This window comes from Callionymus lyra, chromosome 2 (assembly GCF_982586985.1).
Source record: "Callionymus lyra chromosome 2, fCalLyr1.hap1.1, whole genome shotgun sequence".
Lineage (NCBI taxonomy): Eukaryota > Metazoa > Chordata > Actinopteri > Syngnathiformes > Callionymidae > Callionymus > Callionymus lyra.
Genome location: NC_141819.1, coordinates 13,224,512 through 13,296,600, shown reverse-complemented (window position 1 = coordinate 13,296,600; position 72,089 = coordinate 13,224,512). Strand labels below are relative to the sequence as shown.

Here is a 72,089-nt window from a genome sequence, read left to right as displayed (position 1 = left end):
TGAAATAAATAAATAAATGTATCATGACTCTGAGTACTTTTTGTCCATTGACAGTAGTTAAACCATTAATTGGTATACTTTATTAAAAATCACACACCGATCTCTGTCATTTTATTTGTATTTCTATGTATTGATATATATATACTGTATATTTAACTCATTAACATTAAACTCAACAGAAATAACAACAATAATTATAACATTGTAACTTATCACTAGGACATTAATAACAAAACAGAACAAAAACTAACTAATAATAAACTCATTCATTGTCAACATCAATGAAAATGGTAACATCAGTAAGGACAAGAAAAAAAAGTAGTATTTTTATAAAAAATAAGTCTTAAGAAATCTCTTGATTCTCATTCATTAACTGTATAAAACTTGTTTGACTTTATGTAACTTAGATTAAAGTTGGCAAGATAAAATAAATGGAACCAAGTAAAACAAAAAAGATCTATTTATTTCATTCTAGTACTCGCTGGAATGAAGTGTTAATATCCCTCAGCACTAACTCAAAGCGGGTGAAGAAGAGAGTGCAGGTCGTGCGACCCCGGTGGCCGTAAGTGCGAACGATTTATCGATTTCTCTCGTCAAAAGCTCTCAGACAGACCTCATCAAAGGCCATTTGTCGTGCCTCTTTTTAAGATACAACTTCAAAAGCCGCACAAAAAAACACACAACGCCCACGCTAAGCGTCTTCTCTTCTCTGCCGAAGCGAATTAAAAGAAGAAAGGCAGAGTGATTAAAAAAAAAGTAACGCGTCGATCATTTCACTCCGGCAGACCTTGTTGTGCAGCAAAGATAGAATTATCTAAATGGCCTCTTAATAATTCAGCGACGTGGGACCCGATGCCGGACAGACAAATAAAAGAAGAGACATTAAGAGGAGATTGAAACGGGCCTAGCGGGCAGTGGAGTGGATTATTTGTCCGGGTTTTCGGAGTTCTTCCGTCTTAAGATCCCATACGTCTATCGATCCCGTGGCCGATGGAGACATCAAGAAAAGTCGTCCGGAGTCTAGAGGACACGTTGTGATGTTCCCGAACGAAGGAAGAGAGGGATGCAGAGAGAGAGATTGATGGATGGACGGCGGGTGGAGAAGGGTTGACAAAATGTTCTTTTCCTCGCAGTAAAGTAGAAAATCGAGGCTAACAGCTTTTTTGTAACGCGTGCACGTACAAGGTTAAGTGCAGCACAACACATACATGCACACGTTGATGACGGATGGAAGATGATCTTGAACTGCCGTCCATATACATCTTTGTGTTCGCTTACATTGATGGATTTCCTCAATTGACTGAGCCGTAATTACGTTACGGATATTCTCAGGCTCCGTTTGACCTTTTGTTATTGGATCCATGTTGGAAACTAATGTAATGAAATTATAGGCTCGATAAAATGGCACTTGTTTCCCTCTGAGAAAGAGATAAAACCACGAAAGAGAAAATGAGTTAGAGTCAAATGGCTGCTACATTTTTTTGAACTGGTCATGTTACTTTAAAATATTTACCATTGATACAAGTATGTATAATGTAAACTCATTTTCAATTGGTTAGCGATGGGAAAAGCAGGATATAAATGCTTTGATATGGTACACTTGCTAGCTTAGCAGTAGTGATGGGTCAATGAAGCTTCATGAAAGAGTGTCATGTTGTTTAGAGGTCAGTAGGTGGCGCCATCGGTTTAAAAATGATGTGATGTTTGATTAGAACAGTTCAAAACAAAGGAAAATAGTGCAGTGACCACCATCTGGTGGACTCTGAAAAAATGACAGTGCTTCATGAAGCTTCATCAGACAATCACTACTTAGCAGTAAAAGTACAAGAAACATTCAATATGAGGTGAAATTTAAGACTATGGAACATCTAATTTCTGTCTTAACTGAAGCAAAAAGCTATATTTTCTAAAGGCATGGTAGCTTTGTGTCATGAAAACTAGTAGTACAAACAATAGTTTACCATTAATTGGTCTACTTTAATTAAAAATCTCAAACCTCAAAAAAAATTAATAATCTTGCAAATGTAGATTGTCTTTCAATCCATTATTATACATTTTTAAAATGATAACAGGATCTGAATGTCATGTTGTTTAGAGGTCAGTAGGTGGCGCCATCATTCGTTAAAAACGAGCTGGGGTGTAAGGCTGGATCAGATCCCTGATGTAAAAAGAAGTCTGACCATGAATAGATCTGAAATTAAGAACCAAAGTTTTAAAATTGATCCTGAAAGAAACTGGCAGCCCGAGAAGAGTTTTAAGGATCAGAGAAATGTGAGTTCTTCTACTAGAGCGAGTCAGAATTCTAGCTGCTGAGTTTTGTATTATCTGCAGGCGAGACAGATCCTTCTTGTATATACCTCAAAATAAACTGTTACAATAGTCAAAACGATAAGTCACAAACGCATGGAATATCAGAAAAACAACAATATTTAGTCTATACAAGTGTGTAAATTAATTCTAAATTGGTTTGCAAAGAGAAAGGAGAAAATATATGTTGGGCAATGAAATAAAATTGCCATTTTGGTTACAACTCTTATGTTGGCTATAAACCTTGTTATTCTTTAATTGTCTTTTTTTTTCTTCTTTCTTAAAATTAATCTCTTTAAAATTAAAAACATATTTTGTTCATAACATTTGGAAGAGCATCTACCCTACCTTTTAGATGCAATTAAAGGTGTTGCCCATCTTTGATACAGTCTGTATTAAAGCTCCTTTAAAAAGCTCCTCTCTGTCGGCGTCTCTGATGATAATTAAAAGAATAACTTCTGGTTTAGTTTACAGATCATTTGTTTCCCTTGATTCAGATGGAACTCCTAATGTTCTTACCATCCCCCTCACTGATCACAAAAGTATTAGAGCAATCATTAAGTCTATATAATGGATGAAAAAGCACCTTCTAGTTTTCGTACTGCCCCATTTCAAAAGCCAATTTCGGTATCCTAGCAACATGACCTACTTCCTTCTTTCGAACGCAAAGGAAAGTGGCATCATCAAGCTTTTGTGTAGTCGTCACATTAAGCTGACGATTAGTAAAGAAAAGGATCTACTTAACCATTCTGAGTCAACATTTAAAAACAATAATTTGGTCTAAAATGTAATAAATATTGACTTTTTTCTCTCTCTCTCTCTGAATGAAAATATCTCTTCAATGCAAATGACTTTTAAAACATCACACAGCTCCAGGACCGCGAGATGATAAAATTCCCCAAGAAAGTATTTTTTCCTGCAAAAGAAACCAATAGCAAAAAAAAAAGGAAGCCATTATAAACCCCCCAGAGGCATAAACAAAAAGAGAGCGATCCACCATGGCCAGAGTAAGAATCATTATACTACACTTGCAGTAAACTAAGCGGGAAAACTAGCAGCTGTGCAAGAAAACGACGTAAAGAAAAAAAGGGTTCCATATTTCTATATACTGTACATATACTGATACTTAAGAGCTGTTGAAGGTGTTATGCACAATGACTTGAAACACTAACCAATAGTGTGATGATCTGATGAAGCTTCATGAAGCAGTGTCTTTATTTTCAGATTCCACTAGATGGCGGTCTCTGCACTATTTTCTTTTGTTTTGAACAACTGTTCTAATGAAACATCATTTTTAAACTGATGGCGCCACCTACTGACCTCTAAACAACATGACACTGTTTCATGAAGCTTCGTCAGCACATCACTACAAACCGACACACTTATTTTTCACCTAAATTAATTCTGCCAATTTTTGACGACAGATACGAATAGAGTACTGAAAATTCTTTATCGGATCTATGGAGGAAATTAAGTAAAAAAACATGGCTGACCTTTTCCCCGACGATCATTCTGTGTTTTGGTACAGTGTCTGGTGAAGTGCAAAACCTCTCCTGCTTTCACTTCACACTCACGTCTTATTTTTCTGTCCTGGATGAAAAGGGCATTATTCTTCTCAAGGCAGGGGCTCATCTCTACATCACGACCTTGAATAAAGAGGTGAAGTTCAACCAGGTGTCAAAGAAAAAGTGAAACATCTGCCTCTATATACAGTAGCTATAGAATAGCTAAATAATACATTATAGCTGCAAGCTAGATACATAGCTACATTATAGCTACAAGCTATCTGCATTATACATTATAGCTGTGTAGATAGATACATAGCTACATTATAGATACAAACTAGATACATTATACATTATAGCTGCAAGCTAGATACATATATATATTATAGATACAAAAAAGCTACATTAAACATTATAGCTGCAAGCTAGATACATAGCTATTTTATAGATACAAAAAAGCTACATTATACATTATAGCTGCAAGCTATATACATAGCTACTTTGTAGATACAAACTAGCTACATTATACATTATAGCTGCAAGCTAGCTACATTATACATTATGGCTACAAGCGAACTACATTATACACTATAACTGCAAGCAAATTACATTATACATTAAAGATACAAACTAGCTACTTTATATATTATAGCTGCAAGCTAGCTACATTGTACATTATGGCTACAAGCTAGCTACATTATAAATTATAGCTGCAAGTTAACTAAATTGTACATTATAGCTGCAAGCTAACTACATTGTACAGTATAGCTGCAAGCTAACTAAAGTGTACATTATAGATTCAAACTAGCTACATAATACAATATAGCTGCAAGCCAATTACATTATACATTATAAATACAAGCTAGCTACATTATACATTATAGCTGCAAGCTAGCTACATTATACATTATAGCTGCAAGCTAGCTACATTGTACATTATAGCTGCAAGCTAACTACATTTTAAATTATAGCTGCAAGCTAACTACATTATAAATTATAGCTGCAAGCTAACTCAATTGTACATTACAGATACAAACTAGCTACATTATACATTATAGCTACAAGCTAACTACATTGTACATCATAGCTGCAATCCAGCTACATTGCTTCATTATAGCTACAAGCTGGCTACATAATACAATGGAGCTGCAAGCCAATTACATTATACATTATACCTGTAAGGTAGATACATTGTACATTATAGCTACAAGCTAGTTGCATTATACATTATAGCTGCACGCTAACTACACTGTACATTATAGCTGCAAGCTAGCTACATTATACATTATAGCTCCAAGCTAACTACATTGTAAATTACAGCTACAAGCTAACAACATTGTACACTGTGTTCTCAGTATTATCTTGATCTTTAAAGTATATACTTTTTTGAGTATTGTTTTGATTGTTTAAGCGCTTTGTGACCCTGGTCTAGAAAAGCGCTATATAAATAAATATTACTTACTTACTTACTTACACTATAGCTCCAAGCTAGCTACATTATACATAAGGTCACACTATACACAATATTTGCATTAAAGGAAATTTATCAACTTGTCTGGTGGATAAAAAAAAAGATTTATGTGCAATGATGACTGGTTAATAAGGCTTAATAAAACCGCCTAGTAGTGAAGACACAGTATCATGATACAGTTTCTTCATTTTGAAAGGCCACTAGATTGCACTCTACATTTGCACTTTGAATAAGGAGACCCAGGAGAGGAAGACAAAAATATTTCAGTACAGAGAATTTGGCAAAAATTACAATTTTAATTTACCAACACTGAACAGAAAAGTATATTAGAATTGCCTAAAAGAGGGTAGCAGTTCAAAAAGTCCTATTTCAAAGTAGAGCATCCAACAGAGTCTGTTTCTCAGGCCAACAAAACATGAAAAGAGAATTCCAGACAGATGGGGGGGGGGGGCACTTGGGGTCCACTGAGGGAAAACTAAACAAAAAGACAAGTTAATCAAAATTCACCAAAGAACAGAGTAACTCAATGGGAAAGTATCATGATCCAGTGTCTTCGCTACTCAGCTGTTCAAGCTGTGCAAGAGGGGTGGTTTGGTTGCGGCCTCAATGTATTTCTAGCGACTTTTGAGAAAAAACCTCTATTATCAAAAGTTTAAAAAGAAACATTTTAAATACTGCGAAGAGATGAATCCTGTCAACAAATTAAAGCCCAGATTTCTGTGCGAGTCTTTTTGATTTTTTCCATACTGACACGTTGGATAAAGGACAGCAATTATCCTGGCATTTTGACTTACCACTTATTTTAGACCTGCCTTGTAAGATTGACTGACTTTCTGATTCCATACAAACTGGTTCTGTGGCTGAAAATCTAGCAAGTCCAGCGAGCTCCAATTAAAGTCCGATTCATGGCCGGACACTGAATCCTTGTGTTTATCTGCGTCTCAAGGTAAAGGAAAAACAGACTCTAATAAGGAACAGGAAGTCGTCGTAGAACAGAACGGGGAGCGGTCCACCTGAGCTCGGCTCGTCAGCCTGATTGGGTCATTAGGTTCTCACCGAAAACATTGAGCTGGAACTGCTGCTATTGATTGCAAAAACCTGAGTTAACAAGTAAATGTACAGTCAAGAAAACATCTTGATTATGAGGTGCTTTCCTCAGGCTGATTACGACCACTTGAGTCTCGTCTCCAGGACGACAAATAGTCCTTCGCCGCGTAATGCCATACAACAACAACAAAGAAACGACGACGACAACAATAAAAAAAACTCAGATGTACTTCAGGTCAGGTCAAGCCTTCACGCTGAGAGAACCATAACAAATCTTCAGCTGTGCCGGCAAGTCTCTGCTCAAGTACAGACATCTGTGTTAGTCGACTGCATTTTCTTTTAAACTCATTTCTTTACCACATCCTCGTATTGATACCGGGAGAGGGGTCGCTTAATCAGAACAAAACCCTAACATTTATGTACAGAACTCCCAAGGGGGGGAGCAAGGGTCAAATGATCTCTGGATTGGGTCATTTTTTTGCAGATGACTCACTCCTGTTGGCTTCAGCTGGAGTGGTTCCTGACAGTGTGAAGAGGCAGGTATGAGAAATCAGTACCTAACAATTCTAGGTTCATGGTTCCCAGACGGGTTAAGGTCCTGAGGCAAGTGTTTATGTATCTCAGGGTCTTGTTCACGAATGAAACAGGGGTTCAATAGGCAGATCTTAAAACGTGTTAAGACAAAAGGCTAAATTCTTGATACTGGTCAATCCACATCCCTAAAATTCACCTATGGCTATAAAGGATGGGTTGAAACTGAAAGAATAAATCATGGGGTCAAAATAAGTTTTTACCTCACATAAGCTAAGCTCTCTATCTGGGTTTCCTCTTAAGATGTAACTGAGGAGAGTAAAAGTCTGGGCCTCCCTGTTGTAGTTCCTTTGACCCAACCCAGGATAGGTAAAAGAAAACAACGACAACAATGCTGAGAAGCACAGTAAAATGAACAACAGAAACGATGGACAGACTTGTGTACAAACTCATTAAATAAAACCCCAAAAAAGAGAAAATCATGTTGACAGTTGTCATTGGACGTAAAGCCAAAACAAAGACAAAGAAAAGAGTGTTTATATGCATGGTACTATAAAAGTTGGAGAAAATAAATCAGTTTTAAGGACAGAATCTATTTTGAAAAACGATTTATTTTGTATCTAATAATTAGCATTTTTTATGAGTCAGCCGCCATATTCAAAACATGTTAGAATTGTCGTCAAAATTATTGCCAAAATATCGTTTAGAGCGGCTTATTTTGACCCGACCTCGGTCAAAAGGCAAGAGAAGTTTGTGTTGCAGTCGGTGGTTTTTGGTGACAAGACCTTTTATATCATGTTTAACCAACTTTGGTCAAGATTGAAGACCACAAAGAAGATCATCAATACCAAGCACAGAAAAAAAATGTAAAAGAATGATAAATCCTTAAACACAGCAAAACACCTGAAGCTCTGGATTCCCGTGTCAATGAAAATAAACGCTTTTTTTCTACAAGGGTGTGTCGATTTTCTTCTAAAACCAACCTGTCACGAGCTCGCTTATGGATGATGAAGCAACCTTTGAGGCAGATGCCGACTCCCAATCCATCAGAGTGAAACTTCTATAAGGGCTGAGAGTTCTCCAATTTTCTTTCTAACTCAGCCACTATGATTTACAAAATAGACTTGAGGCGGAATTCTCAAACTCGCTCGGAATGTTGCTGACATCAGCCTCAGCCCGTGTCGATGAAACAGAAGCCAAACAGAGGGCAAAATATGTAGCCGTTCAACTTTTCTTTGCTCTTTTCTTCTGGGTGGAAAATGAGCTGTTGCCTTCATTTTCAAAACCCACAGATGATGTGAGTGTTTAGTTAATGGCAGAACAAAGTGTGTAGTCAATTATTCTGATCCAACAGTCTGATCTTTAGTCCATGTGTTTGTAAAGAAAAGGTTCGTCAGGTTAGGAATCTTACTTAAAGCTTTTACTTAAACAAAGAATATAAGTCAGATCTGGTTTAAAGGGTAACTCATGTAAAACTCCAACTCTTCTGACTATCTCTCATGTTTCAAATGTTGAAGTCTTCCTCTCCAAGATGCAGAAAGTCCCTCATCATGACCATGTTTTCAATTTATTACTTTATAAAGTTCTCCTCCGTCTGAAATCTGGGCGAAAGAGAGGTTACGGAGTGGAGTCCATTATGATGTGATAATGGCTTAACTCCTCCTCCCGCCAGCTGTGATAACGCCTCGCTTTGTTTATAAAATGAGTCCTGTGGAGGTGGAGACTTCCAGAATTTATGGCACAAAGTGACCAACTTGACCAATCACAGCAGAGTAGGCGTGTTTATGGTAAACAAGATTTTTCTCTAGAAAAAAAAAGGGTTTTCTTTTGCCTCGGCTTAAATAAATTGCCACTGTAACATGTTCTTACATTTGAAGGGCATTTTAAGGTCTATTATATTGCATTCTATAAAAGATGGTTGTATAATTCTCTCATATTATTCTGATATGAATCCCCAAAATATGAAAAATTTATTTTAGTCAGAAGATTTCCATAAAAATAGGTCCAAATTCTGACCTTCAGAGTCAACACATTTGTTATACTCACCTTGTTCCAAAAAGGATAAAATGCTTGTGAAAGGAAATTAAGTTTTAATTTATTATTCATTAAAACCTTTTCATGAATCAGTTTACTGCTTTTCATTCGAAAAATGAAGGATGAACGGGATAAACCAGGCGTCCCTGCAGTTTATTTATGACCTTGAACAGATCAAACATGGCCGTGTTTACCTTTACATCTCATTAAATAACACGGCTGCTTAATCCATTGTCTGTCAGATCTCAATTCATCCAAACTGTTATGTTCCACGGCCATTAAAAAGATGGCACTGACCTCAACCCAAGGCCCGACAGATGGTTCGGTTTGGAGGTTTTCCAGAAATCTGTCGGGTCAGTTTCTCGACAAAAAGAGTTTGGTATGTAGATTCAATGCAGAAAGTCAGTGAAGATACAGTGAAATACGAAGGAAGGCTATGATGGATGATGACTGTAATGCAGTTTAAATACACAAACCAGAGAGTTACACAGATAATACATCAATTTTAAAAAGACTGTAGGGTCAATAATGTTTATCTATCTATCCATCCATCCATCCATCCATCCATCCATCCATCCATCCATCTATCTATCTACTGTATTTACAGTATATACAGTACAATACAAAAAATACATGTGGTTTTAAAAAGCATATGTTTTAAACTCTATGGGACAAAATTAGAAAAACATCAGTCCAAGTCTTGGGTTGAAATACAAAGATAGATATATTGCACAGAAGAAAATATTAAGTAAAATAATTCAAATTTAACTGAAACTATTAATAATAAGTGGCTAATTTTAGAATTAAGTATAAATGGGATTCTCCATCAACTCCACTTCATGGCCCAAATTAACACTTCCTTCTTAATCCACAACTTGTCCTTGTTCTGTTTTGTAAAATGTAAAAATTCATAGATGCTGAAAATGTATTTTTTAAATATGGTGAGAGAGGTGAAGAGGAGAGTGCAGGCAGGGCAGGAAGGGCGAGGACGGCCATCAGGAAGTGCTGCCAAGTGTAATGCTTTGAGTGTGACAGTCACGTAATTTGAGCCATTCTCAAACCACACTTCACATTTCTCACGCTTATATTTACCCGTTTAATACCATATTTTTCATGATAATTACCTTCTTTTTGCAGAAATCTAGCCAATCAAAGAAGGCACCATGCAATAGTAACCAATCATAAGCAACATAAGGTTTATCTTTCATTACAGCACCATCACTCACACAGATAGATACAACAGCGCGAGGTTGGTAGTGATGGTCTGATGAAGCTTCATGAAACAGTGTCACGTTGTTTAGTGGTCAGTAGGTGGCGCCATCAGTTAAAAAATGATGTGATGTTTCATTAGAACAGTTGTTCAAAACAAAGAAAAATAGTGTAGAGACCGCCATCTAGTGGACTCTAAAAATAATGACACTGCTTCATGAAGCTTCATCAGACCATCACTAGTGGTCGGGTCATCGTAACTTGCTGTCAATCTATTCATAGTTCGGGTTTCTCCAATGATGAGCCGCACTTTAATCTGGAGAGTTTTCGCTACACTTTTCAGGAAATTCCCCGAACGCCAATCAGAAGGAGGAAATAAACTTTCCAGACTTTAAATTAAGAGCATCGCATCAAAGCAATGTTACCTTGTTACCCTTTATTATCACGGCTATACCTTGAACTGTTAAAAACGTTTCAGTCGACTTTTCTTTTCTTTTTTATTATCATTAGGCCATTCAGTTGTTATTTTCCTTATCTATTGATTGTTTAAAACAAATTTATATTTAGAGTTTCATCCAGTTAATAGGTTTAAGATAATTTGTTATGGAAAGTTTAAGATTTTAAATACAATTTCATAACATTTGGATGTCGAAGAGAAATTGATATTTAAAACATATTTCAACTATGACGCTTATATGACATTGTGAAAGATGGTATTTACCGTACCATCCCACAAAATATAAGAATTTTAGATTTTCAATCATCATATTTTAGCCATCTTGGTCGTGTGGTATCATCATAGATGACAGGTTTATGCTATAGCTCAGGGGTCGGGAACCTGGTCCAGAAAGAGCCGCAGTGGGTGCAGGTTTTTGTTCCAACCGATCAAGCATGTACAGTTTAACCAATGAGGTTTCAGCTGAACAAGCAACACCAGACTGTCAATCAACTGATTACACTCCTAAGACACCTGATTGGATAAAATGTGTCCTCTTGAATGGTTGGAACGAAAACCTGCACCCACTGCGGCTCTTTCTGGACCAGGTTCCCTACCCCTGCTATAGCTGGTAACCAGGGAAGAACCTAATAAGGAAATTATAAAATCATGAAAATCGACATAAACACAATGACTAAGAAGTGAAGTAAAAATGAATGTATTAACCAATGAGGATCATGGGTGCAGACAATGTTTGCAAATACAAATCCAATTATCTGAAACATCCCACAGAAATACCGTTTTTTTTTTTCGTTTTTAAAATCTGATTGCGTTGTTTTATATCCTGCCCGCCGGCTGAGAGTGGAAGAAGTTCATCCATTAAGCTTCAGGCGAGTCGCTCCGGTCAAATTTCGATGCACACACAAAGATGCAAATATGATTCTGTTTGGAATCATCGTTGTTAAATAAAAGGGTCGTTTAATAATTTCACTTTTAACACGCGGTGCATCCGGTGCCGAAGAGCTCAGCCAGATATTCACGCAGTCAGCATTTTATTCCTCTCTTTCATAAACATAAAACACAGAACCGAGTAACAAGGGCTCCCCACAGGCCTGCAGCCTTCCAACCCCGGCAAGCTAGCCAGCAGTGGAGCTGACTCAATCTGTTTGACTTTCTCTGTGAGGCGCAGAGTGCCCTGGGCGGGAGACGAGGTCTCCGGCTTTGGCCTACATTGATTTGAAAATTCAGCGTTGGACTGCCGGGCCAACTCTTAAATATTTGGTTTTAATTACTGCCACAACCTTTACTCTGGCAGGCTACTGTTGAAACACAATTCTCGTGGGGCTGCACAGCGAGGGCATCGCACCATTATTCAACCACAGCCACCGTTCCCTGAGCCAGGCTTCTTTTTTTTTTTCTTTTTTTTTTTTATCTCAGATATGGGACACGGCTGGTGTGACTGTGTGGGCTGAATCTGACAAAGACCAACAGAAAATAAAGAGAGTTTCTGAAGGCGCAGCGGAAGCGGCTTATCTCTCTCTCGGCTGAACTTGATGAAATGTTGAACTTCATATTTGATTACTCGCCCTGTTCACCTGTTTGCCTCGACATCCCATCGCTGCGCTAATGGATGTGCTCAGTGCTCCCGTGACAGATGTGGAGATTTGATGGTTTTCCTCCTCTCACAACCCTGAGACAGGAGGATCTGTGCCAATAACTCAAGCATTACATTACATCCCGGGCAAACTTGACTCCGGGGTCCTGGAGGTTGAGGATGAGACCAATTATCCGACGGCGTATTCTGGAGAACAATGCAGACATTGTACTGGCTTTGGAACAAAATACCTTGTATCATAGACGTGTTCAAGGTCAACTAATGTGAAACTCCTGACTATCTCCCATGTTTCAGTTGTTGAAGTCTTCCTCTCCAAGATGCAGTAAGTCTCTCATCATGACCATATTTTGAACTTATTACTTTATAAAGTTCTCCCCCGTCTGAAATCTTGGCGAACGAGAGGTTACGAGAGCAGAGTCAATTATAACGTAATAATGGCTTCACTCCTCCTACAGCCAGCTGTAATCACACCGCGCTTTGTTTATACAACGAGGTGGAAACTTCAGGGATTGATGATGTGCAGTGACAAACCTTGATGTTTGACCAATCACAGCAGAGTGGGCGTGGTGATTGTAAACACGATGTTATCTCCAAAAAAACAAAGTGTTTTCAGTGGGCGGGGCTTAAGACAATTTTCTAATGTCAATATTTCAAGGAAAAGAGAGTTTTGTACAAACAGACACTGATGATACAATAGAGTCCAACATCTATTTAAGACGCACTTGAATCAACTAAAATCAGTTGACCTTCAAACTATATATAACTCAGGTATGAAGATTTAGTGTTACCGGGATCATTTGGTCACATGTTTCAGACTATAAACCTTTAGCTTGTAGAAAAAAGTTGTTGATGACACCAAATTACAGATTCCTTTTGCATCAATATTACAGAAAACAATACACTATTAACCATTTAAACTGTCACAGGGGTAGCGTTAGAGGACCCAGAAGCGGAAACAGTCACACAAACAACTGTAAATCCAAAAGTCAGTGTCTTTAATATTTCAAATCCAAACCGGGCATCCATCATTGGAAAAAAACAAAAACAAAATCCAAAGTCTGGAACACAGGAGGCAGGACAAGGCTGGAACAGAAGTCAACGAAGTAAAAAAGAGAGAAAAAATGTACTTTAACAAAAAACACGGACAAGGACAGGAACAGACTCGGGAATTTCCAAAAGTTCTAGTCCCAGGTAGTGATCGTAGTGGAGCCAAACCTTGTCAGGAGACGCTATCAACTGGTTACCTCTTCCTGCTTTGGAGCTCCTTAAGAAGAGGGAAGAGATCGACAAAATAAAACACACTGTACAAGATTCATGACATAAACACTTTAATCTTTTATTCAATATGTAATATTTTAACTTAATTTTTCATTTTCTGTGATGATTGGTTGCATTTGTGACTCTCTAGCTATTACTACTACTGATAATAATACCTTTTATTTCAAGGTACTTCTCTGGAGACTCAAGGTTATCGTGCATATACATTAAAACATCAAAAGAGTTTTTTCTAGTTGAGATTTAAACTGGTCAAATGACTCAATGTTTCCAAGTTTAGGTGGAGTTAGGGTCAGAAGAAATGTGGGCGAGGTTATGGTTGGCCTTGAACGTGACGAGGAGGACTTTATGTTGAAGCTGATCCTGGAGTCACTGGAGCTGTTATTTATTTTAGCTTATTATTTAAATGCTTGTGAACTGCTCCATGGTCCAAGATTGCATTTGCATTCATTTCCATAATGGTTCAAGGACTGCAGGAACACATACAAGTTACCAGAAAGATAAAACTGGAGCCAAGTGTATTCAAGTGCCGCTTTGAAGTCCACAATGTAGCCTGACCTCTAGGCCATTGAAACTTGTTTATCCAAAGAGAGATATTGAAAATGAGAATGAAAATGGTAAACAAATGCTTGAGCGGAACATTCATGATCCCAGAAGCGCCTGGCTGCATTTAAAGAAATGATTCAAATGAATATTCAAGAAGCCAAATGGTTACTTTACGTGGGTGTGTAGCATCTCCCTCATGGGTTGGAAGAGGTGCTCAGCCATCTTTTGGAGGAGAGCCACTACATCTCTGCATACAAGAGCTGCTTTTAGGCAGTTTGTCAGGATGCCACCTGTTTCTTTCTTTCCGAAACTCAACCAGCATGTTTTGAACAGAGCAAGGAGTGAAAGGTTGAGAAAAGATTTCCTGTTGTACTTTTCCTTCGACAAAAGCAAACAAATCTTTGTCGGTATATATAAAAATCTAAGGCAACAGTTTACAATAAAACAAATGAAGGTGTTGGCATTGAGGAGAACGTGGACTCGTACACAAGACTCATTTGGGATAAACAGGAGTTGAACAGAGGAGGCGATCGATGAACAGAATGAAGGACAAAAGAACAACAGCCAATTAAATAACAAACCTTAAACTCGCAATATCTAATGGAGAACATTTTCCTGGGAAATGTATTTGCAGGTCATGTTATTATATTGTGCAGGTGTCTTAGAGGATGCAAAGATAACTTTCTAAAGATAAATAAAGAAATAATAGTGGAAAAGTGACTGAGATCAGTCTTAAGTTCACATTTGAAAATATTCAAGACCTAAATCAAAAAGTCTAGAGATCCGATCTGGCAATGCTGTTCCGGAAATTAAAACTCGTTGTAAATCCTCTTATTAATATGCATTCATTTTATTTAACAACCGAAAAAACCCACTGGACTAGTGTTGCTGCCAACTGCAAAAATGTTTGACAAACTTTTAAAATAAATAAAAAAACTTACAAAAAAAACAACAACTACAAACTCTGTAACAGAATTTTACAAATATGAAACACATTTTTTACTTTTGGAAAGAAAACAAACAAACTCTTAAACGCACTTGAAATCAATTAAGAAATTCAAAAAAATTAAATTGTAAATTTGATACAAATTCACAAACTGAATCAAATGCTCAATCTCTGAAACAAATTTGATAAACGCATTTAAATTTAACTTAAATTCTAAGCCAAAACAAAAACGCTGCGAGTTTGCAAAATTTGCAAAACAAATGTACAAACAGAAACAAATGTAAAGACTGTGGAACAGATTGACAAACTTTATAATTTATTAAACTTTGAAATGAATGCAAAAAGTATTTAAAATAGCCCACAAACAAACAGAAATTCTCTGGGAATTTTTTTAGGAATTTTTAAACTGACGGCGCCACCTACTGACCTCTAAACAACATGACACTGTTTCATGAAGCTTCATCAGTACATCGCTACATATCAGTTAAACAACATAATAATAAAATTAAGAGCTTTTTAAATCATCAAAATCATAGCAGATGTAAGAAATAATCTGATGTTAATTCTTTTTGTGCCTTCAATTTCTTCGTCAGCAACATAGGGGTTAATTCTCGCTGTCGCAATAAAGAAAGATGATGACGAATAAAAACACAGGAAGATGAAAGTTGTTTTTTAAAAATTGCCGCAGGGTAACATCTGCTGTTACGTGAGTCTTATGTAGCACAAGGAACTGTTCTCCCCGTCTCTGGTCTGTTAATTATCCCTCAGCATCACTGTAATTACACTCGGGGAAATCTGCCTTCACTGCATTTAAACAAAGGTCTCACACGTTATCATCGTGCAACTGCACACGTATGCCAGTCATGTCCGTTTGGAAAAGTCGTTTTAAAAAACATGACGGAGTCGAGAACACTGTGGTTTTTCCAAGGCATTCGTCTGCCGCCTCACACTTCAAACGCTGAACTAGAAAATGCAATCCCGTCAGGGAAGGTAGTTCCAGGCTGCCTTGCTCAAGAGAATCTTTGTCATATTTCCTGCGGCTTCAGCATCTCGTGATACAAGAAGAATGTTTTACAATGACGGACAGCAAATACGCCGGCGGCACCTGGTTTGAACGGGAAGCCTTTGGGATACTCGGCAACAAACTTATACGAAACATCACAGAAACTTTATCCAGGTATCTCAAGTTCTAAAGTAGCAGTCAGCATTTTTGTTTGTAACTCTTGTTAAAATGGATGTTTGGCTCCACATTTAAGTCTGTGTGGCAACATGGAAGTACTTGTCGGATAAAGAAGGGGTGTGATATTTTGCCTCAGACGGAGGAGTAGCAACTCTTATTTACCTGGGCAAAATCTTCCATATTTTCACACTAGTCAATTTACTTAAAGTAGTTTTTAATAATTATTCCATTTTTTTTACAGTGGTTTTCATTGCATAATAAATATATTGTAACAGGCACAACATGAAAAGAAAAATAGATAGTTTTTAGTAGATTGTAGTATTTGCTCTTGTGCTCTTGCATGAACTTAATCTGAAATAATCTGAAAATTCAAATGTTCAAGTCTTCCTCTCCAAGATGCAGTAAGTCTCTCATCATGACCATGTTTTGAACTTATTACTTTATAAAGTTCATCTGAAATCTGTGCGAACGAGAGGTTAAGAGAGCAGACAGCCAGCTCTAATTACACCCCGCTTTGTTTGTACAACGAGTCCCTTGGAGGTGGGGACTTTAGGGTGTGTGATGCGCGTTGACAAACATTGATATTTGACACTTCAACACATGAATTACACTTTAGGGTTTAAGGAGCCTTTGTCTTTACTGCTTACTTTACTTGCAACAGTTGTAATACACTTGCTCTTAAGCGAACAAAACCTTTGTTTGTTGCTCTGATACTCACTAACAAGAAACAGGAGGATGAGATTTGTGCCACTTCTACTTCCACAAATTTAATCCGATTTGAACCATTCAAACTTTTATCAATTCAGCTCGTACCCGTCTTTCAGGCTATGTTCTACCTCTCTTTTATCTCTTCCCCACTTTCTTTTATTCCACTTTTTCTACCCTTTTTTTCCCCATTCATTTCAATGGGGAAACTCTTCAACTCATGTTTTGACTCCTTCCACTTCAATCTGTGATGCTTTCCACTACTAATTCCACTAGTACTGCCTTATGCTTATGCTTATAGTTATACTTATATTTATACTAATAGTTTTACTTATACTTATACCTCTCTTATACTCCTCCACTTTTTGACTCTTCCACTCTTTTCACTCCTTCACTCTTCCACTCCTTCACTCTTCCACTTTTTCACTCTTTCACTACTCAATAGTTAAACTTATAGTTATACTTATAATTATAGTAAAACTTATAGTTATAGTTATAGTTAAACTTATAGTTATACTTATAATTATAGTTAAACTTATAGTTATACTTATACTTATAGTTATACTTATAATTATAGTTAAACTTATACTTATAGTTCTACTTATACTTATACCTATAGTTATACCAATAATTATACTCTCCTTCACTCCTCCACTCCTTCACTCTTTCACTCCTCCAATACTCTACTCATTAAATACTCTACTCCTTTACTCCTCCACTTCTTCAATCCTCTACTCCTTCACTCTTAGTAGAACTACACGTACGAGTACTACTACAAATACTAGAACTACTACGAGTACTACAAATACTAGTACTACTAAGAATACTAGTACTACTAAAAGTACTACAAATACTAGTACTACTACGAGTACCACACATACAATTACTACTACGATTAATACTAGTACTACTATGAGTACTAGTACTACGAGTACTAGTACTACTACGAGTACTACACATACTAGTACTACTATGAGTAGTACAAATAGTAGTATTTCTACGAATACTAGTAGTACTTCTACGAATACTAGTACTACTTCGACAAGTACTAGTACTTCTTTGAGTACTAGTACTATGAGTTCTAGTACTACGAGTACTAATAGTACTACAAGTACTAATAGTACTACGAGTACTACTACGAGTAGTACTACGAGTACTCATACTACTACGAGTACCTGTAGTACTAGTACTGAGAGTAATTCATAATAATAATAATAATTTAATTTAAAGTGTGTTATCACAACAAAGTTATCTGAAGACACTTTACAGTTGAAGTAATACTACAGTGGAGAAAGTAAAAACAGATCAATAATAAAGTACAGTGTGGCTGGAGCAGGAAAAAGTTCCTTTTAGAAGAACCTGGAGCAGAAGTAAACAGTTGATGAATCAAAACAAGAGCGTCCAGGTTTACTTGTTGAACAAAGACCAAGATGACGATTGATCAGGTGAAAGCAATCGTGGATAAATGAACACATGACTTCCTCAACCAGACCCTGCGATGGATCACAGATTCACTGATGCACTGAGACAACAATGTTTTTAGAACCTATGAAGAACTCAAAGACAAAATCAAAAATACAGGAACCATTGCTCAATACTGTTAAATTGAATCTCAGTGTGTGAAAGAACTGCATTTCCCAGAGTGCACCAGCAGCAGCTGCTTCAGTCATTGTCACTAATGAGCAGCACCTGTGAACTGTGAGGTAATGGAGGGTCTCAGTCAGTCAGTCAGAGAGAGAAGACGCTCCAAGTTTACAACAATGGCTTCAGTCCAAAGACGCCAATGGTCGGTGAAATGTTTTCTTTACTTTGATTTAGTGCTTGTTAATTCATTTTAAATATTTGATGAAGTTGTTTAAATGAATTTTAAATATTTGAATGTTTAATTATTTGAATGAATTCAAAATGTTTCAATGTTTAAGTTAATTTAAAATGAATTTAGAATGTTTAAATTAAATGGATAATTAAAATGTTGTGTTTATCCGTCTTTAAAGGTTTACAACCTAATTACTAACAATCCGAAAGAAAATAAAAGTGATTGAGTGAAACGTTTGAGTTGTCATTTGGAACCTGAACAAGAGTTGGACTTGACAAGCTATAGGAAAAAATAAAACTCTGTTCATTTCGTGGTATGAACCTCGCTCTTGGTGACTGAGGTCTTGGGTTCAAAACCCAGAGGAGTTTCTCTCATTGTGTAGATATAGTTTGTGTTTAGTCTGTGGAAAACTTCTCTTTTATCTCTTCCATTCTTTCTTTTATTCCTCTTCTTCTACCCCATTCATTTCAATGGGGAAACTCTTCAACTCATGTCCAACTCCTTCCAGTTTGACCTACCACTTATACTTTTACGACGAATTCTACTACTTCTTCCAATATTAATTCTACTACTAATACTACTTATACTTTTACTACTAATTCTACTACTACTTGTACTTTACTTCTCCCTTTTACTACTAATTCTACTTCTTCTACTTTAACTATAAATTCCTCTTACACTTCCACGACTACTTCTACTACTAATACTACTACTACTTCTACTACTAATAATAATGCTACTACTTCTACTACTAATACTACTACTGCACAGCTACAGCTACGGCCAGCATTCACACTGCATTTTCTTCTGGAAATGCAATCTTTCTAGTTAGAGTAAATAATACTTTAAAGTGATAGTTCACCCAAAATGTCAATTTCAGGTTTGGGATTTTATTCAGGGTTGGCAGCCTTCCTTTTTAGAGTTATCGACAACATTTTTTGTTATTTTAATGTAGCGACTGGAGCTCAGTTGTCTTCATCTTCGTCCTAAAAGACACTTAAAAACATCCAAATACCTCCATACTGCTCGTCTGTAACGTCCCTCTTGTATTGACATGAGGAACTAATACGGAAAAACTGAAATAAGTCTATTATTTAAGCTTTTTTGTTGTGGATTTTTAAAGAATAAAAAGCAATAAACTATCTTTCCAGAACAATTCCTCATGTCAAAGGCTTCAATACAAGATGGACATTACAGACGAGCATGAAGGCATTTCGATGTTTTTAAATGTCTTTTTTTTATCTACCACACATTAAAAAAACTATACAAAAAATAATTAGTTGTCAATCCCCAACAATTCCTCAAGCTTCTGTCTGTTCTGTCACCTCCTGGTCTGACGCTTTATAATACGGATCAAATCAGTATCGGCTTTTCATTAGACAAATACTCACCACAGGAGATATTTGTGAATGTGATTAACACCTTTAGAGAATTTCTCCAGGCACCACGTCTTATGGTCACAATTCAGCCAGTCAGGATGTTTTTTTTTGATGATAAAAATTCAAAGATGAGTAAAATTGGGTTTAATTTTAAAACCTGCCACAAGAAACCAAAGGAAACATCATCAATGTATTTTTTTCTGTCACATCATTAACACTTTTTCTCTATTCCGTCTTCGCTTAAATCCCTCCTGGTGTGAGACTAAGAAGACATGAAAGGGGCCGGAAAGAGTCAAAATTTAAACATATTCCCGTCTAATCCAAACACTCCAATTATAGGACTCCACCACATTTACGCTTTGATGTTTATCTGTCTTCAAAAGCACCTCCGACTGCTAGACAAAAAGCTCTGGGATGGAAACACACCATCTGCTTGCGTTAAATCCTCCTCAACAACTAGAGTGTAGTAATGAGGAAACAAGGATTCCCACAAATCTCACTCATGGCTAAGCCTTGGGTAAGTGTTAGCTAAAGGGGTAAATATCTGCCATACCTGTGATCCTATCACTTTCTGATTAAAAATGTCAGCGAGGCCCTGAAGCTGACAGATTGCACGAATCCTGGAATCCTTGGGTATTTTTGGTCCAGGGACAGGTGCACAATGCCTCGGAGACTTGAGTGTACAGCAGAGTGGGAGGGGAGCGAGAATGGAAAGCAAGGAGCAAGAGAATCGGGAGCCGCTCATTGTTAGCCCGGAGCTATTGTGTCCTAGCTGGACAGACGGAAGGAGACCATGAGGTTCATCTCAAACTGTTATGCATGAGGCTTACGGCAACGTCAGACAGCTTTTTTTACGGGGAGCCAAGTTGACAAACTGTCGTGGACCAATGACACCCACTTGTTTACTGACTAATTATAACTTTGAGGGTTAAAATGTATTCTCTACTAAGAATTAAATTCTAATGGAAACTGAGCCTGAGAAACCTGTGTGTTGTATTTGATAAAGACATGTCTCTAGTACAACACGGTCCAAAAACGATCTAGAGTTTATAATCCATGCGTTTGTGTCTTCTCGTTTGGAATATTGTAACAGTTTATTTTCGTGTCTAAACAATAAGGATCTGCAGTTGATACAAAACTCTGCAGCGAGAATTCTGAGCCGCTCTAGTAGAAGAACTCACATTTCCCCGATCTTTGAAACTCTTCACGGGCTGCCAGTTTCTTTCAGGATCAATTTTAAAATTCTGGTTCTTAGTTTCAGATCTATTCATGGTCAGACCTTCCGTTAGTTATCTGATCCAGACTTACACCCCAGCTCGGACTCTGAGTTCTTTGGATCAGAATCTACTTATGGTTCCACGCACACGTCTCAGGACCAAAGGAGATAAATCTTTTCAGGCTGTTGCTCCTAAGCTATGGAATGATCTTGCTCTCTCTTTGCGCTTGATGGATCTACTGACTTCTTTAAGAAACATCTTAAGGCGTTTCTATTTGTTCAGGCTTTTCTTTGATTTTCTGGAATTCCTGTTGTATTATCAGTTTTATCTTGATCTTTAAAATATATACTTTATTGAGTATTGTTTTGATTGTTTAAGCGCTTTGTGACCCTGTTCTGGAAAAGCGCTGTATAAATAAAAATTACTTACTTACTTACTTACACCTCCGGACCCGAGGAGAGAAATCCTACGATGAGTAGTACTATAATATAATCTTTGGACTTTGGACTTTACTGACTCCTTCAAGAAACATCTTCAGACCTTTCTATTTGTGAAGGCTTTTTCCTAATTATCTTAGGGTTGCTGTGTTTGTTTCTGTGTTGTTTTGAGCTTTTATAGCATGTATTTTGACTGTGTATTGTTTGTGATTGTTCAAAATCAATTATACAAATAATTACTTACTTACCTAATTACTTACTTTTCTTTACATTCAGTCAACTCTTTCGTAATCCTCTGAAGTCAGGCCCACACCTGTGCAAATACGTACAAATATGTTGCGAGGCCGACTCTGTGGTTTGATCACAGCTGGAGATCGATGACGGTAACTCTTCGGAGGCCTTGAGGAGAGAACAGGAGCCACGATTGCAGATATTTCTGCAGAAAAAAAGCCACAGCATGCTGTTTGTTCTGGATTCAACGGTGCTGCCTTTCATTGAAACACACTTCGATTCAGTCCTAAGGTTTGAGTGGTGGCATGTCAATATTTACTGGAATATCTGGAGTGGGTAAAGAGGGGAGTCCCTAAAGGATGAACACAATATTTTCAAGATGCTCAGTTTGACAAACAAAACAAAAAAAAAATAGATCAATGACATGCACCAACACTCTATTATGAGATAATTTCCTGAAAATGGACTCAGCCAAGACAGACATTTAGAACAGACCTTGGTTTTGAGAACTCCCAACATTACCTGAATATTTATTTTTTCATCCATTTGTCTGTATGTTATAAATTTTGCTGAAAAAGGCTGATGATTCCAAAACCTTCAATAAAGATAAAATTAAGCTTTTTTTTCTCATCTATTTTTCAGCCTGAATTCAGATTTGTATTAAAGGGCAACTAATGTTAAACTCCAACTCTCTTGACTCTCCCATGTTTCAAATGTTGAATTCTTCCTCTCCAAGATGCAGTAAGTCCATCATCATGACCATGTTTTGAACGTATTGCTTTATAAAGTTCACCCGTCTGAAATCTGGGCGAACGAGAGGTTACGAGAGCGGAGTCCATTATGACGTAATAATGGCTTCACTCCTCCTCCAGCCAGCTGTAATCACATCCCACTTTGTTTATACAACAAGTCCCTTGGAGTTTGGGAATGCTGGGATTCATGACATGGAGTGACAAACCTTAATGCTTGACCAATCACAGCACTGTGGGTGTGGTTATGGTAAACAAGATCTAATTTACAGGAGAACAAAGTGTTTTCAGTGGGCGGGGCTTAAGATCATTTTCTAATGTAAATATTTAAATGAAAAGAGATTTTTGTACAAACAGACACTGATGATACAATAGAGTCCAACATCTATTTAAGACACACTTGAATTAACACATTAGTTAAACTTTAAGGCGTTTACGTGTTGACTGTAATTGACTGAAACTTGATTCTTGTGCTGCTATAGTTCACGACAATATCTGATTTCATACAATGACAGGATTTATGTCCGTGCGCTCTGATTTAAATTTGCACTGCTCATAATGTGAGCCCAGAGGCAGAAATCCCACCGACGTCTGTCACATGGATTTAATAATCGTATGCCGTGATGGCTGGTGCTGCGCCATCGCCAGTTTCTCCCTCAGGTCATAAAAGACAGAGATCACCAGAGTCAACCGGGCATAAACAATCTAATTCTCACGAAATGACAGAAACGGCGTGCGGGTATGTAGATGCATGTGTGCTGCAGAATGTCTTGGGAAAAGCCATTCCAGAGATGTATGGGGATAAACTTTACACAAGGATAATCCCAGATTATTTCCACTGGGATTGGTTTGTATCCTGCAATCAAGTGCCCCAGATTTAAAAATGGGCTTCACTGACCCGACTACCTCTGTGGTCTCACTCTGACCTTCAGAATCCGAAAAGATCTTCAAAGTATATTTAAGATTAGAAGGGATAACTTCTTTGTGATAGGCATATCTGGGAGTTAAAAAATTGTAATGTGTTTTATTGTATTGCAGAAAAGCATTGATAGAGTGTAAGATTGTGCCAATTACATTTGTTTGCCAATACTTTATACAACTACTACACAAACCAATGGATAATAAACATTTTTTTGTAACACTTTTAAGTTGAAACACAGTTAAATAAGTAATTGAATCACTTTTAAAATTGCACCTTATTGCACCTGACTTAATAAATAAAATAAATGTAGGAGATACAAATACATTCTTATTATATAATGTAATAAAACCTGTTTCATTTTTTTTGTTTGCCATTTTTATTTGATTTATGTTAGTGACAACCTTTTCTTCTGAGTAATATTTTACTCTGTTCACTGTTCAAATATTATATAGAGGGATTTTCTTGTTATTAATACAATATTCTCCAGCAGCCGAGGACAGTTTTCTCTTTTAGCATATATTGTATTTCTGGACTTGCACCTGAATATAAGCCTGTTTGATTCAGGAAAAAAACAAAAAAGGTATACTGTTTGTTTTCAGGTGATAAACCTACTGATTTAACGTTTACTGTTTGTTTTATGCATCATCTGAATCGTATGATTCTTTTAAAAATAACAACAGATTTGTTTAATAATGATTTGATTGTATCATGAACAATTCTGTGTAAAACTGTTGAAAGGTTTAGGGATCACAATTATTTAAAAACGTCCTGTTTTCCTGAAAACAAGCAAATAAAAAATAACCAGAAGAGTCATTTAAAGGCTTGGACTTTCTGCTTTTATTTCCTCTGAAAGCTTTTGTTGTCTTTTCTTAATAAGTCAGTTCTTTATGCTGCCGTCTCCAACGTCTTACCATCAATCCATTAAAGTGAACTTTGCCTGCTTTCTCTCTTTTTTCTACTTAAAAAGCCAGATGTATATTATTTTAACTTGTATACTGCATTAAATGTATTTTACCTCTTGTTTTCAATCGTCATTTTTGGTTGATTACTGCTGGTTTGGGAAACTATCGTCTTTCTCTGTGTATTATCTCGTCCATCTGTCTTCTTTTGCTGGAGGCTATTAATCTGTACAAATCTATAGAACCATTGTTGTATATAATTGTGAAAAAAGTCTGAAGATAATACTCTACACAGTATATATGTCTCATGTTAGACAGTGAGACTATGTGGCCTCATAACAAAAGTTTAAAGTTTTAAAATTCAATCTTCACTTATTTTCTACTCACCCTTCAAGTGTTGGGATTACTTCAGAGAAATCTGTTCCTTTAGAGTTATAGAAAAAATGTTTTGTTCATTTTAATGTAGAGACTGGAGCTCAGTTGTCTTTGTCTTCATCTTTTTTCAAATACATACAAATCTTGACACTGTGGTTCCTGCAAGGCTTTTCATCTGGTTCCCGTGGTCTGATTTAAGGACTTCAAAATTCAAATTTAACCCAATTTCTACTCACCCTCATGTCGACTAAGGATTGGGATTATTTTCAGAGTAATCTGTTCCTTTTTAGAGTTATAGACAAAAATGGTTGTTCATTTTAATGTAGCGACTGGAGCTCAGTTGTCTTCATCTTTGTCCAAAAAGACAATTAAAAACATCCAAATACCTCCATACTGCTCTTCTGTAACGTCCATCTTGTATTGAAGCCTGGAAAGAGGGATTGTTTTGAAAAAGAGTAAATAAGACTATATTTTAAGTTTCTTTGAAGCAGAACGCATTGCAAGTGCGTAAGATTTAGGTGGATGGCCTAGCAGCGTACGCTAAAAACGATCTTAAAATAAAGGTTCTTTTCAGGACAATCCCTCTTGTCATAAATATAAGAGGGACATAACAGACGAGCACCCCTGAGGTGTATGGATGTTTTAACTGCATCCTTTTCTGTACGAAGTCTGGCATAGCAGCTAGCCTAGCAACATCCGCTACAAACAAGCTATATACTATAGACTTGTTACATTCTTTTTCCGAACAATTCTTCATGTCGAGGCGTCAATCCAAGTGGGAGATTACGGACGAGCAGTATGGAGATATTTGGATGTTTTTAAGTGTCTTTTTGGACGAAGACGAAGACAACTTCAGTTGCTACATTAAAATGAACAAACATTTTTGTCTATAACTCTAAAAAGGAACCGATTACTCTGAAATTAATCCCAACTCTTAGTCGACACGAGGGTGAGTAGAAATTGAGTCGTAAGTTTGAATGTTGGTTAAACAAACTCTTTAACTCAACTTTTCAATCACGCACAAGCTGTGAACTCCTGCCAAAAAAGCCGCTTGTATTCCCAAGGCCTCGTCATCGAGATCTCTCTCAATTTATTGCTGTCGGAAGCTCCCAAGCAAAGTAGATGTTTGCCTTTCAAACTCATTACCCAGCCGTGACAAGACAATCTCATCAAAGCCATTGTAATGAAAGTGAGACGTACCAGACCCAGATGATGTCTTACGTCAACTCGTTCTTCCTCTTTTTTTCCTGGAGTAACCATCGTGATACGGAGTCTGTCTGTAGAGGGAGCAGATTGTTGTTGTGCATCTCGAGGAGGAAATATGTGTCAAGATGTCCACGGAGGAGATTCGGAACAGATGTGTGTGTTTGGATGTTGCATTCTGGGCAGTTGACAGCCACATTAGCTAAGCTACAATTAACACAACACTACAGAATCACACATCACAATCCCACATAATAAAACGATGACAAGACTTCTCGAGGAAACAAGCAGAAGTATTCTGTGTGGTATTCTACAATATATACAGTTTTCTACCCATAGAAACTTCTCTAAACTATTTTCTTCTTTGAATAAAAGTAATAACCAATAGCTTATCCGTCTTTGCTTAACCGTCTCGGCGACAAATCCCACTCATAAAAATGGTATTTTCCTTTAATGCCGAGCTTTGATGGGCACTGACTTTGAAAGTACAGCTCATACATCAGTAGCTTATCAGTGACAGGTGTCATCCTGCAAATCCCTTTTTACAAGCAAACAAGTATCCAGATAAATAAACTGCTTGCTACTTCACCTAACAGACTTTTCCTCACTCCTACAGCATGACAACATCCTACGACGTCTGGGATCGGGTGGGAGGTGTCGTTTCGTGCAGCGAGCGTAAATCCATGTCGGAAAAGAAGAAGCGGAAACATTTGGCTGAATAACCAACTGATGTGTTTGACAAAAAATGATTGATTGTTTATGGAGTTTTCATGAAATATAATTGTAACTTATTTTTTTAAAGTAGGAGTAGGTACCATAAATAACAAGTTATAATGAGGGTAGAGGGCCTCATGGGAAATCCGAGCGAACATTTTCCTTGGTTTCTTCCCACTGTTTAAAGATATACAGGAGTTAATTATATATCTTCATGCTTAAGGGCTGTAAGTATCTAAACGATTACTACTACTTAGGGTTTCACAAGGCTCTGTCCTGGGTCCTTTATTCTTTCCTGCTCCTTCTCATATGTACTTGTATCATTTATTAACCATGTGCATATGTACATTTACAAAATAAATATATACTTTGAGAGAGAAGTTTGATACTGGCAGCACCAATAAGAAGTGATATTTCTGCAAACTTGTGATTGTGTAGACATGTCTCTAGATCAACACTGCAAAAAACTGACCAAAACTGTTTGCTTCAACTGAGGAAAATCTCTTAACTCAAGAAAATGGTCTAACAACACGATCTGGAGCTTATAATACATTTGTTTGTGTCTTCTCGTTTGGACTATTTTAACAGTTTATTTTCGTGTCTAAACAAGAAGAAGATGTCTCGCTTGCAGTTGATACAAAACTCTATAGCGAGAATTCTGACCCGCTCTAGTAGAAGAACTCACATTTCTCCGATCCTTAAAACGCTTCACTGGTTTCCAGTGTCTCTCAGGAATAATTTTAAAACTCAGGTTCTTACTGAGCTATTCATGGTTAGACCTTACATCAGTGATCTGATCAAGCCTTACACCCCAGCTCGGGCTCTGAGGTCTGTGGATCAGAATCTACTGATGGTTCCTGAACACGGTTCAGGACCAGAGGAGAGAAATCCTTCCAGGCTGTTGCTCCTAAGCTTTGGAATGATCTTCCTCTCCCTCTGGGTTTGTCAGTAGGTATGAGTGTGTGTGTGAATGGTTTTGTGTATTTGTGTGCCCCGCGACAGACTGGCGTCCTGTACAGAGTCTCCCCCCCGGCTCTCACTCAATGAAACTTGGATAGACTCCAGCCCCCCGATACACTGGGAACAAGTGGCAGAAAATTAATGAATAATTGACTGTACGAAACATAGCATACAATCATAACTAATTTTAAAAAGCGGATATTATGTAAACTCAGGTGACAAATGTGTTGTTAGGTTTCATGTTTTAAGTGGGTAGGTCAAAGGTTAAAAAAATTGGAAATGCATCTAAACTGGTGGTGTCCTGGCCAAGAAACCAAAGAGGTGCAAGGAAATGTTGATTCATTTATTTGCTGTGTTTTTATAAAGACATTTGTTATTAGTTCCTTGGCAGAGGTATGCAGTGTTTCAGATATATTCTGGTTATCTTCTGAGAGTTCATACTTGGTATTATTATTTGGGTTCAACACCAGATATCCTTGTAAAACATACATTTAGATAGAGTGGAACTTCTTTTGAAAAATGATCAGTGAACTCTACAGTGGTTTCTTAACATCTCATCCAAAAAAATCCCAATGATTCTGGACCTGATGATGTTTACTTTGACACCCCAATTGGCCTGGACCAAATCTGTATCCGTTCCAATACGAGAGGGCGTCAGGGACCCGGGGCCGAGACTATCTAACGTGCCAGACCGCGACAATGTGAAGAAAATATGACTTGACACGATGAATGGCTTTTTTTCTTCTTTTTTTTTTATTGGTTTTTGGCTTCGCCTTGTGTCTCTGCGTCATTTTCTTTGCGAGCTTATCGCAACAGCACAGAGCGATAATCGGCTGTTATCACAATCCCCAAACTCTCATTTCGGCGGAGGTTATTAGAGAGTTAAATAGCCGGACCCCTCACTGTATTCCACACACACACCAGCTCTCATTTCACACAGAGCCCTGGTCTGTTTAATAATTTGCTGATGATGATATATTCATGCTCAGTGTTTCATCTGAAACACGGAATGTTAAACTTGAGTCATTTAAATGTATAAAAGTAGATTAAGACATTTATATTAATCAGTGAAACCACTACTGATACATCAACAGTGTCCTCTGGTGGTGGCACAGAAGAAAAAAGATCTCTCCTGTTTCAAGCCGGAGTCCAAGTGTCCCAGATTTGTGTTGCTTCGCCAGGATGCCTTGACATCTGCCAGACACAATAGTGCCCAACTGCTTGGAAATGTGGCAGCAGCGTGGCATGTTTTGCAAGAATTTCAGGGTGAAAGATGCCCTGGAGGAAAATTCTGCTCATAAACATCTCAGAATGCACAATCACGATATATAACCCTTTTTTTTTTTTTTATCCACACAGAATGTCCCCACGTCGTCACGGCCCATTTTTAAAGATTGAAAAGTAAGATTTCAGGATCGTATTATCCAGCTGTCAATCCTACTCAACACCTTTTTTTTGTCTCGTGGAAGTAAATGACCTTGCAGAGTCATTACTCTGAAGCAAGCAGTGGGACGGCCGGGTGGAAATGATGAAGTGGAGTCTGATCTCACACTGATTTTTCCTTTGCTACAAATGATGCAAACGCTGCTCTGCTCGCGCTAATATCATCAACATTATCACAGGAGGAGGGCCAAGGGCGCCTTTTCCGTGGCAAGTCTTCAAATGACGACGCAGAGTCTCCAGCCATGTACATCATTTATTACATCTTACGATTCGCACTTGCCTAAATTACGCTGTCACGAGTCAGCGAACGCTTGTTTTTTTCTCCCCGGGCGAGGTCTTCTTATGGTACCAGCATCATTCTAGTTTGAGTGATTGGAACACGGGTTGTTGTGTTATTTTGTACAAATATAGGAGGTCTCCAAAATGAACACATTCATATTTATCAGGCAGCATCAAGTCGAAATAGTGGGTTGGTTCAAAAAACACTAAGATACTTTTGGGCCCAAAGAACATCTGCTCTGACTGAATTAAATAATGAAAATACACACTGATCTGTTCTTCGTCTTAACCCTTGTGTTATCTGGGGGTCAAGGTGACCCAAGGCCAGGAAACAAATGTGTTTGTAGTATCCATTGTGTTATCTCAGGGTAAAGTTGACCCGAAAGCCCGAAAACAAATGTTTTTGTGGTATCCCTTGTGTTATCTCTGGGTCAAGGTGACCCAAAGCACGGAAACAAATGTGTTTGTAGTATCCGTTGTGTTGTCTCTGGGTCAAGTTGACCCGGAATACTGAAAACAAATGTGTTTGTGGTATCCCTTGTGTTATCTCTGGGTCAAGTTGACCTGAAAGCCCGAAAACAAATGTGTTTGTAGTATATTTTGTGTTGTCTCTGGGTCAAGTTGACCCAAGGGCCAGAAAACAAATGTTTTTGTAAGTAAGTAATTTGTATCTAGTATCTGTTGTGTTGTCTATGGGTCAAGTTGACCCGAAAGCCCAAAAACAAATGTGTTTTTAGTATCAGTTGTTTTGTCTCTGGGTCAAGTTGACCTTGAAGACTAAAAACAAATGTGTTTGTGGTATCTCTTGTGTCATCTCTGGGTCAAGTTGACCCGAAAGCCCAATAACAAATGTGTTTGTAGTATTTGTTGTTTTGTCTCTGGGTCAAGTTGACTCGAAAACTCGATAACAAACGTGTTTGTAGTATCCCTTGTGTTATCTCTGGGTCAAGTTGACCTGAAAGCCCAAAAACAAATGTGTTTGTAGTATCTTTTGTGTTGTCTCCGGGTCAAGTTGACCCAAGGGCCGGAAAACAAATCTTTTTGTAAGTAAGTACCGTACCCGTTCTCCCCGGGCGAGGTCTTCTTATGGTAGCAGCATCATTCTAGTTTGAGTGATTGGAACACGGGTTGTTGTGTTATTTTGTACAAATATAGGAGGTCTCCAACATTAACACATTCATATTTATCAGGCAGCATCAAGTCGAAAAAGTGGGTTGGTTCAAAAAACACTAAGATATTTTTGGGCCCAAAGAACATCTGCTCTGACTGCCTTAAATTATTTCTAACAAAAAGACAAGAAAAGACACACTGATCTGTTCTTCGTCTTAACCCTTGTTTTATCTGGGGGTCAAGGTGGCCCAAGGCCAGGAAACAAATGTGTTTGTAGTATCCATTGTGTTATCTCAGGGTCATGTTGACCCGAAAGCCCCAAAACTATTTTTTTTGTAAGTAAGTAATTTGTATTTACTATCTGATGTGTTGTCTATGGGTCAAGTTGACCCCAAAGCCCGAAAACAAATGTGTTTTTAGTATCTGTTGTGTTGTCTCTGGGTAAAGTTGACCCTGAAGACCGAAAACAAATGTGTTTGTGGTATCCCTTGTGTTATCTCTGGGTCAAGGTGACCCAAAGCACGGAAACAAATGTGTTTGTAGTATCCGTTGTGTTGTCTCTGGGTAGAGTTGACCCGGAATACTGAAAACAAATGTGTTTGTGGTATCCCTTGTGTTATCTCTGGGTCAAGTTGACCTGAAAGCCCGAAAACAAATGTGTTTGTAGTATCTGTTGTGTTGTCTATGGGTCAAGTTGACCCGAAAGCCCAAAAACAAATGTGTTTTTAGTATCAGTTGTGTTGTCTCTGGGTCAAGTTGACCTTGAAGACTAAAAACAAATGTGTTTGTGGTATCTCTTGTGTCATCTCTGGGTCAAGTTGACCCGAAAGCCCAATAACAAATGTGTTTGTAGTATTTGTTGTTTTGTCTCTGGGTCAAGTTGACTCGAAAACTCGATAACAAATGTGTTTGTAGTATCCCTTGTGTTATCTCTGGGTCAAGTTGACCTGAAAGCCCGAAAACGAATGTGTTTGTAGTATCTTTTGTGTTGTCTCTGGGTCAAGTTGACCCAAGGGCCGGAAAACAAATCTTTTTGTAAGTAAGTACCGTACCCGTTCTCCCCGGGCGAGGTCTTCTTATGGTAGCAGCATCATTCTAGTTTGAGTGATTGGAACACGGGTTGTTGTGTTATTTTGTACAAATATAGGAGGTCTCCAACATTAACACATTCATATTTATCAGGCAGCATCAAGTCGAAAAAGTGGGTTGGTTCAAAAAACACTAAGATACTTTTGGGCCCAAAGAACATCTGCTCTGACTGAATTAAATAATTTCTAACAAAAAGACAAGAAAAGACACACTGATCTGTTCTTCGTCTTAACCCTTGTGTTATCTGGGGGTCAAGGTGACCCAAGGCCCGGAAACGAATGTGTTTGTAGTATCCATTGTGTTATCTCAGGGTAAAGTTGACCCTGAAGACTGAAAACAAATGTGTTTGTGGTATCCCTTGTGTTATCTCTAGGTCAAGGTGACCCAAAGCACGGAAACAAATGTGTTTGTAGTATCCGTTGTGTTGTCTCTGGGTCAAGTTGACCCGGAATACTGAAAACAAATGTGTTTGTAGTATTCATTGTGTTATCTCAGGGTCAAGTTGACCTGAAAGCCCAAAAACAAATGTTTTTGTAGTATCTGTTGTGTTGTCTATGGGTCAAGTTGACCCGAAAGCCCGAAATCAAATGTGTTTTTAGTATCTGTTGTGTTGTCTCTGGATCAAGTTGACCCGGAAGACTGAAAACAAACGTGTTTGTAGTATCCATTGTGTTATGTCAGAGTCAAGTTTACCTGAAAGCCTGAAAACAAATGTTTTTGTAGTATCTGTTGTGTTATCTCTGGGTCAAGGTGACCCAAAGCACGGAAACAAAGTTTTTGTTGTATCCATTGTGTTGTCTCTGGGTCAAGTTGACCCGGAAGACTGAAAACAAACATGATTGTGGTACCTCTTGTGATATCTGTGGGTCAAGTTGACCTGAAAGCCTGAAAACAAATGTGTTTATAGTATCCATTGTCTTATCTCTGGGTCAAGTTTACCTGAAAGCCCGAAAACAAATGTTTTTGTGGTATCCCTTGTGTTATCTCTAGGTCAAGGTGAACCAAAGCACGGAAACAAATGTGTTTGTAGTATCCGTTGTGTTGTCTCTGGGTCAAGTTGACCCGGAAGACTGAAAACAAACATGTTTGTGGTACCTCTTGTGATATCTGTGGGTCAAGTTGACCTGAAAGCCTGAAAACAAATGTGTTTATAGTATCCATTGTCTTATCTCTGGGTCAAGTTTACCTGAAAGCCTGAAAACAAATGTTTTTGTAGTATCTGTTGTGTTATCTCTGGGTCAAGGTGACCCAAAGCGCGGAAACAAATGTTTTTGTTGTATCCATTGTGTTGTCTCTGGGTCAAGTTGACCCGGAAGACTGAAAACAAACATGATTGTGGTACCTCTTGTGATATCTGTGGGTCAAGTTGACCTGAAAGCCTGAAAACAAATGTGTTTATAGTATCCATTGTCTTATCTCTGGGTCAAGTTTACCTGAAAGCCCGAAAACAAATGTTTTTGTGGTATCCCTTGTGTTATCTCTAGGTCAAGGTGAACCAAAGCACGGAAACAAATGTGTTTGTAGTATCCGTTGTGTTGTCTCTGGGTCAAGTTGACCCGGAAGACTGAAAACAAACATGTTTGTGGTACCTCTTGTGATATCTGTGGGTCAAGTTGACCTGAAAGCCTGAAAACAAATGTGTTTATAGTATCCATTGTCTTATCTCTGGGTCAAGTTTACCTGAAAGCCTGAAAACAAATGTTTTTGTAGTATCTGTTGTGTTATCTCTGGGTCAAGGTGACCCAAAGCGCGGAAACAAATGTTTTTGTAGTATCCTTTGTGTTGTCTCAGGGTCAAGTTGACCTGAAAGCCTGAAAACAAACGTGTTTGTAGTATCTGTTGTGTTGTCTCAGGTCAAGATGTCCAACAAACTCTTCATTCTCAATACATTTCTTCCAATTTCAGCTCCAAACTCTTTTTAGAAGTTATTTTTTTGGGAACCAAAATTTTATTTTCTGAGATGCATGTTCGAGGAAAGGAAACATCAGGGGGCAACTTCATTCAGCGAGGTCACAGAGGAATTCAAAGTTTTTAAAAAGGTTCTCTGGACTTTTAAATAGAGCTGACAGTCTGGGGACAAAGAAACCTTTGAGCAACATCATAAACTTTGGTTTATAATCAAAAGGTTCTGGAGTTTATTTTAAAAAGGTTTAAGGAAAGCAACAAAAACAAAGGAGTCACAGTTTATACATTTGTTTCCATTTTCTTTTTTTATTGACACAAGTACGTTCAAGGATTTTTGAACATGACATACATTTTTTTTCTTTCTTTACACAATTATATAAACAAAACTGTATTACAAAGATAGAATAGAATTAACAAATAAGGTAAAAAAGAAAAGTAAGAAAACAATGCAACGCCCACCTTGTACTACTCGGTAAATCTTATAGCATGTACTTATCTACTCACTGACTTTTCTTTTTTTTTAAATAAATGTAAATGTTGTGATAAGTTCCGTAATATAAAGTCATTAAAATAGAATTCAGCTTGTCTTGGCTCTTCCAAATGTAGGAGTGAAGTTTCAACATTTTCTGGTCCTCAAGTCCTTTTTCACCTCGGTGAAGTTTGTGTTTATTCTAATAAAAAGAGCTCAACAACACAGCAGCTCTTTCCTCTCCACAGAGAGTGACGAATGGTTTGTTGAAATGTGTTCATCCCATCACATCCTTTACAAACAAACTCAGTATATGAGGATTGAGCGAGCGCAGACCTCTGCACAGATACTCTTTTACACCCATATATATATATTTTCTTTTCTAAAAATTAATTGTCCTACTACTGCTCATTTGATCCAACTGAGCCCCAGATGCTGAACATCTTCTAGCAACAAAATTGTTTGCTAGAAATCAAACAATGGCTGAGTGAAAACACTATTGTAACAGTTTATTTTGGTGTCTAAACAAGAAGGAGCTGTCTCGCCTGCCGTCAATACAAAACTAAATTCTGACTGCTCTAATAGGAGAACTCACATTTCATCCGATCCTTAAAACTCTTAACTGGCTGCCAGTTTCTTTCAGGATCCATTTTTAAATTCTGGTTCTTACTTTCAGATCTATTCATGGTCAGGCTCCTCCTTACATCAGTGATCTGATCCAGACTTACACCCCAGCTCAGGCTCTGAGGTCTGTGGGTCAGAATCTACTGATGGTTCTTGAACACGGTTCAGGACCAGAGGAGAGAAATCCTTCCAGACTGTTGCTCCAAAGCTTTGGAACGATCTTCCTCTGTGTTTGATGATCTACTGACTCCTTCAAGAAACATCTGAAGACATTTTTATTTGTTCAGGCTATTTCTTAATTATCTTAGGGCTTCTGTGTTGGACCTATTCGTCTTGATCTTTTAAAGTATATATTTAAACTGTATATTGTTTTTGATTGTTAAAGCGTTTTGTCACCCAGGTCTAGAAAGGCGCTTTACAAATAACCTTTACTTACTTAATTACTATGTGACCCTGGTCTGGAAAAGCGCTATATAAATACAAATGACTTTCTTAATTACTATATATATACTGCATATATGTGGGGTTTTTGCTGCAACTGGAGGTAATATAATACTTAAGTTATGTTTAATAAATGTGTAGAAACCAAAAAACAAATTGTAAAAGTAGCCAATTGCCCAAAGGCTCTTTAGAAAGTTGAAGAACAATTATTTGTATCATTTGTCACAAGAGATTGTACTGATAAATATCTCACTTTCCAGCTGCATAATTATTACCATCAGGCCTGAAGTAGGCGAGGACCTGGAGAGAAAAGAGCAAATATTCAGCCGTGTTGTCTTCAGGGCGTGACATTTGAATTTTAATGTAAGAACCATTTGACTTCTCTTTCCTTTTTTTTTTTCGATAGCCCTGACCAGACCAGACATAGAACAAAAACAAGACCTTGACATGGATTTAATCACCCAGTGTTTAGAAACCTTTATAATTGTGTACGAGCTGATGGTGGTAAATTAGACTCCACTCATGCATGCAGAGCTTGAACAATGAATCCCTCACCGCCGCTGTTGTACTGACAGTCAGATTGGCGTCTACAGTGCAGACTTGCCGCTGCGTCGGATTATCAAGAACCAAAGAGATGAAGGTAAAATAATTGTATTTAGGAAAAGCTAAATTGGAATTAATTTTTTTTTTAAAAAAAGCTTCATTTTGTGATTCTGACATTTGCTCTTAAAGCCCTAAATACACAAGATTGAAGATATTTCTTCTTGCGCCCCCTAGTTTTAAAAGCATTATTGCCTTCTTGCATTTCGCCTTTTCTAATTTTCTGCATGTGCTTTTGTTGCATCGTTAATAACTAGAGTCTAAGTCTAGATAATTGAAAATACAACTATCATAACATCAAATAATAATAAGCATAATAATAACGATGTTGATAATAATAAATAGTAAATAAGTAAATAAGTAAGTAAGTAGTAATAAGTAAAAGAAATAGTTGTTTTTTTGCTAGCGTGTATCTATAATGGAAGCTGATGAAATAGTTTTTTGGCAATATTATAGTATATGTATGTCACTAACTTTTTACTTGTACCCTAGTTCCTTAAAGTGTTAAAAGGGAAACTAATGTGTTGATCTAAGTAAGGTAAGGTAAAAGGTAAGGTAATCAATAGGAGGGATCAATAAAGTGTCTTAAAGTGTGTGTCAGGAGGGATTAATTAAGTGTCTTAAAGTGTGTGTATGTTTGTACAAAACTCTCTTTTCATTGAAATATTTACATTAGAAAATGATCTTAAGCCCCGCCCACTGAAAACACTTTGTTTTTCTGGAGGTGAAATCTTGTTTACCATAACCACATCCACTCTGCTGTGATTGGTCAAACACAGCAGAGTGTGTCACCGCACGTTATCAATCCAGGAAGTCTCCCCCTCCAGGGACTCGTTGTATAAACAAAGCGGGGCGTGATTACAGCTGGAGGAAAATCATTATTACGTCATAATGGACTCTGCTCTCATAACCTCTCGTTCGCCCAGATTTGAGACGGGGGAGAACTTTATAAAGTAATGAGTTCAAAACATGGTCATGACGAGGGACTTACTGCATCTTGGAGAGGAAGATTCAACATTTGAATCATGGGAGTGAGTCAGGAAACGTTGGTATTTTCACATGAGTTGACCTTTAAGTTTGACATAGATACTTTTCATCAAAATTAAAGCAGATCCAAGATAATTGTTGTTAATTATCAGAAATTACGTTCATTATTCTCCGCCATCATCCAAACTAAGACTAAATCCATTTTAAAATATCAGTCAATTACCACATTTTCGTCCTCCTTGCAAGAGCGTTTCTGCTATTTTTAACGGCAGCAAATGTCAAGGCTGCCGTGGCCTTGCAGGTTGCCCGTGGCAGCAAAACTTTAATACTCAATCATTGAATTTCACCCAGTTAGGGCTTGTGACACGAACAAATCACCGGTGGCCTTTAAAGACTGACCGAGGTAAGTGAGGGACATGTTTTTTTCCTCTGAACAATAAAAAAAAAAGAATGGCAGAAAGCTGAATAAACATAGCTCCTTTTTTTTTTAATAGTTAGCGGCACACTCGTTTAAAATAAACCCCTGCCTCAGCAGCCAAGTTCCCATGATGCCAAATGGGCTCTTACAAATGGAAGGCTTGACAAAACCTGCACACCAATGAGCTTCTGACACATTGTTCTCGGGGCAGCGATTTCCCAAGTGAAAAGCTCTCAAACAAAAGCAACATGGAGGAGAGGAAGGCCATGATGGCTCTATCTCATCCCTCCCTGCCACTCACAAGGTGCAGCGATCAATCACGGCCCTGCTTCACATCCCAACGCTTCTTTGGATGCAATTTGTCACAAGAGCGAGAGCCACTGTCACCATTCTAAAGACTTTTACTCAGGTGCCTCGGAGCCCCTAAGTTGATCTTGATCAAAGTCATTTTGAAAATGGGAAATAATGTCGCGGTAATACGATATATCACTTTCTAAGAGACGGGAAGGTTGTAAATGAATATATTATAAAACAAAATATCAACCATTTAATTCTGTTTATCTCAATAATACTTTTTTTTTCACTTTCTTTAATCTTCTGAAGCCATGAGTTCCGTCTGCTTATTATAACTCACATCTGTTAAGTTGACTCGAATACTTTCTTTTATGTTCGGCTCAAAGCTTTTTGTCGTTTTATTTTTAATCGCAGCTTCCCATAATTCCCTGTGTAATAACATCAAACTGTTCCATCAGTTTGAAGGTCACCTACGTACATCATGAATTAAGATAATGTCAAGGAATGTATATATAATTTAAAACTCTTAAAAGTGATCTTTTTATTCTTTACTTCAATTTATGTAACGGAAAGATCATTAGCTCATGTGATCGAATTATGGTTCCTCACTTTTCGTGGACACTTATCTAACACGGAATCTCTTACATTGAATTTACCTCTTTTTTCCAAAAATCATCTGACAGTCAACTAAGGCTACTCATTTTTTTTTCTATTTTCACGAAAAAACAATAATGTTGATTTAACGTATAACAGAGTTAAATTTGTAAATTGCATTTCCGTTTTTGTCAATTTTCCGCTATCAATTTCATGTTTGTTTGACACCCTTTTTAGCATTTGAAATATCACCTAAAGCAACGAGTTGAATGCATTGGTAAGTGGCAGCAGAGAAGTGGATCAACCAGTGCAAGAACTTCTCATTCTGCACCACAGAGAGTGATGGATATTCAAACATTTTATGGATCTAGATTTGTATTCTATCACTACCAAAATATAACACCGACAGACAAACACTAACTAAAGCATTTTAACTGTAAATGTTGACTTGATCTTAGTACACTGGAAAACAAATGACATTTAAAAGTATTTTCCCACTGATACCAAGCATTTTATTATGTTCCTCCCCTGCTCTTTATTTTTTTGTTTTTTAATGACTGCTCAATATGGTGAGGGAGATAAATCTTCTTTTTTCAAATTTTGTATTATTATACGGTCTCATCCGAGGTTTATTGCCAATAAAGTTATTTTATTTGATAAAATCTCTCTTCATAAACCTGAGAGTTTTATGAACTGAAAATTCTAACTTCACTCATTTTCTTCTCCCTTTCATGTCGACTAAAGGTTGTAATCTGTTCCTTTTTAAAGTTATAGACAAAAATGTTTGTTCATTTTAATGTAGCGACTGGAGCTCAGTTGTCTTCGTCTTCATCTTCGTCCAAAAAGACACTTAAAAACATCCAAATACCTCCATACTGCTCGACTCTAACGTCCATCTTGTATTAAAGCCTCAACATGAAAAAAAACAAAAAAATTAATAAGTCCATGTTTTAAGTTTGTTTGTAGCGGATGTTGCTAGGCTAGCTGCCTAAATATGATACTTATATTTGGGCTGTGTTTCAATGAGATAAGACGTCAGGGAGAAATTGAGAGATTTTCGCTTCAAACTAACTTAAAATATACAGATTTAATTACATTTTTCGGAACAATTCCTCATGTTGAGTGTGTCTTTAGACGAAGTTGAAGACAACTGAGCTCCAGTCGCTACATTATTTTCAGAGTAATCTGTTCCTTTTTAGATTTATAGACAAAAATGTTTGTTCATTTTAATGTAGTAACTAGAGCTCAGTTGTCTTCGTCTTCGCCCGAAAAAAAAACACTTAAAAACATTCAAATACCTCCATACTGCTCGTCTGTAACGTCCCTTTTGTATTGAAGCCTGGAAAGAGGAATTGTTTCCCGAAAAAACGTAAATAAGGCCATATTTTGGGTTTCTTTGAAGCAGAAGTTATCAGTCTTTCAGTTCCTGCCTGAAGTCTGTCCTCATTGAAGCGCATTGTGCAAGTGCGTAAGATTTAGGTGGATGGCCTAGCAGCGTACGCTAAAAAGGATCTAAGAATAAGGTTTTTTCCGGGACAATTCCTCTTGTCAAGGCTTAAATACAAGAGGGACATTACAGACGAGCAGTATGGAGGATTTTTGGATGTTTTTAAGTGTCTTTTTGGACGAAGATGAAGACGAAGACAACTGAGCTCCAGTCTCTACATTAAAATGAACAAACATTTTTGTCTTTAAATCTAACAAGGAACATATTACTCTGAAAATAATCCCAACCCTTAGTCGACATGAGGGTGAGTAGAACATGAATGAAGTTTGAATTTTCCCATCACTTTAAGACTTTTTGTTTATCGTGTTGCTTTGTGTGATCTGGGGGCTAAATCTGTTCTTGGTACACCATCGAGATCCTCCACTGGTTGATGTAATACATGAAATATACCTGAGCACAGCAGGAATAGGTTCGAGAGCAAGTCGGTTGATGATTTTTTATTATTTTTGAAAAATCCTACGATAACCTCACAAGGGGGAGAAGGATAATCAATAATTAAAAAAAATAGGTTTTTAAAAACTTCTCAAAAACCTCCTTCTACACTAGTGCGGCAACATCCCTCTAATTCTTGGATCCAGGACTTTTTTTTTCTTCTTTTTAAAACAACTTTCCCATGAGTTATGCATAAGCGCCTGCATTATTTAGTGATTAACGATATATTCACAGGCCAAATGCCTCGGCAGACTCGGGCGAAAGGGAAGCTCCGGGCTGCGAGGATACGTGTCAGTCCTTAAAGAGCGATCGGTCGGTGTGAGTGATCCCTCCGCGGGAGCCCGGCTGCTCCGAGGTGGCAGTGATGGGCCCAATTTAATGCTCCATTATGTAAATTGATCATTCCAATTGACCGTTTCTCCGGCACAGCAGAACCCGGCTGATTGGGTACCAGAGGGTTTAAAATATTTAAAGAAACTTCTGGGAGCTAAAAATAAACATCTTAAACAAAAAAAACAGATAATAAAAGAAAAAAAAAAACCACGGGAGCTGGCGCTGGAGAGAAGATGACAGAAAGTTAATGGCTGTCGAGGTGACTTCTGCTCCATCCAATCACATTTAAAAGTCACCTGTCTTGTTTTCCAGCCCAGAGGTAAAAGTGAACGCATTTGCATAATGAGTTTCACTGTACGAACATATTTGGCATCCAATTTTTCCAAGAATGTCTGTTTGGCATTTGATTTGCTTGCGAAATTCACAGCTGAATTATTCAAGCTTTTTTTTTTTTTTTTTTCCCCGAGACCTTGCAAGATTCAATAGCAGTTCAAAATAAGTCGAGAAAATGAGCTGCGTTTCTCTGCAAATCATTAATAGCATTATAGTCCTGTGTGGTGGAGTTTCAATATTTGCATGGGAGAATTCACAATAGACCAAGCTGTTGCATTCTGGGATTTTAACCACCTGAAAAGTTCTCGCATTAATTAGTACATTCATTGTAGTAATCAATACCTAAATCCAATATCAGGCCTGGGGGCTTTTAAAGGCATTTGTTTGGGATTCTGAATGGCTTAGTCAACCAGATGCTTTTTTTTGTGAGCAGAGAAGTCGATGTAGGACGAATGCTCCTCCCATGATGCAATACTAATAGACTCAGGGACTCATTCATTCCTCGTACTATTAAGCTATTAACTTTATTGACAAGTTGGACTTGGTTACATGTGGTTGTTCGGACATTCGTAAGATAGCTTGATCATGTGGGTATCCTGTGAGAAGTCATTCGTGAACTGGTGCTTCGAAATAACATGAGGCATGAATGTCATGAGAAACTAATACTAACACGAGATACAAACATCAAGAGATATGAGTATCTGGCAAAAAAAACAACATATACAGGGCTCTGTGACCTACTGACGGTCTGACAAAGAACCATTTTCCTTTGTTTTGAACAACTGTTGTAATGAAACATCATTTTTAAACTGATGGCGCCACCTACTGATCTCTAAACAACATGACACGTTTCATGAAGCTTCATCAGACCATCACTACCATAACCTTCAAATGTAAAAATATTTTTCTTTTTTCTTTTTTCGTTTCATTCGACAAGTGTTTTGATTGTGATTAAAAATATATATGTATTATTTAACTAAACTGTTCATGATGTTTCCTCCCGACATCATTAGTGTCAGGGTTGAGAGTTGCACTCTTTGTTTTTGGTGCCCCTTCTGGATTTTTTGTCAATACATGCCATGTGCTCTGGCTGTGTCCCAAATCGTGCACTTTGCCGTACGCACTGGTTTATAGTACACATTAGGATAGTGCACCTACTTAGCCAGTGCATTTCGACAGGGTAGTACTGTCTCAAATCAAACACTGTAGCTACACACTTACAGGAAATGACTCGACAGCTTCTTCTTCTACTACTTTTAACGCTGATTGCAACCAGAAGTTGGAACTCTATCGCTGATACTTGACAGCACTTTTCACCAATTGAAACAAGTTATTAAATTGTATTTCATTGTGTTATTATCGTTTTTGTGTTATTTTGTGGTAAAAATGGTGTTTTCTCAAGACATTTACGCAGGATGGAAAGTGTCCATTGATCCACACTCAGTTTAAGGCCCAGTTCTTTGTTCAGTCTTTGTCAGTCCGTGACAATTGTAAAGGAAGTGAAACTACTCTTTAGCTTGAGAAGGATTTTTGAATGATTTTTGTTGATTCTTTTGTGGAATATATGTTTGGAGAAAACTTATATTTTATTTAGATTTTTTTTACTTTGGGTCAGCCCTGCAACCTCTTTATCAATAAGGTACTGGCTAAGGAAAATATATAGACAAAATGTCAGCTAAAAACCCCAGGAAATTCAGTGTCTGAACACACCACATTATAAAACTTTTCCACTGAAGGTTCACTCAAGGCTGGAGCTAAATTTAGCGACAGACAAAGGACCTCAAAAATCTTAATTGGTGACTCTTAACGAGGCATGTCCAAAGTCTGGCCACGACGGACTGTGGAACCTTTAACTAGATTTCATTGTGCCTGCAGCCACCAGGAAGGAACCCATTTACGCTATATGACCTTCAAATATAAATGTTTGGTGTCGATTCATGACTATATATTGGTTTAATCTCAAGTTCCTGTAAATTCTGTGTAGATAAAAGAGTCTTCCCTTTTGGTTCGCTCCCACCAACAACCATATTGAGGGATTATATGAAAGGTATTGAGTACATTTTGGCCAACGTTCCGAACATAATGTAAAATAATAGATCACTCACTGTTGTCACAATCAGAATCAGAAATAGTTTTATTGCCATTTTCAGTTCGAAACCACCAAATCGGTATTTTTTCTGGTATTGTGTGCAACATTAAACACGAAAATAAATCTTGTCAAAGGCTCTGTGATTAGTGGATCAAGTTTTAAAGAAGTTTGCCAAAACATCTTAGATATTATTTGCTCTTTTTGATTATTTTTGGATGTTTTCTAAAAAAATCATTTCTGAATTGAAAAAGGAATCTTTTTAACAGTGAGTCTAAAGCAGACAATTATTATATAATTATATATAATATGAATGTCTTACCAAACAATGTTTTTTTGTAAACAGAGAAGCAGATGGAGCATGAATGCTCCTTCCATGATGCAACACTAATAGACTCAGGGACTCATTCAGTTCTCGTGCTATTATACATTATAATGAGTTTGGGGGCAGGAGTGGAGTGAAAGGATTATGTATTCTATTATATGTTAATCCTTATATCCTTTTAAGATCTTTGTGGGTTTCTCCGTTGATCTATACTATTTGCACTTTGTTATCTCTTTGTACATTGTTATTTTTATTTGCACTTTTTTCTTGCTTTTATGAAACTTCTGTAGCGTCTATCTTCTGCTGTGAACTGGAAACCTAATTTCCCAAAGGACATCCTCCATAGGGATCAAAAAAAGAAAGTCTAACCATCTATTTGAAATAAATATATTTTTTATATCTTATCTTATCAAGTTAGTCAAGAAAAAGCTAAATTAGCTGCTAAGGTACAACACAAAAAACTAAAAGTAAACGTCCTATCCGATATATTCAACTTGTGATTTAGTAAGTATGATGTCATTATCTTTTAAAAGAGTTATTACGTTCCTTATCCTTGAGGTGAATGAGTGAAAGCAGACAAATAGGATATGATATGACTCATAAAAATCTCAAGTCTGTCTGTGATACAAGGTCACCAGAATGGAATGTGTTATAATTCTTAAAGATCTTTTTTTCCCCCAACTGAATACAACCATTGATACATAGATTTGAACACCGAGAAAGTTTTCAAGGCCACCGAGAAGATTCCCGACATAATTATCTCGGAGAAAACACTCACCGGCTGAATAGACAAACTGCAGGAGGAATCGGAGTAAAGCCGAATTCATTTTGTCAGTGTCTAATTGCATTTATTGGCCATTCGTGGAACTTTCCTTAATCCTGGATTATGATGATGCATTAACAGCTGCGGCTGGCTGTTTACAAGGCATTTATTAGCCGGTGTCACCGTAACGAGACAAATTCCACCTATCACATTAATCACCTCCCTGCCAGGACTGTGTCAGCGCCAAGAGCACCGCCGGATGACATATCGTCCGGGCCGCTTCCCCCATTTGGCTGCATTAGCAAACCGTCATCGTATGGGAATCCAAACAACTCATTAGTAACTCTCAGCACTGCGCTTGTGAAGTGAAACTGAATGTGAGTAAAGAGCAATAAATCAGAGAGGGAGGGAGGAGATAAGATGAAAAGAACCGCAGGGGTATAATGCCAGTGTGAGTGCATGAAAGCACAAAAACAATTCGCTCTATAATACACAGAATTGAACTTAATTAAAGTATCATCAATGCTACATCCATCTGCTACTCTCTTTTGTATGTTCCATCCATTTAATCATGCACATATTCAGCTTTTCTCACCCTGTTTTTCTGTCCAGGTAAATGATTAACTATTGGAGCTCAGGTAGATTACGCATATATAGAAGTAGTAAACAATCCCGGCGAGACTGGCGAGCCGATATCTCTCCACGAAAATGGCTCATTAATCTTAGTAGAATTTGCATTTAAGTGGGTTTTTTTTCTGTTGGCCAATAGTTTGTAAGTGAACTCTTAGTGTTAGAGTTTTATTACATGTACTTGCCTGGCGGTTTCTCCTACATTCAAAATAAAAAACAGTGCTTTTTTTTGTTAACGTGTGTGTGTGACTGTCTGGTACCTCCTGCTTCAAACCCCTTAAGTGGCTGAGAAAGTCACTGGTAACCCAATGATGGTGCTTTCTTGTAAACATTGTATCGAGATGCTGCTATTTTCTGGTTCAAGGAGGAAGAGAGACGACATCTGCCACGTTTTTTATCTGTGAAATTGGGTATTTAGAATAGAATTAAGCAGATTTAATCCATCTATGACACTTAATTGTAATGTTGTGATGTGGAAAAAATGAGCCTGCTTTGAGTATTTTGGTGTAATTTAAATGGAAAAGCCTGAACTTCCAGCTAAATTGATTGGACACACCGCTGCTAAACTTGAAGAAACAACATTTATGTGCTAAAATGAATGCCTGTGATCAGTCTGTAGTACTTCCTCGAATATATAAAAAAACATTCATGACAATAATCTCAATACACTGCAAGTAAAACTAACAAAAGCTAATAATAATATCTTTAGACTTAGATTGTATCATCTTCTCTTTATTTCTCTTTGTTCTTGTTCTTTTTTTATTTTGATTTATTTTTTATGAAAAATTGCTGTATTTTCTGTGGCTATTGGAAAAAAACAATTTCCCTAAGGAGACCTCCTGAGGGATCAATAAAGTTTTACCTTACCTTACCTTACCTTAATCTATCAATTGATTAATTATTTATTTTTAGCAATATTTTTTTGATAAACACCAAAATACCATATATTTATAAATATTCATGTGGTGAAAGGTCATTGTACTTATTTAACTTTAAATACAGAGTATTTAAAATAAATAATAATTTGACATCATCCCAAAATATTACTCGATATTCAAATATTTTTGGCTAAATAAATTACAAGAAGTCTTTATTTGATATGAGGATTTTCTGTTTTACATCAGATTGTTATTCAACATAGTAAATAGGAGAATAAATCATGAAAAATAAGTTGTCGGTTCTTCTAATGTACTGTATGTGGGAGCATGTATGAAGGCAGCCTTTCTTTTTAAGTTCTAGAAGCTTCTTCTCGTCACTTGGTCCTAATAATCGTATGCATGAGTCATAAATCAAGCCCATGGCGTCGTCGTCCCCCTCAACGCTCACATGATTAAAACATTATGATCTTGTGTTCCTTAGACATAAAGGACGCGTCACACCAAAGCGGGTTCAGCTCGGAGAAAAAAACAGGGCAGGAAATAGGCTGAAGATAGAAGAGTGAAATAGCCTGGAGTGTGGAGTCGGGGTCTTGAACCAGCTGTGACTGCGACCTACAGCGGTCTGTGACTTTATCTTAAGCAAGATAAGGTGGACAAGGGCATGCTTTTGTACGCTTTTGTTCTCTCAAACATAGCGGGTGTTGAATAGTGCAGCAAAAGATTGAATATGGTCGTTTTTTGTTTTTCATTTTTACTGGTTTACTGGTGAAAATAGAAGGAGAAAAGAATAACAATTTAGACAAACTTGCTCTTGGCTCAACACAGGTATGAGATACCGGTGTCATAGTACTAGAAAATAAATGATAATGATTAGAAATATGTATTTTAAGCAGTAGATCTTAAGGAAAATGTGAAGACAAAATCACAATCTCACCACATACACAGTACATATAAAATCATCCAAATACTCAACAGCTATTGTTGTACAGATATTTTTAGCTGATATTGTCTTTTTGTATCATTCATAAATATTTTCTTAATTTAAATTTTACATTACACACAAAATTGTAGAGGAAGTACAATGAACTTGTTCAGTGACTTAGTAGCAGCACAAAAATGAGTTGAACTTCATGTTGTTTTGAGCAGTGAATGAGGTTTGCTTAGAACATTTTTTATTTTTATATTTCAATACCTGTTTAAGTATTGTAATGTTTATAAATCCAGGCAGAGTTAATGGATCTTCGACAGTCATTTCATGAAGATAAATATGCTTATCAATAATATGTTCATTATTTTCAAGTATAAAAAAAGTATGTGGCAGAAAATGAATAATTTTGCTAGTTTTAGTTTTAGTAATAGTTTTCGCTTTAGGATGTATCAAATGTGTGGATGCACTGCTCTCAAGTGGCCAATTGAGGTATAGCAAATTAATGAAAAATAAATGAAAAATAGAAAATAAATAACTGAATTATATTAATGAATATTATAGGATAAATGATGCACCTTAAGGCAATATGTGTTTTTGATCTGCAATAATGCATCATTTTTATTCCAAAAAAGTTCTGCTGTGACCTTGATTTTCTGGAACTCCTGTTTTGTTATCAGTTTTATCTTGATCTTTAAAATATATACTTTATTGAATATTGTTTTGATTGTTTAAGCGCTTTGTGACCCTGGTCTGGAAAAGCGCTATACAAATAAAAATTACTTACTTACTTACTTTTTTGAGAAAGGTTACAGCAAACCTTTTATGAAACTATTGTAATAAAAGTATTTTATATTTTATTGGTGAAATTGTGTTTTGTTTATTGGTTTAAAAAGCAAATACATAAACATAAATACGTGTCGACGATGCGTTCGCGTTAATTGGCTCACATTTTTAAAAACACGATTTAATTTATATTTCTTTTATATGTATAAAATTCTTTTAAATACTTTTTAATTATGTTTTAAAATACTATATACTTTTTAAACTATGTTTGTGACTTAACGACACACTTTAAATAACGAAAAAATAATGGACAATTTGGACACATAGAACCACATCTATAATTGACGAGGGCACCTGAAGGCACCAGCAGAGGGGCAGCGCTGGTGTTTCCTGCTCCCTGAGGTTTTCTACTCTCTGCTAACCTAACACGCCTACAAACACCACGATGTCGGGGAAGACTTTCCGAGTCAGCGACGGGGACTGGATTTGTCCAGATAAAAAGTAAGTAGAACCTGCGAAACAAACCCAGCGTCCATGAATGATCAGGGTTATTTTTTTTTTAAATTGCGAGCTTAATGCTAATGCTAGTTAGCTTGCGTGGCCTACTCGCTAATGTTCCGCCCAGTTTATAAATAAAGTCATAAAACTATTCACCGCCACATAAATCTGCTGATACTATTTATATGTAGGTATTGGCGTTTTATACACGTGTGTTTTTGTAGGTATTTGTGACACTGTGCTAATGTTAGCCACTGTTAGCTGCTGCTAGCTTGTGCATCCATGTGTTGTGTCGAGATCATGACTTTTGACCCTGTGGTCAAGGATCTGGTGTCGCTGCTCTTGGCCTTTAAGACCTCCTGGTCCCACTGTTGTTCTTACACAGTATTGATCTTTCAAGTGTACAGTAATACCTCCTGTTGTTTGCTCATCCTATCGTTTGTTTTCCTCAGGTGTGGGAATGTCAACTTTGCTAGAAGAACTAGTTGTAACAGGTGTGGAAGAGGTGAGTGATAATGTCAACAAGTATTGCGTGTGTTTTTTTCTATTTTAAACTCGTTTATATGAGGATGAGATGGAGATTATGTGGTCTCTTTATGGCTGGAGAGACTTCTTGGTTTATTTAATTTGAAAATCTACTTGCTAAAATTGCAATTTCTCTCCATAAAGTGTATGTATTTGGAATTCAAAGCTGCATGAAATAAACATGCAACTTGTTACCTAGATATGTTTTAAATAAACGTTACAGAAATGTATGAAGATGTTTATTTAGATCTGCAAATCCAGGAGTGGATTTGTTGTTTTGTTTTTTTTAGTCACTAAATCTATGGTGTCTAAGTATTGCAGGGTTATATCTGGGTCAAGGTGACCCAATGATGTTGCACTTTATGCAGGATTTTTTATTTCAAAATCAACACAATTAGATTTAAGGAAAGTTTGTTCTTTTTCAGTCCATCGTGTTTAATTTGTTAAAATGGTAAAACAAAAAAAACACATTTTCAGTATGTGTATGTTCTCAAGTTGATCTTAATCAAATGATATTTAAGTCAAAAGTCTTGGAGTACAACAAGTGTTTTCAGTAGGCCAGGGTTAAACACATTTTCTAATGTCAATATTTAAATGAAAAGAAAGTTTTGTACAAACAGACACTGATGATACAATGGAGTCCAACATCCATTTAAGAAACACCTAAATCAACACATTAGTTTCCCTTTTAACTTTTTTTTGATTCCTTTGCCAAAACGAAGCTGTGTTTTGGGATTTTTCTTTTTATCTTCTGGTTCCTCTAGTTTTAAATTCTGTTTTGGCAGGAAAATGCAGCCTTTATGCACTTCTTCTGCTCCCTCCTCTACTTGTATTGCAATGTTTGGAAAATTAATAATCTTTTTTTTTTCCAGTTCACATGGAAACTCAAAATGTGTTTTCAGTAATCTCCACTTTGATACAAGTTAAATGTTTTCAAAATCATAACTGTATTTATATGGTGTGATACTTGCTAGGGAAAGAAAAATGACATTGGGTGTGTCCCAAAAGCAGTGTGTAAATGTAGTGCGAAATGAGCTCTCAAATGGGCTGAAAATTGACTGGATCATTGGACACTTTCCACCATTAAAGACCGCAACCTTAATGATGTAGATGACGCTAAAAGGAATATACGTCACTGACGACGCGTCTTCGGAGCAAATACTGGAGTAAATATCTCAAGAAAACACTTTTCTTTACCACAACAGCAGCAATAACAAAATTAAACAACTTAATAACTTGTTTCAGTTGGCGAAAGGTGCTGTCAAGTGTCTACGATAGTGTTCCAATCGCCAGTTGGGATCAGATCAAAGTAGTAGAAGAAGAAGCTTTCGAGTCATTTCCACTAAGTTTGTAGCGGCAGTATTTGATTTGAGACAGTACTACTCTACGAAAAAAATTGATCTTAATGTGCACACAGAGAAGTGATTTTGGGACACAGCCTTGGTCAAGACTTGGACTTATTCTTCATTTGATTGACATTGATTTTTATTTTTCTGTTTCAGATAAAACCACAGAAGCAAAGATGATGAAAGCTGGTGGGACAGAGATCGGTAAAACTCTGGCGGAGAAGAGTAGAGGACTTTTCAGTGCAAACGACTGGCAGTGTAAAACGTAAGTGACACACTGTGCCACTGTACTCGAGCATAATCTCGGTTAATAGTTGCGTTACTTGGTATCGTTGCTGATCCGTACATAAACATCTGATGAAGACATGATGTTAACTTGTCTTCTGACCGTCATTCATAGGTGTGGCAACGTGAATTGGGCTCGGAGATCAGAGTGCAACATGTGTAACACGCCGAAATATGCCAAGCTGGAGGAACGAACTGGTCAGTTGAAGAGGATGAATGTTTCTTTTATGAGCAAGTTTTCACTGTTTTTTGTCTCCATCGTTCAGGATATGGAGGAGGATTCAACGAGAGAGAGGATGTGGAATATGTTGATCGTGAGGAGTCTGACGGGGAATATGACGAGGTGGGAAGAAATAAAAAGTTATTATAAATTCAAAGTTATTTGGTTTTTACAAGTTTGTAATCTGTGTTTTCTCTTCAGTTTGGTAGGAAAAAGAAAAAGTTCCGTGGTAAAAGTAGCAGCACTTCGTCCTCGAAAGAACCTGAGAAGAAGGCACCACGCAAAGAAGTAGTCAAGCAGCCGCCGCCGCCGCAGAAGCAGCAGCAGCAGGAGGAGGATGATGAAGAAGATGATGAGGAAGATGGTGACCTATCAAAGTACAAGCTCGACGTAAGGACATCGGCAACGGTCGGAAATCCTTCCATATTTAATCCGGATCCCGATTGACCTTTTTAAAACTCTCCTCCAGGACGATGATGAAGACGATGGCGATGGAGATTTGTCCAAATACGACCTGGACGCCAGCGAGGAAGAAGCCAACGACGGCAAGGCGGCAAAGAAAAAAGACAGTCGGTCGGGTTCCTCCCGCTCTCGCTCTTCATCCCGGTCCTCCAGCTCCAGTTCTCGGTCCAGGTCCAGGTAAACGGGTACAGGTCCAGGGTAACTCCGGGCAAAATGTCAGTATCAGTTCACTCTTCCTTCTCGTACAACATTAACGTATCGTGCTGTTTGTTCTTCAAATACTCTCTTGATAGATGAGATTGACACAAAACTTTATTTAATTTTTGAACATTTAAAAAAAGGTGTTTTTGTCTTTTTTAATTACGTCTGTTTACCACATGGTTGCGCTATCACGGGAAATATATTGGAAAGTTTTGTTTTGTCTTCCAGGTCCAATTCTAGGAGCTCATCTGGTTCCCGGTCCGCATCTCGTTCGAGGTCTCACTCCAGGTGAATGAGGTCACATGCGCTCTCACTTTACGGAGAGTGTATGTATGGAGCACATGACTGAACAGAAACTAAATCATAGATACAACCTGCTTGTATTACGTCAAAACCTTGTCGTCACCATTGCTTAGCGCTAGTGCTTTGTCAAGTAATCCTGGGTGTTCCTCAAACTTCTTCTTTTCTGAGATTAACTGGTTCAGGCAACGCATTGAACAGGGATTATGTGAGCGATTAGGATCAGAAGAACTGGAAAAAGAAAAACAAATTTATAAACAACCTTTCACTCTTTGTAGACCAGGGGCCCTGTGTACTTAGAGGTTGTACGCACAAAAGATGCACGGACATACTTTTCCACGTCAAAGTTCAAAAAGTGTTCAAAATATCGGACTTCCCGATAAATTTGAAAGTAACGTACGTTCTTGATCTATAGTCGGATTAATGTCGGCCTAGTCATGTTGATATGTTAACACCAGAGTTACATTAACCATCAATATTGATCAAAAATTAACACATACAAGTGTTTTTAGTTACACAAGTGTATATTTTCTGATCGCCGAGAGAAAAATCACGGACTCTGGTTAATTTAAATGTAAATAAGAACAAGTCTGCGATTGATACGTGGATTGGGATGAACAAAGGAAAAGTGCTTGTACTTGTGTGCACGCACAGATTCATACATCTGAATATATTTTTGTACGTGTACATAATCTGGATTTCGACTGTTTTTCGATTAAAATCCACTAACTTCTTTTGTACATGAGGCCCCAGTTGTCCTAAAACTTCAAATTTGTTGAGTTTAATTTATGGAGAAGTCTGTTTAAAAACAATTTAAACATTCAATTTAAAATTTTAATATGCAGTGGGGTTTTTTTGTGCTCCACTTTGAGTCACTGGAAATGTGCAAACAGTCGAATTATTTAAACATTTTAAACAAAGCAATACAATTTCTAAGTGATCATTTTTATTCTTAAAACGATCGACAACAATGGGCTTCTATGCTCAGCATCTTGCGCGTTATAGACATTTTTTTTCCTCGACATTAAAAACGTTGAATGTAGTTTTCCAGAGAAGTTTAATGAACACCTTGTCCTGCTGGAACGACCGACCAAAACCCGACTGACTTTCCCTACTTGGTTTATTCCTCCAAAAGATCCAGCTCCAGGTCTGGAAAGGGCTCCCCTCCGCAGAAAAGGTCCCGCTCCCCGTCCTCCTCGCCCGAGAGGACGCAGAAGCGCAGCCGCTCCAGGTCTTCATCTGGAGGGAGGAAGCGGAGGCGCTCTAGATCCCATTCGTCCGAAAGGTTTGGGTTTCTGTGGAATACCACACTGCCACTGACTATTTCGTTGTTACCCACCTCTCTCCTGGTGTTCTCTCTTCTTTCCTGGACCTTCTTATGACCACATCAATCATACACCAGCCGGTCTCTGTCTCCGGGACTAACTGGGCTCCTCTTCCCTCGGTCTTGTGTGTGATTGCAGGCGCAGCAACCGGTCCTCCAGGTCCTCCAGCTCCGCTTCCAGCTCAAAAAAAAAAATGACCTGAAGCCTTGATCAGTTCTCGTGCATGACGTGTTGAGAGCTCGATGAACATGCAGTTTATTTTCAGATATATCTCCCAGACGAGTCTTACTTCCATCAGACAAAAAAACAAACTCGCACCCCCCCCGACTGTAACGAGTGTCTTCGTCTTCGTGTCCGTGTCAATCATGAATCTGTGCTCGCTCGGATTTTCCGTAGTTTTTTGGGAAGACCCGAGAGTGTAGCGAGACGTTTTTTTTTAGTTAAATCTCTTTATTTTCTCTTCCAAAGGTAAGTATTTTCTTTTTTCGCTGACAATAGAAGGGGAAGTTTTAGTTTTGGTTATAACACAGTTCGAGCCACAGCCACATGTATTAGATCGAACCATGACATTTAACACAACCATCAAGTCCCAAAAGTTAAGGTACAAAGAGTGACAGAAATATTTTTGTTGGTGAGTTTAACTTCATTGTACACGTTGTAAATAAATTTCTGTCGACATTCCTTCCCACTCGTGTTCTTCCTCCTCGTCCTGGTGCGAGCATGTGAAGGTCACTTTAAAATGTGTTTTTACAAAGAATCTAGCTTTAGATGATCCGTCCAGTTTTAACACATGAACCAGGGGGGGTCCAAATTTATTTTGGAAGGGGCCACATTTGACGAACATTTTTTAAGAACTGAGCAGAGACACAATACCATGATTTGTCTTCATGGTGCAAGATCCTGTATCTTTAACACAGTTAAGAGCCTTTTTCACGCACTTGTAGACTAAATGTTTTGTAGGGAAAAAATACTTTGTTGGGGGATTTTGTCATAAAAGGGGTCATTTTTATTTTCTGGTTGATTTAATAGAGTTTATTATAGAGGCCCACACATGAAATCAACTAGAGGACCAACAATATGGACATCCATATTGTTGGTTTTATGTATGTTTTACATTGTTTACCTTTATTTATGTGAAGCACAAGCTTGACATACATCTTGGATACATTGTAGGAATTTATTTTCATATTTTATTTTTGGGAATAAACTGTCATGTTGCTTAGAGGTCAGTAGGTGGCGCCATCTGTTTAAAAATGATGTGATGTTTCATTAGAACGGTTGTTCAAAACAGTGCAGAGGCCGCCATCTAGTGGAGTCTGAAAATAATGACACTTTGATGAAGCTTCATCAGACCATGACTAGTAGAAACTCAAGTCTTGCCAAAGCTATTTTCAGCTCCAAGCCTAAGGGTGATTATGACCATGATCTGCTTCATAGAATCCACAGCTACTGTGACTTGTATCAATGTGAAGGTCCAAAAAATTGAGATGAAATACAATATATAAAATTAGTTCTACAGAGCGGCTCTGTTACTGCTGAAGTTGCGTTTATTCAATCCTAGTTTGTGGTGATGGTCTGAAGTGTCATTATTTTCAGAGTCCACTAGATGGCGGTCTCTACTATTTCAAATTGTTTTGAACAGCTGTTCTAATGAAACATCACATCATTTTCAAACTGATGGCGCCACCTACTGATCTCTAAACAACATGACACTGCTTCATGAAGCTTCATCAGACCATCACTACTAGTTTGATGAATCCCGCTATTGTACGATGCAAACCGTTGCCAAGGAGCTGATTTCACGGGGCTAAAACGCAATATTTATCAAAGAATTGTGTTGGTTTGTAGTGATGGTCTGATGAAGCTTCATGAAACAGTGTCACGTTGTTTAGAGGTCAGTAGGTGGCGCCATCAGTTTAAAAAATATGTTTCATTAGAACAGTTGTTCAAAACAAGGGAAAATGGTGCAGAGACCGCCATCTAGTGGACTCTGAAAAATAATGACACTGTTTCATGAAGCACCATCAGTAGTAGCAGCAAAAATAAAAGTCTCAACATTGAGTCAAGACCACATAACCCTATTTAAAAGGAACAGCAACGATAGCTAGTTCTATTCACTAAGATGTTAAACCTAATATAACCAAAAGTAACTTGAGTTATTTTACTCATCCTGTTATATATATTATTATTTGTCTTTGCTAATCTTAAGGTAAGGTAAGGTACAACTTTATTTATCAGGAGGTCTCCTTCTGGAAATTGTTTTTTTGCCCAATTAGACACAGCAATACAGCAATTATTCATAAAAATAAGAACAAGAATACAGAGAAAGAACTAGATGATACGATCTAAGTCTAAAGATAAAGAACATAGATCAAATAAAAATAACAAAGACCGCTCACAAAGACTAACATAGAATAGAACATCATGATACTTTTGCTAGAGTAGAAAGTAGAAAAGCAGCTCTCAGAATCCATTCAAGGTGATTCTGGTACCCTCAAAAGAATCCTGGATCCAGATGGACCTCCAGATCACGTACAAAAAAAAAAATGTTATCTCGATTTCCAGATAGTTTTTCATTAAACAATCAAAACAATATTCAATAAAGTATATATTTTAAAGATCAAGATAAAACTGATAACACAACATAAGTTTTCGTAAAGTTATTTACTATTTATCACGCGCACAGTGGCATAAAATGTGTGTGTGTGTGTGTGTGCCCGAGAAGCACTTTATTTGCGTGTAGTGAGTCCCTCCCTCCGCGCGTAAAAAACCTCTGGACGCGCTTTTACGCGCCGCGATCATTCCGGTCCCAGACTCTCTCCCCCTCCACGCGCTCAAGGATGCCGCTCGCCCTCCGAGGCCCGGGAGAGAAGAGACTTCCTCCAGGATGACTTCATGCCCGCACATCCCTCCAGACCCTTCTTCTTCTTCCTCCTCAGACGACGACATGCTCCACTCCAACGCGTCCACGCTGCTGTTGCGCGAGGAGGACACCAACGCCACCCAGAACTCCAGCTGCCGCTCCGTGTCCGTGGGGTTCCCCATCACCATGATGCTGACCGGGATGGTGGGCAACTCTCTGGCCCTCATCCTGGTCTACGTCTCGTACCGCAAGAAGGAGAACAAGCGGAAGAAGTCCTTCCTGCTGTGCATCGGCTCCCTGGCGCTCACGGACCTGTTCGGCCAGCTGCTCACCAGTCCCATCGTCATCTCCGTGTACCGGGCCGAGCTGCGCTGGGAGCGCGTGGACTCCACCGGGTTCCTGTGCAGCTTCTTCGGCGTGTGCATGACCACGTTCGGCCTGTGCGCGCTCTTCATGGCCAGCGCCATGGCGGTGGAGCGCGCCGCCGCCATCACCAGCCCGCACTGGTACTCCACCAACATGAAGACCAGCGTCACCAAGCAGACCCTGGCCCTCATCTGGTGCCTGGTGCTGATGTTCGCCCTCCTGCCCGTGGCCGGGGTCGGGAAGTACACGCGCCAGTGGCCCGGGACCTGGTGCTTCATCAGCACCGGGGACTGGAGCACCTACGGGAACATGTTCTTCTCCATCACTTTTGCAAGTCTGGGGATCTTCTCGCTGCTGGTGACCGTGAGCTGCAACGTGGTGACCATCAGGGGGTTGGTTTTGAGGTGCAAAGGGAAGTCTGGAGACTCGTCCAGGCAGTGGGAGAGACTGACCACCGAGACCGTGATCCAGCTGCTGGGCATCATGTGCGTCCTGCTGGTGTGCTGGTCTCCTCTGCTGGTAGGATCTCTTACTCACACCTTATTATATATATATATATATATATATATATATATATATATATATATATATATGTATATATATATATATTTATATATACCGCCATATATATATATATATATATATATTTATGTATATGTGGGGTTACTGGGGTATATTTCAGGTCAAAATGTGTTGAAATATATATATATTTTTTAAGTTTGATCAAAGTTTCATGAATTATATAATAGATGTAAATCTGGACTTTTCGAGTCATATTTAGAATTAAAATCAGACATTTTTATTTATCATTGTTGTAAAAACAGGCACGCAGGATTATTTTTGGTACAAAATAAAAGCATGGTGTGCTGGTCTCCTCTGCTGGTAGGATCTCTTACTCACACCTTATTATATATATATATATATATATATATATATATATACATAAATTATATATATATATCTATATATATATAGATATATATATATATATATATATAATTTATGTATATGTGGGGTTACTGGGGTATATTTCAGGTCAAAATGTGTTGAAATATATATATATTTTTTAAGTTTGATCAAAGTTTCATGAATTATATAATAGATGTAAATCTGCACTTTTCGAGTCATATTTAGAATTAAAATCAGACATTTTGATTTATCATTGTTGTAAAAACAACGCAGGATTATTTTTGGTACAAAATAAAAGCATGAACTAACGAAGAAGCGATAGAAAAACAGAACTAAACAAGTGGATATTGTTTCTGTAAAGTAACAAATGATTTGTTTTATTATTCAATTAAAAAAAAAAATTCTTTAATTAAAAAATGACGTAAAAAACGAACCACTTTAAAAGCTGTTTCACTTCATTTCTAAATCTTATTTAATTTAATGTAATGTGTATATATATATATATTTTTTTTTTTATTTATATGCCATTTTATATAACCATGTCGCTTGTTTTATTTAAATCCATTCTATTTTATCTCTTTTTATTTAATTAGTATTATTTCACTTTTATATTCTGTTAAACTGGCAATTAAAGTTTTCTGATTCTAAATAAAAAATAAAAAAAAAAAATTTTTTATAATGTATATGATTATTATTATTATTTTTTTATTAAAACACATTTTTGATTGAGAAATCCACCTTCATACCAACACAAAATAAAATTTAACATATTTAAAGTCCTTAATGTGTATGTAATGTATTTTTCTAAAAGAGAAAAGTGTTATTACTTGTGTAAAAAAAAAAAGAGAAAAGAATCACGTTTTATGTCATGTTCTGGCTTTTAAAAACACACCACAGAAAGATGCCATCACTCAAACCTTTGCAGGAGCCAAGGTCTTAAGGAAGCAAGTTCCCACGAACCCTAACTCGCAATTATTTGATTTATTGTCGGTGTTTGTTTACCATCCAAAGGGGCCAGAGTGTATTTTTGAATGTGTTCAAGTTTTGGTAGACGATCAATGATTCCGCAAAGCATAATACGATTAAAAAAAACATTTGTTTACCAAGACCCTGGCTCTGCCCCAGGTCACCCACCCAATGCTTTGATCCACCAAAGGCAATAATGAGGCCTGCATTACAATAATACAAATCGCTTCAAGGATGCATGAATTTGGATTTAATGGATAATGACACACATTATATGTATACTGGTGTTGATTTATTATGGTGTGTGGGCAGGTGGATCACGGGGGCCCTTGTGTAAAAAGAAGAGCCACAGGGGCCTCTTGGCACCATTAACTCTGCCCCGAGCTCATCACATACGAACCAGCCGGTGCTTCCGCTGCACACACTGCATTAATATTCACATTATAAGCGCACAAATGTATCTCAGGGGAAGCAGCTGCACAGAGTCCTGCGTCCGCCTGTGGGGCCGCCAGCACTTTTCAAAATGCTGCTCTGACAGTTCGCTCTGCAGACCTTTTCCAGGTGGAGGGTCCCCGTCTCACTAATCACACTCTTGACTCAATATTCCATTGATTTATTTCTCACCACAGGGTTTGTTAAGCTTCTTAGAACAATGGAGAGACATTGAAATATTAACTATCGCTGGGGTTTTTTCCGACCCTGCAGTCAGTTGTCGTTACAGAGACAGATCTGTCGCCGTATTTCCTCGTTGAGAGTCTGTGGAATAACCTGGTGTGAGGGGAAGAGACTGTGATGTGCACTGGAGCATAACAGGTTTATTAAGTGTGGGAGGACAAAACTATAATAATATAATACTGTAGTATTATTCTAGTCTTCTTGAATGAATCTTGAAATGAGTTTTTTTGGTGTAGTTTACTGAGACCCTTGGCTTGTGTGGGTCTTTCATCCTATTTATTGGAGATGTTGAATTTTGAGAAAAAATAAATGTTTTTTAATAATATTTAGTGCTTAATAGTAATAATAGCAATACCCAAAAATTAAAGATAGTATCTCGAAGAAAAAATAAATATGATGTGTAGAATTTGGTTTAATATTAGCCTTTGTGTTATATCAGGGTCAAGATGACCCGGACGCCTGACAACAAACGTGTTTGTGGTATCCCTTGTGTTGTCACAGGGTCAAGATGAAGGGCATTCGCCTTCATCTTGACCCTGATATAACACAAGCGTCAGACATACCTAAATAAAATATATTCTTGTCTTTTAGAGGATACAATATCTCTAGTAGAGCACGTACCAGAGGTTTTTTCTTCCTTTTTTTTAAAAGAAAAGCTATGTCTTGTGCATTGAAAGTTCAACTAATGTGTTGATTTAAGTGTGTCTTAAATAGATGTTGGACTCTATTGTATCATCAGTGTGTGTTTGTTCAAAACTCTCTTTTCATTGAAATACTGACATTAGAAAATGAGCTTAAAACACTGAAAACACTTTTTAAAAGACTGAACAATTCAAAGAAGTAATAATAACCATAGTAATATTTGAATTAATAAGATAAATGTAAATGATAACAACTAATGTGAAACTCCAACTTTCCTGACTCACTCAAATGTTGAAGTCTTCCTCTCCAAAATTCATCTGAAACCTGGGCAAACGAGAGGTTACAAGAGTGGAGTCCATTATGATGTAATAATGGCTTCACTCCCCCAGCCAGCTGTAATCACACCCCGCTTTGTTTATACAACGAGTCCCTTGGATGTGGAGACTTCTGGGATTGATAACATGTGGTGACAAACCTTGATGTTTGACCAATCACAGCAGAGTGGGTGTGGTTATGGTAAACAATATTTCATCTCCACTGCTAGTGACATTCAAGAAGGTTCTCTGGTCGATCTCCAGCAGCTCCTCCTCCCACTTTCAGTGACACCACATGTGATCTCCTTGAAAACTGCCTCGTGCCTTCAAGAGACAATCCACTTATCCCAGTCCTGTTCCAGGGTCTGCTCTGTGTTCTATGAGGTCATCGACGGCGTCGCTTGTATTTAACGGCGTCACCGAGGGCTTTAAAGGAAACACTCTTGTGATCATCGCTGCTCGAAGGTGACGGTTTAGAAGACGTGTCCAAGGTTGAGTCCTCAGGCAGCAGAACTCATGAATACGTTGGAGCGTAATCGCTCGGTGATGTATGAACAAATGATAGATCTTGAAGTCGCTCCGTGCTGGACCTGTCAGGCTGCGATGAGGTCAGTGAGTTCCAACAGAAACTCCTGTGGAAATCCACTTAAACACTGACCTTGATGACCTGAAGCAAACACAAAGGTTTGCTATTGATAGTTACAGTGTTTATGTTATGGACCCAGAGACCACACAAACACGTTTTTTTCCGGGTCAAGAAAACATTTTGATTCGAACAATTGTCTTAGAATATGACAACAAGGATAAACATTTTGTGTTAAGAATCTTTAGGAATATGGTCCCAGTTGTTTCATATTGTTTAAAAAATAATAATTCAGACAAAAATCGCAGCAATATTCAGCCCTGCTGGTGGAAACTAAAGGTGCTGTCAACACTTGAATCTTTAATAAAGCAGAATGTAATCGACTGGAACTGGGAATTATTTTATTAAGATACATTTTTTTCTTATATTATGATCTTTTTACTAGTGATGGTCTGATGAAGCTCCAAGAAGCAGTGTCATTATATTCAGAGTCCACTAGATGGCGGTCTCTAAACTATTTTCCTTTGTTTTGAACAACTGTTCTAATGAAACATCATTTTTAAACTGATGGCGCCACCTACTGACCTCTAAACAACATGACACTGTTTCATGAAGCTTCATCAGACCATTACTAGTTTTCCCCTGCTAAATTAATACCCTTAATTGGATAGAAAAAACTAGTTGCAGGATTTTTACTGTTCAGTTTTAAGTGAAATAAAAGAATAGATTAATTACATCAATTAATCCCAGCTAGTAATTCATACATGTTTATTTTATAAATATATTGACAGAGACGTTTCTCACGGGCTCAGCAGTGCGTCCACAAAAAGAAAGTTAGAACTTTAACAGAAAATTCCCATCTTCTGCTTATTTACGAAAATAATTCCTTAATTGAAAGTGTTTCATAAACTCTGAATGAACAAACCATGTTTTCATTCAGTGCTTCAGGGTCTCAAACATGAGACCCTCGTGTGCCGGATCTGTCCTCAAGACTCTTCTATCTTTTTAAAGAAAATATGAGTATTTTAATTTAGAATATCAGCTGGTTCAATACAAAAAACTGAGGGAATATTTTCAAAAGCTGCTTCATTTGGACTAATATTGTACTTGGAGAAGAAGAAAGTGATTGGAGTGAGTCTGTGCACCATCTGGTGAACATAAGTCCTTCCAAAACACATGTCATTTCATCTAATTCTTACTCCGGGCTTGTACAACCCGGACCGGGGAGACTTGATTAAACCCACAAAAACAAAAGCTCACGAAAGGATTTGAAGAACTGTAAACAAATTTTTTGAAGACATTAAAAGAATCTTCTCCCGTGGTCCAGGTGCTGATGCTGAAGATGATCTACACCCAGACGTCCTCGCACGAGTGCAGCCCGACGCCCCTCACCTACGCCCCCAGCTCGGTCCGAGGCGGCCAGCTGGACTGTAACTTCTTCCTGACCGCCATCCGGCTGGCCTCCCTGAACCAGATCCTGGACCCGTGGGTGTATCTCCTGCTCAGAGAAATCCTGCTCCGCAAGTTCTGCCTGGTGGCCAACGCCGTGTCCAACTGCTCCATAGAGGACCAGAAGGAGACTCAGGATGCTCTCAGCAAGCACAGCCAGGAGGGGAAAGCGCTCAATAAATCTCTGACCGCTTGAGTGGATACACTTGAAGACGTTTTTTCATTTTTCCTTCAATTTCTTTTGAAGATAAGAGCGAGCTAATGGAGCTGGAAACGTGGTTTGAGAAAAGCCAGAACTGTGACCAGGGACTTCACTTTAATAAGAATCTATTTTTGGTGGAATTTCCATGAAGTATCAACTGTGAAGACTATTGTGATTCAAGAATGTAGGATCTCTTGATTGTATATTTATTTCATATCATTGCCAAAAACGCTACCTATTCTCAGCCGCTGTACATATTTCATGTGTGACTATCAAATGTGAAGCAGATTTTAAATATCAAAGTGCACTTGTTGAACTTTGTTGCGTGTCAGGTGTTGAATGTACTTTTTGTCGAGTCGCTTCTTGTGTGTTTGTTCTTTTGAAACAACGTTAACACGGCGTCTGAAGATGAAAACATTTGGTTTGAACGGCAGGAATGTGCCGATAGAACGTCTGCATGCCCCAGACCGCGATCAGGATCCTGAGAACTTGCATGACTCCTTTTTTACTATTCATGTGTTTGTCAAGATAAACACTGAGATAATGTGGGAGGAAGAATCTCTCAAGATAATCTTCTGTCTGTCAATTTGGACTAAGCTCCTCCTACTATCCCTTAGGGAGGGTCTGGACTATCAATTTTTCTGCCTGAAGGCGTGTAAAAGTGCAAAAACTGAGATCGAGTATTGACTCTTGATGTGGAAGTGATTTGCAAAAGCATCAGACGAGGGGTCACTTGTTAAAGGGATGAGTCCCAATTAAAGGGATAGTTCACCCACAATTCAAATCTTATTTTCTACTCGCCCTCATGTCGACGAAGAGTTGGGATTATTCTCAGAGTAATCTGTTCTTTTGTAGTTATAGACAATGTTTGTTCATTTTAATGTAGCGACTGGAGCTCAGTTGTCTTCGTCTTTATCGTCGTCCAAAAAGACACTTAAAACATTCAAATACCTCCATAGTGCTTCTGGTTAAACTGTTCTGAAAAAAATTTAACTAGTCTATATTTTAGACTTTTTTTAAGGTGGGTAAGTAAGTAAATGAGTCATTTATTTCTAAAGCATCTTTCTAGACCAGGGTCACAAAGCGCTTAAACAATCAAAAACAATACACAGTTAAAATATATACTTTAAAAGGCCAAGACACATAAGACAAACACAGGAGTCCCAGAAAATAAGGAAAAATAAATGCACAAATAAAAATGTCTTAAGATGATTCTTGAAGGAGTCAGTAGATTCTGATCCACAGACCTCAGAGCCCGAGCTGGGGTGTAAGGCTGGATCAGATCACTGATGTAAGGAGGAGTCTGACCTTGAATAGATCTGAAAGTAAGAACCAGAATTTTAAAATTGATCCTGAAAGAAACTTGCAGCCAGTGAAGAGTTTTAAGGATCGGAGAAATGTGAGTTCTTCTACTAGAGCAGGTCAGAATGCGAGACAGCTTCTAAGGTTGTTTTTAGCGGAAGCTGCATGGCTAGCTGCTAGGCTAACATCATGCACAGAGGAAGTATTCTGAGTAAATATTACAAGTGTTTTCAGTCTACTGTCTACACTGGCAGCGCTCACGATATTTACCAAGAGTACCTACTGTCTTTGCAGCATCTGCTAAAACCAACCTTAACTTATTGACTTATTTAAGTTTTTCCTGAACCATTCCTAATGTCGAGGCTTCAATACAAGAGGGACGTTACAGACGAGCAGTACGAATGTTTTCAAGTGTCTTTTTGGACAAAATTGAAGACTAAGACAACTGAGCTCCAGTCGCTACTTCTTTAATGAACATATTAGATTATTGTTTCTTATCAGTTTAAGTTATCTGTGGAGTATGCATGAGGAGATGGCACTGAATGAAACCAGTGCCTTTTGTGACTGGTCAATTTTTATGTGCTGTTGATGTACAAAATGTACAAAATGTATTTGAAAGCCTCGAAAACTTTGGTTTCAATTCAAAAATCTTCTCTTTTAAGTCATTTTTTAAAACCAACATCATGATCCATATCCCCATGTCCAAAATGTCCCTTTTTGAATAATCACTAACTTTATAATTTGTAATAAAAAACAAGTAACAAGACGAACTTATCTTTGTTGACAATGAAAAAAAGTTGATCCAGGAAATATCACTGGTTTCGTCGATTAAACCCATTCAGAAAATAAACCACACATGGTGAGATTCTTTGTTGAGGTTAAACGAAGTGATGTATGTTGTGCAGGTCACTCTTATCGTTCTGTATTCTCTTTTAATCACACAAGTCTCTTATTTTCATCAGACTTCTGTTGGTTCACGTGAATTGTATGGTGTTCAATTAGTGATTAATGTCATCTTTGGGAAGGGCTTCTGACCTGTTGAATGTGCTTCAACTTTAAAGTTCATACTTTACCGCATCTTTCATTCGAGCGCAGTTTTAAGAGGTTGTAAATGATCTGAAGATGTTGTCAGCAACTCTATTGAATGAATCGAATGAATCTGTCTTTTGTTGATCTCACACCTTCTGAGCTCGTCAGCCCAAAATACACTTTCTCCATCAAGACTTGTCTTTTCTAAATGTGTGAAAACTGACCTTTTTTTTCCAACATGTGAGGGAGGAGAATATTATTTCCCACAAAGCTGCTCATCTGAGACCACGAGATTAAACCAACCCCCCCTGGATTAAACCTCCCACCTCTCAGAGAGAGGAAGCATCAAGTCAGGGTTTGTTCATTAGAATATTGGTTCAATTGGTGTCTAAGAGGTGATCAAGGTGTTTAGTGTAATTCTAGAGAACATATTTTACCAAGGGCTAAGAACACTGGAAACTAATGAATCAAGAGTAGAAATAAAATGTCTCAGTTTGGTGATACTTGACCAAAATTCACTCATTTTCTACTCACCAATTCCTCATGTCGAGGCTTCAATATAAGAAGGACGTTACAGACGAGCAGTATGGAGGTATTTAGATGTTTTTAAGTGTCTTTTTGGACGAAGATAAGAAGAAGACAACTGAGCTCCAGTCGCTACATTAAAATGAACAAACATTGTTGTCTATAACTCTAAAAAGGAACAGATTACTCTCAAAATAATCCCAACCCTTAGTCTACATGAGCGTGAGTAGAAAACAATAACGACTGAATTTTTCTCTTTAGTTACTGAGTTATGAAAGGCAGAGCATGGTATTGAGTTCCACAACAGATGAAACAGTTTCATGAAACTCTTTCTGTTTCAACTCTGCTGTGTCAGCAGTTCTCTCTGGATGATCGAGAAAGACTAAAGTGAGTAGAAAAGACGAGCCTTCGCTTTCTCTCGTTCAGTATTTCAGCCTCAGTACAAACACAAACTCAATGCCTTCACTGACTTTGTGTTTAACCCTTGTGTTAGCTCAGGGTCAAGGTGACCCCAAAAACAAATGTTTGTGGTATCCATTGTGTTGTCACCTTGAGTCACCTTGACCCTGAGTCAACACAAGGGATACTAGAAACACATTTGTTTTCCGGTCTTGGGTCACTTTGACCCCACAGACAACACAAGTAGTTCTACAAACACGTATGTGTTCGGGCCTTCGGGTCACCTTGACCCTCAGTCAACACGGGGGATATGACAAACACATTTGTTTCCGGGTCTTCGGTCACCTTGACCCTGAACTAACACAAGGGTTAAAAAAATAAAGATATATTCCTTTTTTGTTTCATAAGAAACTTTAGGAGCTTCAGGAGAACTTGATAAATCAAGAAGGAAACAAACAAACACGTTGGATGATGTGTATCATTTCTAAAGAAGACATTTCAATAACAGTCTTTCATCTTTCTAAAGTACCAATGGACCAAAATGCAATTTGGCTTTTCCATTACGAGTGTTTTCTGAGGGGGCAAAATAAATCAATTTATTCTTTTCTCTTATGTTCAATGTTGACTCAAACTTGGGAGAAAGTTCTGGCAGGATTTAAGGACGTATTTATAACAACAATTTTTAAAATCTCATTTGTACATCTCAGCTACAACTACACGTTAAAAAAATTGGTTTCATTTAAAATTTTAAGGTAAGTTTTCGCAAATAATTGTAACTGGTCAGATGCCAGTTTAAAAAAGTATTACAATTCTATCCTTATCAATTTCACACTCAGATATCAATATTATATTAATATTATATATTATAATACAATTTTCAAAAACTCACCATAACAAATGTAATTAAGCATAACTTTATTTTTAGCAGTAGTGCCTCTAATATCTATTTTTCTTTATAACTCAAATGTCCTGCAGTTATTTGGAATGTAAATGTCGACTAACTGTTGCTCAGATTTACTGAATTACTGTGAGAAAAAAAAATGTATTTGCTCTGATCCAGTATGTTCGTGTCTCATGTTATTCAGTCTATAAACATTCTTTCAATATTTGTGTCGGCTTTATCTCTCCGGATTTCCTCCCACATTCACAAACATAAAACATGTTTTTCATGAGTGAACTGTCACCAGTCTGGGCGTGTCCATTGTGTCTTCCCCTGTGTAGCTGGGATTTGCTCACACTACTGCAAACCTTGAAAAAGTAAAGCGATAGGAAGTGTTTATCATGTTGACTGGTGTCACAAATGATCGCTGTGAAGACCATTAAAGCTCGAGTTAAAAAGTAAAAGAAATTCTAAAATGCTGACTAAGCGAACCTCATGCCAAACCTGAGATGGACCTTGAAGCCAACGCGGCACTTTTGAATCAGTTTATCGAATTAATGTCTCCAACAACGTACATTTATAATTTTAAGATTAAGACGAACAGACTTACTATGGGTGTGTCCCAAATTGCGTACTTCTGCACTTACACTTAATATTTTGAGTGCACAAGTGTGTTCCGATGAGCAGTGTGTGAAAATGTAGTGCGTAATGAACACTCAAACGGCCAGAAAATTGTGTTTGGATCGATGGACACTTTCAACCCTTAAAAGCCACCATCTTAGTGTTATAGATGACGATAAACTGAAGCTGCGTCACTGACGACGTGTCTTCTGAGCAAATACCGGCGTAAATGTCTCAAGAAAACACTTATTTTACTACAAAACAATACAACAACAAAAATAACACAATGAAACACAACTTAATGACTTGTTTCAATTGGTGAAAAGCGCTGTCAAGTGTTGATGATAGTGTTCCAACGTCCAGTTGAAATCAGTGTTAAAAAGTAGTAGAAGAAGAAGCTGTCCAGTCATTTCTGGTGTGTAGTGGCAAGTGTGTAGTGGCAGTGTTTGATTCGAGACAGTACTACCCTGTCGAAATGTAGTACTGTCTTACAGTGTACTGTTAGGCAGTGCACTTAGAGAAGCGTGTGATTTGAGACACAGCATAGGTCTTCAAAGGTGACGATAATTGCTGTTAAAAATTAATCAAATGTGTGATAACAGGAAGCAGCTGCTTGTTTATACTTCATTATGTAATTAAATCCACAGATGCTCAACACACTCGCCTCATTGAATTGTTTCACATTTACGCAGAAAACTGATCACGACAGTGACTTAGAAGCTCCTAATGGGTGTAAAATGACTTGATCCTGATCCTGAAGAAACTGTTTCTGAGCATCTTAATGGAAAATATGTTTGTGGGTTTGAAAATAAGTGGCACTTTTCAGGTGAAAAAAAAAATAAATCATGGTGAAATAACTGAAAGAAAAATAAAATTTTCAAGTGTATCTTGTTGCTATGTGTTGTGTGACAAGTGCAGCTATTATCTCTAGTTTTAAAGCACGGAACGTTTCTCACGGCCGGTCGCACAAAGATACGAGTCTGAAAAGGAGGAAAACAGGTTGAATGCAAGTGGAGTGAACAAAAACAAACTCTCAAGTTCGATTTTTTTTTTAAAAGACACAAAAGATTTTTTGTTACTAGAATTCTCAGACGAGAATTTATCGCGAAAATCATCTCTCGTCTCTTAACTGAGATGTTTGGTTGACATGTAAAGACGTCTTAAATCTCTCATCTGATCATTGATACTGAACACTGTCAGCGAGGCCAACTGTCCGTCAAATGAGTAATGTTTACTACTTTACAGTATCGTACAGTCTTATGTTTCTCATAATGGTTGTCGTTATTATTTGACTGAAAATAAGGTAAAGAGTAGTAAATGTTTTTAATGAGATGAACTCAATTATCTTAAACATTCATACACACACAAAATCACCATTTCTCTCAAAAATTGTTCACAAATCTGTGATAGTAAGTAAGTAAGTAAGTAATTTTTAATTGTATCGCTTTTCCAGACCAGGGTCACAAAGCGCTTAAACAATCAAAACAATATTCAATAAAGTATATACTTTAATGTTCAAGATAGTGAGCACTTACCTTACAGGTGTGTCATATCAAGATGCTGATTGGACAGCAGGATTATTGCACAGGTGAGTCTCAGACTGGCAACAATAAAAGACACTGAAGCATTTTGTTTTATTTGGGGGGGTCTGGGGACTCCAGTCAGTATCTGGTGTGACCACCATTTGATCCTGAGCATCCCAAGAACTTGGATGTTGTCACCTTCCAAGAACTGTGTACAGATCCTTACATGGTGTCATGCTGCAACATTAGGTGATGTTCTTGGATGTATCGCACAACTATGGGTCACGGTATCTCTGAACATTCACAACACCATCAATAAAAATGCACCCTCCCCCATAATCTTTAGAAAACCGTTCACCCACACAACACCACACACGCTGTCTGCAATCTTCCCCGAACTGTGAAAACCGGAGCTGTGTCTCAAATCATATACTTGTGTACTTAAACTTGGTATTTTTAGTGCATAAGTGTGTCTAAATTCTTAGTATGCGTAATGTAGTGCGCCATGCGTACTAAAACGGCCACAAAACTGAGTATGGATTGATGCACACCTTCTACCATAAACGGCCGCTATCTTAGTGATGTTGATGTTGAAAACGGAAGTCATATATATAAATATATATATATACATACATATATATGCATATACTTACAGGTGCATTTTCAGCCAGCAGTAGGAGGATGACACGTCTTCGGTGCTGATACCGGCGTAAATATAAGTCGAGTCAGGTCGTGACCCAGATGAGGACGACAAGCAAGCAGATGAGCTTTGATCAGAAAAAAATTCTTTGGTTATGCTAACCGACCATCTTGGAGGTGAACATGCTGGATGTGGAGGTCCTGGGCTGGTGTAGTTACACATGGTCTGCGGTTGTGAGGTCGGTCTGCCAAATTCTCAGAACTGCCTTTGGTAAAGAAATGAACATTCAATTCACCAGCAACAGCTCTGGTGGACATTCCCGCTATTATAGTCAAACACGGCGTCTGCGCACACACACTGGTCACTCTCGTCCCAGGTATTTGTGTGAATGCTGGGAAGCATTCATGCAATTGAGATCCTGTTTTCTTCTGATCTAAACTTGGTGCTGCTTCTCCTCCCACAAATTTGATCAGATTTGAATTGTTCAAACTTTTATCTATTCAGCTCGTTTCCGAAATGCTATGCACTCTTTCTTTTATTACTCTTTTTCTACCCCATTCATTTCAATGTGGAAAATCTTCAACTCATGTATTCAAATCCTTCCACTTTGACTTATACTTTTACTATTAACTCCACTACTACTTCTACCACTAATACTTCTACTTTTACTACTAATTGTATTACTACTTTTAATTTCTACTGTTTTTAATTTTACTACTAATTCCACTTCTTCTACTTAAACTACTAATTCCGTTACTACTTCCACTACTACTTCTACTACTAATACTAATACTCCTTCTACTTTAGCAACTAATTCTACTACTGCTTTTATTTTTCTTCTACCTTTACTTTTACTACTAATTCCACATCTTCTACTTTAACTACTAATACAGCTACTACTTCCACAGCACAGCAGGGTCAGCATTCACACTGCATTTTCTTCTGGAAATGCATATTTTCTAGTTTACTTTGATTTGTGGAGGAAAGGAACAATCCAGAGTATGTTTGGGTCGTCACTTCCAAGCAAAAGAATTACAAGCTTCCTTCACGATCAACCGGGCGTCCTTCTCCCTGTGACTCAGCAAATTGACAGTCCAGGACAGAATAGCGTCGAGCTGTAGGAAGCTATACTCTGGGTCTTCCGGCCAAATTGTTCTTTCAAGTTTTCTGATTCCCTGGTGTCCGACTGGGAGAGCTTGCCTGTTGTTGTCTCCTGTAATCTAATAAATTCAAATGTTCCCGGGCGGAGGTCACACTCATTTTGGGCGTTGGTTCCTGTCTTCCGCCTACCCCCTGGGGCTCGGGTTGCCAGGCGGACAGAAATGTTTATTCTACCGGTGATTTGACTCTAACATGAGTTGAGCTGGTCTCAACTCAGTAATCAGTATGCATTTATGTTGATTTTGGGAGCAAAAAGGTTTATATTTTGTGTGCTATATATATGTAGCACACAACCAAGATCTTCAGAGAAACACAGCTGGACATTGGTTGTGTTTTTGCATAGAGTGAGTATAATAAATTAAAACATACATAAATATTTCATGAAAGCTGCATCAAAAAGGAAAGCAACTCAAACTCTGTCATGTTTCGTAGATACCTTCTCCAGCTTTATGGAAGACTTTCATGTCTACTGAGAGACATAAGCTGTTTCTATGACAGCCTCTAGTGATATTGTGTTTTCTGTTGCCTCTTGTAACGCTTTCTAAATCTCATTCGGTGAAACACAGCGGCAGGAAAAATGGTTTGTACTGTTTTGATTGCATCTCCAGCATCTTGAGGCAAAGTCTATAGATACGGAAGTCCGACGTCAAACCTATGGGAGAAAAATCAATAACAGGTCATGTGACTTAAGAAACAATCTGACACAATGCTGGAAATGAGAGGCTTTTATTCAGGTGAACAAAGCTACTGTCAATCAAAAGAGAGGAGGGAAACAGAAGGAAAGATCAAAGTAAAAGCAACATAAAAACACAAACATTACACTATAGTTGTCGGAATACAAATACAATAGGTGATATAAGTATTATATTCATAGCAAAAATGTAAAAATAAGATTAAAAAAGGACAAAAAACAACGATATTGTACTGGACACTACAGACGCACACAGAGAAAAAAAACCTTTTAAAAAATCCATAACTGTTTAAACAGGAAGCTTGATGAGGCTAAATGATGATGAGCCGAACGAGATTAAACGTATCATATTTTGTATTTAATATTGTTCAACTATTTCGATAAACTAGAGCAGATATATTTGAGGTTACTGTCTCTTTCCAAGCAGAAACAAAAACCTTAACATATGTTTCTGAGGTGAACAAACACTGTTGCTTTTCACGAAAGGAAAAGAATATCAGGCCAAAAAGACAAGAATGGAGAATTGTCTGCATGTTTAAGGGACTTCATGCTTCAAAAATAACCTCATTAGCAACAAACAATAACATTTCAAGAACCCTTTGACCCATTCATCACGACGGAAGCCATTCATAATTCAGTATTGATTTCTGGAAATCACTTTGACGGCGTGGAAGCTCAGTCTGGATCAGATTAGGAAAAAAAAAGTAAAGCCATTAAAAAAGATTTCATCAACTGATTTGAAAAAAAGCACTTTCAAGTAATTGCTTTGATTAAAGGGAGGTTTAGACATTTTGGATTCCAGGAAAAAGGAAAGAAAGAAAATAAGAGAAATCAATAACATCTCTGATTACAATTGTATTTTTTAAGGTCTTTAAATGTAGGATGTTACACAAACAATGTTTATATATAATAACAAGGACTAAAAGAATAACAATAATATTTACTTCATCTTAATTTTCTGAAATGAAAAACATCCACTTCTGCTTTGAGACCCTGAAGTTGTTATTGATAACAATAATGTTTTATTATGAGAAATTGAGTTTGGTCATGTAGATTGTTAATGGAACAATGAATAGAAAATAGATAAAGGAACATATTGTCACAAAAAAATCTAAGGAAAATAAACTAATTTAATGACAAGATCCATTTATCAAGGACAAGAAACACAGCAAAAGTGGTTAATGGAGTTAACACATTTTTATTTATCTTAATATGTCTCCTACTATAGAGTTATTTCTGTAACAATATTTAATCCATAATGAAATTAACCTAAATGTATCTCTTAACACAAGCAAAAAGGTGCTGTTGGTTTGGTCTTCATTGGGCCCTTTTTTCAGTCCATGATTATTTGGGTTGAACAGAAAAGAACAGTTAAATTGAACCTGTAATAAATAGAGATAGAAGAGGAATCCAATTAGGTGGTAAAGAGGATATGAAGAGGAAAACGTGAGACAAGAGAAGATGATTAAAAGTGATGGGGGAAGGTGACACGCTGAGGCAACCCCTCCCCCTGACGTCGACAGAAAAAGGACTCATTGATCGACTTTGTTGATTAGAGATTGTACTTCTGTCATCAGCTGCTCGGGGACTTCCTTCTCTTGACTTGTGCCGGCTGGTGTGATGTTGTCTCCTGCTGCTGCTGAATCACACACCATCGTCTCTCCTCGGCGATAGCTTTGATTTGAGTAGTTTGACATCTTGTGTCTTTGTGGTGAAGCGTCTTGTTCAATAAGATTGGATTAAAGAAAATCTATCCTGCTTCTTGTTTGTCAGCCAATGTAAGCAGTGAGACCATCTGCAGCCTGGAGACTTGCTTTTTTTTTTTACACTTCTATCAGTTCCAGTATTCACTTTCAAAGCTTTTTTTGTGAAGCTGATTTTCTCTGTTGTTCCCCTAAGCAAGAAAGAAATTGTCTAACATCTAAACAGCAGAATAAATAAGTGCAAAGTAATCCCCTGAATTCCCCCAAAACATCAGTCATTTTGCTTAAATGTTTTTATGCGTTCAATATCACAATATCACACACACATGACCAGTTCACTCCTGCCGTACAGGCGAAAAACAAACTTCTGAGCGTTGACAATTTTAGTTTCCTGCTGCTGTCGGAAACAACCTTTCAATCGAAACCAGATTAAATGTTGGTTTTTTTCAGAAAATAATCAGTAAAACTCATGGTTAGTGGGGTTTTTTCCAGCTGACAGTGCTATTGCAATTTTGCAATAACAT

General features: G+C 37.6%; 2 protein-coding genes across 2 annotated transcripts; both read left to right on the top strand.

The window, feature by feature from the left end:
* The first annotated feature begins 47,331 nt into the window (after positions 1-47,331).
* On the top strand, positions 47,332-52,803 carry zranb2 (zinc finger, RAN-binding domain containing 2). Its single transcript, XM_087783577.1, has 10 exons — positions 47,332-47,461; positions 47,911-47,963; positions 49,486-49,594; positions 49,730-49,812; positions 49,881-49,957; positions 50,036-50,224; positions 50,304-50,473; positions 50,726-50,785; positions 51,933-52,082; positions 52,261-52,803. Exons 1-10 carry the CDS (start codon positions 47,406-47,408, stop codon positions 52,322-52,324), a joined length of 1,011 nt encoding a protein of 336 aa, XP_087639703.1. The 5' UTR covers positions 47,332-47,405; the 3' UTR covers positions 52,325-52,803.
* Positions 52,804-54,906: 2,103 nt separating this feature from the next.
* Positions 54,907-65,450, top strand: ptger3 (prostaglandin E receptor 3 (subtype EP3)). Its single transcript, XM_087783575.1, has 2 exons — positions 54,907-55,870; positions 60,768-65,450. Exons 1-2 carry the CDS (start codon positions 55,010-55,012, stop codon positions 61,083-61,085), a joined length of 1,179 nt encoding a protein of 392 aa, XP_087639701.1. The 5' UTR covers positions 54,907-55,009; the 3' UTR covers positions 61,086-65,450.
* The last annotated feature ends 6,639 nt before the right edge of the window (positions 65,451-72,089 follow it).

Coding starts and splice junctions, on each gene's coding strand:
- zranb2 (XM_087783577.1), top strand. CDS start 47,406: ATGTCGGGGAAGACTTTCCGAGTCAGCGACGGGGACTGGATTTGTCCA. Junction 49,813..49,880: donor CAAGCTGGAGGAACGAACTG/GTCAGTTGAAGA, acceptor TCCATCGTTCAG/GATATGGAGGAGGATTCAAC. Junction 50,474..50,725: donor AGTTCTCGGTCCAGGTCCAG/GTAAACGGGTAC, acceptor TTTGTCTTCCAG/GTCCAATTCTAGGAGCTCAT.
- ptger3 (XM_087783575.1), top strand. CDS start 55,010: ATGACTTCATGCCCGCACATCCCTCCAGACCCTTCTTCTTCTTCCTCC. Junction 55,871..60,767: donor TGTGCTGGTCTCCTCTGCTG/GTAGGATCTCTT, acceptor CCCGTGGTCCAG/GTGCTGATGCTGAAGATGAT.